Source organism: Hyperolius riggenbachi, chromosome 8 (genome assembly GCF_040937935.1).
Source record: "Hyperolius riggenbachi isolate aHypRig1 chromosome 8, aHypRig1.pri, whole genome shotgun sequence".
NCBI classification, from domain to species: domain Eukaryota; kingdom Metazoa; phylum Chordata; class Amphibia; order Anura; family Hyperoliidae; genus Hyperolius; species Hyperolius riggenbachi.
The window spans coordinates 51,784,674-51,840,430 of NC_090653.1; the positions used below are offsets into that span (position 1 = coordinate 51,784,674).

The 55,757-nt window shown below is 44.9% G+C and overlaps 1 protein-coding gene across 2 annotated transcripts; it reads left to right on the top strand.

The window, feature by feature from the left end:
* The first annotated feature begins 5,656 nt into the window (after positions 1 to 5,656).
* On the top strand, positions 5,657 to 44,399 carry LOC137528804 (CD59 glycoprotein-like). 2 transcript variants are annotated; one of them, XM_068250410.1, is made up of 6 exons: positions 5,657 to 5,771; positions 12,398 to 12,499; positions 17,797 to 17,847; positions 28,760 to 28,969; positions 37,102 to 37,203; positions 43,161 to 44,399. In XM_068250410.1, exons 1-6 carry the CDS (start codon positions 5,714 to 5,716, stop codon positions 43,364 to 43,366), a joined length of 729 nt encoding a protein of 242 aa, XP_068106511.1. In that variant the 5' UTR covers positions 5,657 to 5,713; the 3' UTR covers positions 43,367 to 44,399. The 2 variants fall into 2 exon arrangements, with proteins under 2 accessions (XP_068106511.1, XP_068106512.1); XM_068250411.1 differs by lacking the exon at positions 17,797 to 17,847 and having other exon boundaries at positions 5,662 to 5,771; positions 43,161 to 44,398.
* Positions 44,400 to 55,757: the final 11,358 nt, after the last annotated feature.

Consider the following 55,757-nt stretch of genomic DNA (forward strand, 5'->3'; position numbering starts at 1 on the left):
TGCATTTTGTGCCTTGCATGTTGGAATAAAGCTCCCTCAGTGCCGATCATCCTTCTCATCTTCTTCATTTATATGCATGCTGCGTTTCATTCGTATCAGAGCACGCAGGTTGCACCACAGCGAGGGAAGTGTGTGAACTCTACCCGCATCACCCCAGCATCGGCTATCTTATGCTGCAGTGCCAACTATTCCTCACCTTTACCTAAATGTTTCATCTTGCTTCATGAGAAAACCAACCCTGTCCGGACCCATCAGAAGCACCAAGCTCCCATTGGATTGCAACAGACCAATAAGAACCCTCCCTGAAACCAGGGAGGATTCCCATTGGTCTGTTGCAATCCAAGGGGGAGCCTAAACACTTCTGCTAGGTCCATGCAGAAAGCCTGAAGTTTTCTGCCATGAGCATTTCTGCTTTTTTTCCTGCGTTTTACATTGTTGGGTATGCAAAGGGTACTTTTTAAAAGGAAATAAATATACAGTAGTTGCCACCACATGCCTCTCACTTCAGGTCAGGTGTCCTTTAAGCCAGGGGTCCCAAACCCCCGGTCCGCGGTCCACTGCCGGTCCATGGGCCGTTTGCAGCTGGTCCGCAGGTGTGTCAACTCGCCCTCCCCTCGCCACTAGTGTCACCTTAGCTGGTGGCCGCAGGGGTGCCTCTGGCCATTTTGTCACTCCAGGCAAGGAAACCTGTGGCGTCTCCCCCCCCCCCCCCCCCCATCCCATGGCAATAATCGCAATGCAGCAGCATTTCACCAGAAAATAATTGTATTACAGTAGTGGTTCAGTGGGGCAGCGTTTCACCAGAAAAATACACATAGGCAGTTAGGCAGGGATCCACTTTCATGAGGCACAAAGGGGGACAGAAGGAAGCACAAAAGGGGACAGAATAAGGCACATGGGGACTGAATAAGGCACACAGGGTGACATAGGGAGGCACAGGGAGACAGAAGGAGGCATGAGGGTCAGGAGTCACAAAGGAGGACAGAAGCAGGCACAAGGGAACAGAAGGAGGCACACAGGGGGACAGAAGGAGGCACAATGGGCAACAAAAAGAGGCACAATGTGGGACAGAATGAGACACATAGGAGGACAGAATAAGACACATAGGAGGACAGAAGGAGGCACAGGAGGACAGAAGGAGGTATACAGACGGGCAGCAGGTGGTACAGGGGGACAGAAGAAGGCATGAGGGCCAGAAGGAGGCACAAAAAAGGACAGAAGGAAGCACGGGGGACTGAAGGAGGCACACAGGGGTACAGAAAGAGGCACAAAGTGGGGCAGAAGGGGGCACAAAGGGGGGCAGAAGGAGGCACAATGGGGACAGATTGAGGCACAAAGGGGGACAAAAGCAGGCCCTGGAGGAAATAAGGGGGCACAGGGGGACTAAAGGAGGCACACAGAGAACAGAAGGAGGCAAAAAGGGGGCAGAAGGAGGCACAGGAAGACAGTAGGATGCACAAAGAGGAACAGAAGTATGCACAAAGGGGGGCACAAGGAGGCACAAAAGGGTGACAGAAGAAGGCAGTGGGGGATGTAAGGAGGCACAGGGAGACAGAAGGAGGCAGAGGGGGACAGAGAAATCCACAGGGAGACAGAAGAAGGTACAAGGGGGCACAGAAGGAGGCACAGGGGGACAGAGGAAGGCGCAGGAGACTGAAGAGGCACATGGAAACAGAATGAGGTACAAAGGGAGACAGAAGGAGGCAGAGTGGGACTGAAGGAGGAACAGGGTAGGGGGGCAGAGGTAGCACAGGGGGACAAAGAAAGGCACAAGGGGACATAAGGAGGCACAGGGGGACAGAAGGAGGCAGAGGTGGATCAGGGGGACAGAAGGAGGCACATGGAGACAGAATGAGGCACAAAGGGAGACAGAAGGACAAACAGGGGGTCTGACATGGCACAAGAGACTGAAGAAGGAACAAGGAGACAGAAGGAGGCAAAAAAGGGACAGATGGAGGCACAAAATGCACATAAGGAGACACAAGGGGGGGGAGGGGAGGATGTACAAGGCACAGAGGGACACAGTGGCAACTGCCTGCAACTTATGCTAAGCAGATGCAGCAGAAGCAAGTAATAGAACACCAGTGGTGGCAGGGCTTAGTCAGGGGGCATGGCTTAATCCAGGAGGAAGGCTTAATCCCGCAACATGGCGCCCTCAGGACCAATGGCACTCCTGACAGTGGCCTGTACTGCCTATGCCTAGAGGTTTCCCTGGGTAGCCGCTTCCTCTTTTATATTGCCTGGTCAGCCCCTCTCCTTCAATCCCGTCTTCTTTCACAGCAGCGCGTCTCCCGGTTGCTGTGAATAGGCAGGAAGCAGGAAGCAGCTTCCTGTAGCGGCGATGTATATATTGCCATTACCAGGGGAACAGATGCCCTGCTTCCTGCCTATTCACAGCAGCCGGGAGACGCACTGCTGTGAAAGTAGACGGGATTGAAGGAGAGGGGCTGACCAAGCAATATAAAAGAGGAAGCGGCCACCAGCTAAGGTAACACTAGGGGATACCACAGGCAGCTGTACTACCTATACAGGGGCATCTATACTAGCTATACTGGGGCAACTATAGCTATAGCAGCTAGCTATACTGGGGTAACTATTCTCGCTATACTGGGGTAACTATTCTCGCTATACTGGGGCAGCTATACTTCCTATACTGTGGCAACTATACTCCCTATACTGGGGCAACTATACCTAGATACCCTACTTGTACCTGGCTACCTACATACCTATGCACTCCAAATCGTTATGCCACCGCACCCCCGGTTGGGGACCCCTGCTTTAAGATGCTTACATGTGCTTTATAACTGTTTCCCACAACAATTATTAATGATCCTTTCGGGTGACAGTTTTAGGCATGATTGATGTAAAGACATGCTGTACTACAACTTGATCTTTTCTGGGGGGAAGGGGGAGTACAGGTTGAGGATGAGCAGGATGGTTCATCCTAGTTATATACTGCAGAGCAGGATCATCCACCAGGCAACCTAGGCAGGTGCTTGGGGCCTAGTGGGTGTGAAGGGGGAATTCAGTTGAAAAGGGCGCCTGAGCCATCTTTATTAAAAGGACGCCTCCATAGACTTCAATGTTATTTCTGCAAATCTCGGCTACAAGGTGGTGAAAAGGGTGCCTGAGTTTTCATTTCGGCTACAAACTGTTCGATTCGGCTACAAAATGGCACCCCTTTGTAGCAGAGATTTTTGATTCGGCTACAACGTTTTTGTTTCTGCTAAAAAAAGGGCGCCTTTTATTAGCCAAGATTCTTGATATGGGGGTGCAGGGGGGGGGGTTAGGATTGGGCATCACCGGTGGGAGGGTCTTATGGTTAGGCACCACTAGGGGAGGGTTCTATGTGAGAGTAGGGAGAAGTTAGGTCATAGTAATCACCGGGGGGGGGGGGGGTCTTAGGCTTAGGCACCACCAGGGGGTCTTAGGGATAGACACCACCAGGAAGGTCTTAGGGTTAGGCACCACCAGGGGGGGTCTTAGGGTTAGGCACCACCATGGGGGTTAGGCTTAGGCACCACCAGGGGAGGGTTCTGTTTGAGAGTAGGGAGAAGTTAGGTCATAGTAATCACCGGGGGGGGGGGTCTTAGGCTTAGGCACCACCAGGGGGTCTTAGGGATAGACACCACCAGGAAGGTCTTAGGGTTAGGCACCACCAGGGGGGGTCTTAGGGTTAGGCACCACCATGGGGGTTAGGCTTAGGCACCACCAGGGGAGGGTTCTGTGTGAGAGTAGGGAGAAGTTAGGCCATAGTAATCACCGGGGGGGGGGGGGTCTTAGGCTTAGGCACCACCAGGGGGTCTTAGGGATAGACACCACCAGGAAGGTCTTAGGGTTAGGCACCACCAGGGGGGGTCTTAGGGTTAGGCACCACCATGGGGGTTAGGCTTAGGCTTTTCTTGGCCATATCACTTTCTAGGATATATCTAGAGACCTTTTATAGCCTAACAAATTTTGCCTATAACAGCATCCTAATTATAAACTAAAACTAGCTTTTCGGCTACACCAGGAACCCTTTGTAGCTGAATTTGGCATTTCTGCTACACCGGGCGCCTTTTGTAGCCGAATTTGACATTTCCCCTACACTAGGTGCACCTGGCGCTTACAATAATGGTACAGATCAATATGATCAAGTTCGTCCGTCCAGAAAAACTGCGCACTGCAAATACTCGTGGACAACAATTCCTGAGAGACAGTTCATATGTGTGACACAGTACCTTTTGGGAGTATGGAAATACCTCCCTATCAGTGTGCAGTGTCCTCCGTATATTGCGTACGATTGTACGGGGTCCGCATGGATAGTGGAGCTGTATGCACGCGGATGGTCGCACGGGGATGCGGAAACCGTCTCCGTCCCCTTCCGCCAGTGGTGATGTCGCCGCCCGCAGTCCAATGTGTTCCAGGACTATGCCGGCTGGTTCCTGGTTATGGGGATGCAGAGGGGACAAACACCATAGTGCAGACTGCGCCCAAAGTTGACAGACCCACACAAAATTGCACTTACAAACAAATTCTTGTGTTTATTGCATATCTAAAAGTATTCCCAATCCGGATTTCGGCCATATGCCTTCGTCAGGGGATTACAGAAAACAAATTTCACAGAGTATATATATGGTTGCCAACTCCTCCCACCTCCCCTGCAGTTGATAGCCGGCACTACGGGGAGCCTGGAGGAACATTTGGAAGTTCAGTGTGGCATTAACCCATTGCTTAACAATGCAAGCTATGCATAAGTTCCCACTTTGCACTAATTAAAACAAATGGAAGTTCAGTGCGGCATTAACCCATTGCTTAACAATGCAAGCTATGCATACATACATTTTCTGGACGGACGAACTTGATCATATTAATCTGTACCATTATTGTAAGTGCCAGGTGCTCCATTATCTTCTCCCAATTCTCCTGTTTAGGGCTTGAGGACTGGCCCTGAGCTCACCTTGGCTGCTGCTGTTCGCTATTGCGCTCCTGCTCTGTTTTTTATTGTATTTTTCCCCTACACTAGGTGCCCTTTATAGCCGAATTTGACATTTCCTCTACACCAGGTGCCCTTTATAGCCAAATTTGACATTTTCTCTACACCAGGTGCCCTTTGTAGCCGAATTTGTCATTTTGCCAACACCAGGTGCCCTTTATAGCCAAATTTGGCATTTCAGCTATACCAGGTGCCCTTTGTAGCCAAATCTGGCTTTTTTAGTCTATATCAGGTGTCCTTTTTTCCAGGCGCCCTTTTTAAATTTACACGTCCAGGGGCCCACCAGCCACCTTCTCTGACCTCTCTCCACTTCAGCTTACCAAAAAGACCACAACGGGCCCCAAATCTACTATCTTGCCTAGAGCCCCATTACATCTTAATCAATCTCTGATTTACCGATTGCCTAACAATATCATAGGACACTCGTACTATCAACTGAGACGATCATGAATGCTCATCCTGGGGAGTGATAATGTAGCCTCTGTGCGTAGCTTTACTGAGTAAGCATAAGAGTGTCTAATAACTTCAAAATCCATTGTTCCTGTACATCGTCATACACGCATCCCAAATCACAATTCTGCCACACCCAGCCACCTCCAGCTAGTTTGGGGTGAGGCTGGCAGCAGAGCGCTCCTCCCTTCAACCTGTTGTAACAGAACTGGGAAAATATATTGGACAGCGGAACGCAAAACAGACACAAATTTTGGACCAAGCAAGCGAGAAGAACCGACAGACAAGATGAGGAAGGACATGTTATACTCGTTTCTCCTCTTCGTCCTACTGCAGTGCCACACTGGTAAGACTCTGACTGTCACCTCCGGTACCTGCAGGGAACCTGTACAGATGTGACAAATATAGGCGCAAGGGCCCTATTCAATTCACTTTTTCTCCTGAGTTTTCTCCTATGTGATATTATCATACTTTGTTAATGACATGCCTTTCAAACCACCAACAAGCAAGAGAATACTCAAAATAATGATGATAGTCTTCTTCACCTACTTTTTTGTACTTTTTCAACTGCAAAGTGCTGAAAAGTTATTTCAAAGAGAAGATGGAAAATTATCTCCTAGGAAAAAGCGCAGGAGAGAAAGTCAATTGAAAAAGGGCCAGGGGGTGCATGCCTAGCGCTACAGTGTTCAGGGGGCACCAATATCAGATTATAGCATGAGTATTTTGATCTACTATTTTTTCCAGTATATTAGTAATATCATTGTGGATGGAGGGGTATCTTGGAATATTCTCAATTGGCTGAGATTTTTTTTCAAATGTGTCGGGTTGTCAGTAGCTATATGGAGATATTAGCAGCATAGCTCTCAACTGTCCCTCTTTTGGAGGGACAGTCCCTCTTTGGGAGCCCCGTCCCTCTTTCCTCCTCATATATGTCCCTCTTTCAGGACTTTGTCCCTCTTTCTATGTAAATATATATATTGCTACTAAAAAATGTGTTTGATTGACTCCATGCTTTATTCCCATCCTTTAAATTGATGTATTCCTAACTTTAAAATGTTAATATGAATGAAAATGAACCAGGATAGAAAGGACCAGTGTGGTTTGAATTATAAAACAACATTTTTTTTAATGAAATCTTTATGGTATGCGTGACTAGGGGAGTGACGGGGCGTGATCAGGGGTGTGGCAGGGGCGTGGCATAAGTGTCCCTTTTTCTCATCCCAAAATGGGAGGTATGTAGCAGTGCTTTATATACTGGCAACAGGAGGGAAATGGGATAGAAACACAGAGTGTAGGTCAGGCATGGGCAAACTCGGCCCTCCAGCTGTTACGGAACTACAAATCCCACAATGCATTAGCCTTTATGAGTCATGACTGTGGCTGTCAGAATCCTGCAATGCATTGTGGGACTTGTAGTTCATTAACAGCTGGAGGGCCAAGTTTGCCCGTGCCTGGTGTAGGTGATGCCTGTTTCTTCACAAATGTAGCAATGTGTAAATATATACTGAAATATACATGAAAATACATTTAAAGTGATCCCGAGCTAAAGCTCAGGGTCAAAATCAGATAGATACAGTGGACCAGAGATCTTGTAAAGATTTGATACTTACCTGAGGCTTCCTTCCGCCCCGTAAACACGTCTGAGTCCCACGCTGTCTCCTGTTCAGCCGCGATCAGCCCCGGTAACTGGCTCAGACTGGTCTGGTCTGGTCTGGGTCTTCTGCGCATGTGCAGTAGACCCGGACTGACGTGACCAAGCCAGTTACCGGGGCTGATTGCCGCTGAACGGCAGACCGCGGGAGGACGGCGAGGGACTCAGACGTGGTTATGGAGCAGGAGGAAGCCCCGGGTAAGTATCAAATCTTTACTTTGCAAGATCCCTGGTTTACTTTAAGAGAGGGAAGCCTCAGGATCCTATTTAGGCTTCCTCGCTGATCTGAAGGCCCCAGTTGTTGAGCACGGCCACCTCTCCACATCGGGGCCACGCAGCTCTTCTTCCTGAAGTGTGGCCACGTGAGCCCACCCACTCATGCGCAGTACCATGCTCCGGCTTACTGCACATGTGCGGGCGAGCTGGGGCGGCTATTGCGCAGCCACGCTGGAGGAAGAAGAGCTGAGTGTCCCGATATGATTAGCGACAATGCATTGAAGCTAATCTACTGGTGGGCTGCGCTCAGCAATGGGGGGCATCAGAGCAGGAGGGAAGCCTCAATAGGATCCTAAGGCTTCCCTCTTTTTAGGTAAGTATCTAATTTTGTACCCAAGCTTCAGGTCGAGTACGCTTTAACAAAAGTTAATAAAAAATAAAAAAGTGTGTGTGTGTGCGCGTGCGTGCGCGTGTGTGTATTAAGGTATTTACAGGGGACATCTATAGGTCATTTTGTTTCCCCATATTCTGTGCTACGGACGTTTAAAAGGCGATTAGTACAAAGTTTTGGCTCAGTGACAACTTTATATTTGACTTGCAATATGTACATAATGCTAAGTTGATGCAGATGTATGCAAATGTTACTGCAAATCTATGCAGCCTGAACATGGAGCAATCAAATGCTTTCATCTAGTCTATTTTACAATAGATTTCCATAACGATTAGCATAATTCTGTATCCTAATAATCTGCATCATTCTCAGTCATCTCTAATGTAATTGCACCTCAATGACATCCCTGCTGACTAATGCGGACTTTGGTACATCTAGATTTGGGCAAGACATTTAAAGAGGAACTTAAGTGAAAATAATGTAGTAAAAAAATGCTTCATTTTTTACCATAATTATGTATAAATGATTTAGTCAGTGTTTGCTCATTGTAAAATCTTTCCTCTCCCAGATTCACATTCTGACATATATTACATGGTGACATTGTTACTGTGGGCAGGTTATGTAGCTGCTCCTAGCTGTTTTGGCTGTTAGAGACAGCTGTAAACAGCTAATTCCTGTCTGTGAACATTGTTACATTGTGGCAGTTTGCCCAGAGTACCGCGGTACTCAGAGCTTCTTGTGGGAGGGGTTTCAGCACAAAATCAGTCATACAGCGCCCCCTGATGGTCTGTTTGTGAAAATCATTATATTTCTCATGTAAAAGGGGGTATCAGCTACTGATTGGGATAAAGTTCAATTCTAGGTTGGAGTTTCTCTTTAAAGTGGACCTGAACTCAGAACTTCCTCTCTGCTGTAAAAGATACGCAACAGCATAATAACCGTTAAAGAAAAACATTTCTTTGTTACAGCTAATACGAATCCTAAAATACATCTGCAGTGTATCTACTTCCTGCTTTCATGGAAGCAGAACTATTGTTAACATCCTGTGCTTTTAAAATTAGCCTCTCTGCCTTGGCAGTCAGCTGACACAGCTGAGGGATCAAATTACAACCTGTGATTAGTCACAGATGAGGGGGAAACTAAAATTTATTTTTTTTAAAAAGGAAATAAATATTTATTAAAAAATAAACATCCTAGGAGCGATCCTCGCCCACTAACAGAAAGCTCTGTTGGTGGGCAGAAAAGGGTGGGGGTAATCACTTGTGTGCCGAGTTGTGCGGCCCTGCAGCAAGTTTTGCGGCCACTGCAGCCTTAAAACTGCAGTGGCTTAATTATTAAAAAGTGGCCTGGTCACTAGGAGGGGTTTAAGCCCCTGGTCCTTAAGTGGTTAATATAACTGGGAAATGATTTCGCCATTTTAATTCCCATTCAGCACCTGTAAATATGCAATTCAGTTCAATAAACTGAAAGTATAGCAATTAGATGGAGGCGACTCCACTGGCTTGAACTCGCGTTCAATTTATTTGCATGTCTTTGCATGTGCGAGACATGCAAATAAATTGAACGCAAGTTCAAGCCAGTGGTATTGCCTACTTCTAGTTCACAGTGTGGTGGTAGGAGTGGTGTACCTACCTGGAGGATTGGCATCGGCAATAGCTCTCCCAACCAGCATTGAGCTTCACCGAGATCGAGAGGTACAAAGGTTGAAATAAACCAAAAGGGTACTTATCCGTTAGCCGGGCGCATCCGGCAGGTGGCGCTAATTACTATTCCCCCTCCAGGCCACCATGGATAGTAGGGAAAGATGTAACTCTGGTGGAGTTTTGTCGCCACCTAGAGGATGCGCCCGGCTAACGGATAAGTACCACCAAAAGATTTGTTTTTATTTGCCACCATGGTAACAGTACTCTGATGTGCTGAAATCCCCAGTACCAGCTGCACACACCTAGTTTAATGAAATGGTTGACAACAAACTGTGTGTGTCACACCCACCTGACAGCTTCTGCTAGGAACAGTGTGGGTAGGAACACACTAGGCAGGGCGGGAAATGTAGCGTTTTGCTGCATATGCATTTGTGCGTTTTCTGTGCGTTTTGCATTTCTGTTCCACACATTTTATTTATTTATTTATTGTATTTATAAAGCGCCAACATATTACGCAGCGATGGATATTAGTTGAAGTTACAGACAATATTTAGGGGTGACATACAGCAATACAACAATACAGGAATAGATGGAAACCAGATCACGCACCACAGTATGAGTACCAGGTAATGCTTAGTCAGTCACTGGAGATTAGGCAAGTTGAGTTCACTCAAATGCATAGCATGGCTGCACAGTAATGGAGGTGCATGATTAGGTAGGACACACAAAGAGGGGGACCTGCTCGAAGGCTTACATGCGTTTTTCTTGCGTTTTGCGTGCGTCTTAATGCGTTTGCGGTTTGCATATAGCGTTTATGCAAATCACTAGGAGTAGGAAGTGAACAGGAAACATAAATACACCCTCAAACTTGGTTAAAGTGGACCTGAACTCTTGCACAGGACACAAGGAAAACATAATAGAAATGCACCCTGTATGTATTTAAAGAGTTTAGCCTGTGTAATTCCCCCTCATTTGTGTCTAATCACTAGTTATAATTTGATCTCCCCCCCCCCCTGTGTCACATGACTGCCATGGCAGAGATAGCAGATAAGCCCATTTGAAAGCACAGGCTGTAAACAATGCGTCTGCTTCCATGAATCAGGAAGTAGAAACTGTGCAGATTTATTTTAGGACTTGTTTCAGCTGTAACAAAGAAATGTTTTTTTGTGGTTATTATGCTGTTGTGTATCTTTTAGAGCAGAGAGGACTTCTGAGTTCCGATCCACTTTAACTTATTACTTCTAAGCCCTAAACACTAGGGAACTGTATAGGGGAGGGTGGGGGCCACTAGACACCAGGGAACTGTATAGGGAGGGGAGGAGGACCACTAGACACCACTAGACACCAGGGAACTGCATAAGGGTTGGAGGGGGGCAATTAGACACCAGGGAACTTTATAAGGTGGCCAGTAGACATTGAGGTTGGCCTGTGACTAGGTCCCACTGTTCAATACTGACCCACTTTGTATCTGAGTATGACACCCCTGCCTTAGCTGGATGCTAACTGAAGAGAAACGATCATTTTAACAACATTAAATTATAAAATTACATATGTAACACCAATAAATAGCAATTAATAACAGAGGTGGAATATTGCTTTATCGTACATCTTGGCGATAAAGAAAGTCTGTAGCTGCTTAAAGAGACACTGAAGCGAAAAAAAATATGATATAGTGAATTGGTTGTGTACTATGAATAATTACTAGAAGATTAGCAGCAAAGAAAATATTCTCAAACTTTTATTTTCAGGTATATAGTGTTTTTTCTAACATTGCATCATTCTATAATATGTGCAGATTACACAACACTCAGCATTCAAAATGAGTCTTTCAGAGCAGTCTGTGAAGTAATGACCTCTCCTCTAGCAGAGAAAAAGTAAACAGTTATCTTACAGTTGAGATAATAAAAGTCAGATAACAGCCCTCTCCACCACTAACATAGTCGGAGATGGCTTGTTTGCATAGAGATAACAACTGGAGTTTCTCAACTCTTCCTGTACTGGAAACAATTAGATTGATGTATCTGATCTTAATGTTTTATTTCTTAGCTGTGCTACACATACAAATCATAATATCATCATTTTTTTTCTCGCTTCAGTGTCTCTTTAAAGTCTACCTGTAGCAAAAGAAGTGCCCCTAGGGGATGCTTACGTCGGCATAGGTGTCATGGAAAAAGCCAGGTGTCATGGATGTACCTGTGCCACTTGTGCAATCGCATGACATCGAGCACACAAATCATGATTCGGAGTGTCCCTTTAACTTTGTAGCTTTGCTTAAAAAACAGTGTTTCCTTTAGCCTGGACCTCTGCTCTGGGGGAAATGGTTGTTCGTTCTTCCCTAAGGGTGGCCATACATCGTACAATTTTTCATTTTTTTTCGATTAGATAATTTAGTTCGATTATTCAGTTAGGTCGAATATAAAGCTTTTTCCATCATGTCCGATCAGATTATTGTCAAAAAAACGGGATAATCGTTCGAATTCTAAACAATCGAATGAAAGTTGAAAATATTTTTTTTTTCGATCAAGAAATTCGAACGATTATCCTGTTTTTTTGACAATAATCTGATCGGACATGATGGAAAAAGCTTATTAGGGTGCCCAGACATGGTACAATTTTTCATTGTTTTTGATTAGATAATTTAGTTCGATTATTTCGTTAGATCGAATACAAAGCTTTCTCCATCATGTCCGATCAGATTATTCTCGAAAAAACGGGAAATTCATTTAGATCGAATAAAGGGGATAATTGAACGTTTTTATTGAATCATGTATGGCCACCATAAAGCAGACCAGTCATAAAACCATAAATGCCAAAAGACATTCAATGAGACATTCCCCAGGCCTGTCCTTGGGAAGGCCAGAGCCAGTGTCCCCTAATTCAACTAGCCAAATTGCGTGCACAGGGAGGGCTTCAGGGGTCTCAGAGCTGCAATGCACTGACGTATGACGGGGGGGGGGGGGGGACACCACTTTAGGATCCTGAGGCTTCCCCCTCCCGAGGAAAGTATCTTTTTTTTCATTAAAAAAACTCACAGGTTTAATTTCAACATTCTCACTGTATTCATTTTGTAGGTTATGCTATCAACTGCTATTTCTGTCTCGGAGATTGTGAAGACATGACCAGCGTTCCCTGTGCCCCTAATCAGCACTGTATGATACGAGAGATGATCGACCGTAAGTTTGTTACATTTATAATTCACTGTAAAATCCTTCCAACTTTCTCTTAAAGAGGAACTTTACAGAATACAGCGTAATTAATCAAATTATTCTTATTTTTTTTTTTTACAGTACTCATTTATAAACTATTTAGTCATTGTTTGCTTATTGTAATAATCTTTCCTCTCTCTGATTTACATTTTGAAATTGATAAGGGGTGGCGACTGCTGGCAGGTGTAACTCTGCGGAATGTTTGTTTACTGTGTCTTCCAAAGCCAGTAGAAATAACATCTTGGCCCATATGCAATTCACCTTTTCTCCTTAGTTTTATCCTAGGTAATATTTTCACACCTTATCAATAAAATGCCTTTTAAGCTACCGGCAAGCAAGAAAATACACAGAATGATTTTTATAGTACTTTTTCACCTACCTTTTTGGTAATTTTTAAACTGCTGAAAAGTTATTTTAAACAGAAGATTAAAAATGATATCCTAGGAGACACAGTGAGTTGAAAAGGGACCCTGGTCTCCCAGAATGCTCTGGGAGGGGAATCCTGCATAATAAAACAGCCTAAGCTAAACATCACTGGGAGGGGCTACATACCACTATGCAGTGAGATCTCTATCATCTCTGCATCGATGGGAAGCAGGTAGAGTCTTTATAAAGAACAAAGGCCATGCTGGGAATCCCCCATGAAGAGATGGACTAGCCCAAACCCTGTCGGTTCTGTCAGATTTCTACTACCTACTTTACTCCTGTTCCTTGCCTGAAGAAATGGGTTAAATACCAGTGAAATGCATTGCATTATAATGTGGAGTATACAATAAAGTTTTTCGCCTGATTCACATAGTCTTCGATGGGGAGATGTGTAGATAATAAGAAGAGGAGCGCTGTCACAACTTTTTTCAACATTATCTCTATGGACGTGGTAGCGAACACTCAAAGACAAAGATTCATTAAGGCAGGCGCAGTTTGCATGTATATTGTATTAAACCACTATGCAGCAATAAAGTATATAGCTATAGGAAATCTTTCTAAAGCTGATGCCAGGATTATTAGCATAAAAATGTGTAGCCTAAATAATTTACTGCATTCTACTATACATCACTGGTGTTCCTCTTTAAGCTATGTAAGTCCTTTTAACAGATTTAGTGTGCATCAAGAAAAGAAAAAAGAAAAAAAATTATATATATATATATATATATATATATATATATATATATATTCCAAAAAATACAGTAGTTCACAAAGAATTTTATATATATATAGAGAGAGAGAGACCAGGAACGGAGAGCCCCCCATCTCCTGCATCCTCTAGGACCTAGGTTCTCAACATGCGGTACGCGTACCCCAGGGGGTACTTCTGATGGTTCCAGGGGGTACTCGGGCTTCATACACTTAACCAAGAATAACCAATTTAGAGTTTTTGAAAATTATAAATCTTATTTAAACAACCACCAAATTAGTATTTTAGCTAATTAAAAGCAATAGTAAATACTTGGAAGTTGTTTAGAACCATTATCATGCACTACGTTTCAATATATATTTGTTAAGGGGTACTTGTCATAATGGTTACTATGCTAGGGGGTACTTGGTGAGTACGCGGGTTTTAAAGGGGGTACATACCAATAAAATGTTGAGAAACACTGCTCTAGGACACACGTGACGTGAGCAGCACATCTGGGTAATGTGGCTGCAGGTGACAGAGATGAGTTTGTGCTTGATAATCTCCTCCTACCTTGACATCCTGAAACTCAATCCGGCCTCCCACAGAGTTGTATCCAGTCCACACCTAGCAAAGATAAGGACCAAAGCGGCTGCCTGCAGGCTGTATTACATGAGTCTGTAAATAACAGTAATAACTATAAGTACCGGTATACCATAAACTAGAGGAACTGGAAGTATGTATGAATTACAGGGACATTAAAAATGAATACCTGTGAACTCCTTTTTTAAGAAGCTGTAATTTGTAGTTCTGTAGTGTCTGAGTGGCGGAGCGTGTTTTAATATATGTGTACAGTACTTAAAGACAACCTGAACTGAAAATTAAAAGTCAAAATAAGCATACACAAGTCATACTTACCTTCCATGTAGTCTACTCCTCAGTGTCTTTCTCCTGTCCCGCGTCCTATTTGTTCACTGTGATCAAGGAAATTTTCCGTCCTCCATTTTGAAAATGGCCATAACCCATAACAGCTTTCTGGTCAACACACAGTTCAACTCTAACATCGCCCACTTGAGCCATAGGGAAACATGGACATTACCTGGTACATCAGTTTTCCTCTCAGCTATAACTGACAGCAACTGATATATTTCAGATCTGACAAAATATTGTCAGAACTGGAAGGGATTATTGTCAGAAGAAAATTGTGAGCTTCTGAGAGGAACTGATGGCAAGTTAACTATGCAATGTTCATTTGAAGTTACCTCATGTGTTTATTTTAAATATTTTTACTCAGTACAGGTTCTCTTTAAGTAGTTGCAGTCAGGGGCATAACTACAAATCATGCTCCCCCCCCAAAAAAAAAATTTGCAGGGGCAACCCCAAAATTCACATTATTTCCCTTGCCTACCCCTGGTGACCCTCACAGCCTGGGGGCCCATCTTACAAGGGCCATAAAGCAGGTGTGACCATCATAATCTTCACATCCATAACAAGTGTGGCCACAAAAACACCTGATATGAAGGATGAACCCCTATATTGGTGGAAGGGGGAATGTTAATAGTTGGGGCTCTCCTGACGCTTTACTTTGGAGCACCCTCACTGACCATTTCCTTTGGCGCAGACTGTGAGCTCCGCAGGCTGCAATCTTTTCAAAACAGCTTAGGGCCCGTTTCCGCTTACTCCGAATATGCAGCGTTTTCCCGCATGTGAGCCGGATGGGGACACGCCAAATTCAGACAGTAGGCTTGCCATCCTAATTGCATGCCAGTGCGATTCTGGATGGCATCATGGGCGTAACATTCACCCCTGTGACCCCGCCATTACAGGGGGGTCATGAGACTTTGGAGGCCCCCTCCTCTTCCCTTTCCTCTACAGCAAGTGCAGCCAATTAGCACGAAAACGTCCCCTTTCACTCACAAAACTGTCCCCGCCACCTCCTCCCGCCATGCAGAGTAGCGGGAGCAAGTGTAAATTTTTCCTGCTTCCACAACGTCAATGGTGCGGCTATAGAGGTTCGGCTGCAGCTTCGGATGCCGTGTACGTATCTGTGGGGTTTTTTTTTTTTTGGGGGGGGGGGGGGGTGAAACCCTTGCATTGACGAACATCCATGGCCATAAATACTAGGTAATTTCTGGTGGTGTTGATCCAGGGATTTTATCTGATTGGTAAGGAGTTTTCTTTCCCCTCTTAGAGCTAATTAGTCCAAACCTTGTAAGTGTTGTTTGCCTTCCTTTGGATCAACTGAGATACGTGAGGTGTTGTACCTTATTTTCTGGTTGAACTGGATGGACATATGTCTTTTTTCTTTAAGATTCTTTTATTTTTCAAAGTTTTCGCTACATATAGTAGTAAAACTGCAGCATATAAAGTAGAACAGCAAAAACCAGGTAATGCCTCCAGGGATCAAAAAGGCCTAGTTTATGACCACACTTAGATCCCCATTAATTTACAAAAACAAGAATTTCATTCGGGACCAGATAGTCGGGGACGTACAGGTAACCGGACTGGTATAGTCAGTTGATCATCATACAGAACGCATATGAAGTGAATGAGAACAGAAGAAAAAGAAAAAAGAGAGAAAAGAAGAATGAGAAGAAAAGAGGAGATATTGAGGAGGTAACACACGCCCAAGCCTGAGCACAACAATGAAAGTTACTTCAATGACAGAGGAAGAACTAGCCACGACTGCCCCAAGAGCCAACACACCAGGTCCCATTATACGGCCTACACGGATGTGAGGGCCACATATCGAGTGGTTTCCTGAAATTCAAACCAAGTCTTCGACATATGTCTTTTTTCAAGCCAAATAACTACAGTATGTACTATGTAAGATCTTTGATATGCAAAATAACTCAACTTAGAGAGAATAAAAGTTTCAACATTCAGTCCTGCGGGTTCCAACATAGCTCTTGCCAGAACTGGGCGGCTTAATGAGTTATATAAGCTGTTTAATGTATGCTTATGCAAAGCATGAAACAACTTTTACAGCTGAGTACATATTTTATTGTTTTATTTTACGAAGTTATTAAAAATGCAATTTAGGTACTACTGGAGTGCAATTACACCGACTGATCCACCGGGGAAATTCACAGAAACCAGACCTTAACCCGTATTACGTGACCTTAAAAGAGTCTTTTCCTGTTGCGAGTTTTGGCCATGAGCAAAGCAAACCTGAAGTGACATGTAACATGAGGAGGTAAACTGATACTGTATAAAGTGCTAGCCCTACTAAGAAATTGTCTGCAGTCCTTTTCTGTCTTCCAGTACAGCAAGAGTTTAATAACTAGAGTTGTTATCTATGCAAATAAGCTTGTGAAAAAGCTAGTGGGATTTAATAGTTTCCTGAAAAGTAAACTGAAGCCAAACAAGCTTTATCTGAGTGAGCAAATGCTTGTGATAAGGCCGTAGTGCTGGAAAGTTCAAAGGGTCATTACTGTATTTACTCAAGTATAAGTCTAGAAATTTAGGTCTGATTCACTTCATAAAATTGTTGGGGTTGACTTATACATGAGTCACAGGCAACACCGAGTAATGTGTGTACTAATAGTGAGATTCCCATTTGCAGCAATTTACCCAGTGGTACTTTGAGGAAAAGAAATGCAAAGAAAACACAAGTCTGAAAGTCCTGGCCACAGCAATTAACAAAGAAAGAGGCAGGGGGGGGGGGATACTGGGCTTTATAAAAGGGAGTGAATAATTGCAGCACTTGGGGACCTGAAGGAGGTATTGGCTGCACTTAAGGGACAGGAGGGGGTTAATGGCTGCAATACTGTATGCAGTGCAGTCATTAACCCCTCCTGAGCCCCAATTGCAGCCATTAACTTTACTGAGTAGACTTATTACTTGAGTCAATAAAAAAATTCCTGCTTAAGAGGGTTGAATTTTGGAGTCGACTTATACACGAGGTCGGCTTATATTCGAATATCTACGGGTACTTCTGTTTGTTTGTTTGTTTTTTTCAGCTCAGCTGGGAATATTTGTCAGGGCTATTGTTTAGAATAAAGTCTTAAACATGGTTCTATGTTATATTTAACTTAGTAAAATACATACATATAATAATAATAATAATTAACTAGTAAGTTTATTTTCACTTCAGGTTTGCGTTTAGTAATCTATCAAATCAAATATTTTGTTTTGTTTATTTTTTTAGATCCTGACAACAGGAATGCAGCAAAGGATGCTGTGCTTTCTCAGCACATACGTAACTATTTTTTTGTTGCATTACATATCTTGAGAAATACATTGAACAACAATGTATTTTGCAAACTGCCCCTCATAGGGGCTCATAAATCAATTGTTCCTACCCTAGTTCCAGTCTAATGCCCCCACCATCGGTGTAAGGCCATTTTGGGTGGAAGCCATATATCCCATTTGGATATCTTTGGGACTGTGGTAGGAATGCCATGCAAATGCAGGGATTATTATTATTATTTGTGTATTTATAAAGCGCCAACATATTACACAGCGCTGGCCAATAAATGGGGTTACATACAATGTAAACAAGGGGTGACACACAGAGAGGTAGCACACGGTTATACAACATAGCACAAGGCTATCCATGTGAACAGGGCGTAGGATGTGTGACCCTGTGATTTTACAGAGACCAAGCAATTCAAGTCCACGTTAGTCCGTGGAAAGGGTGTCACGTTAGTCCATGGGAAGGGTGTCCTAGGGGTTGCAAGATCAAGAAGGCCACACTAAAGCCTTGTACCCACCAGGCGATATTTGCAGCGATGTTACCCGACATCAGGGAAAATCGTAACATTATTTAACATTAGTATGTTAAATGATGTTGCCCCCCCCCGCAGCAATCGCGCATCGTTAAGCGACAGACATGGTGGATCGGATTGTTAAGATCCCCGACGACTCCGTGCAAAGCACCGAGATCGCTTACTTCCTGTTTGCTCCTGTCATGAGCAAGAAGACCGTCATCAAAGGGAAGTTGCTGGACCCGTCGGGTGGTGAGTACGTAGCTTTAGGGAGGTGAAGACCCTGCCAACGGCTTCCAATCTAAAGGGTGGGGAGTACATACAAACTCCATGCAGATAATACTCTGGCTGGGACTGGTATGTGCTAGTTACTTAGGCTAGGTTCTCACTTTAACCGGATCTTGAACAGCCAGCGGCAGTGGACATTGCAATGTCCTCTGTGATGGTACGATGTGGTCCAGTTGGTGCCTGGAGTTTAGCCATAGGCCTCTTTGGGAAAAATTGCAGACCAAACAAAGGTGTGGTCCGCTTACTGCAACGGATCCAACAGATTCATTCCAGTCTGACAAGTGTGAACTCCTGAGCGGATCCTATTTTATAAAATAGGATCCGTCGACTGTCAGTTTTCTGGTTGTAAAATGGACACAAAAATGGCAGTTTCCCACTATAGTGGGAGCATGGACTAACTCAGTCTTGATTTGCTGGGTCTCTGTGAAATCACATGATCATGCATCTTGTACCCTGTGTGCAAGGACAACCTTGTGCTATGTTGTATAACCGTGTGCTACCTCTTTGTCTGTGTCACCCCTTGTGTACATTGTATGTATCCCTATTTATTATCCAGCACTGCGTAATATGTTGGCGCTTTATAAATACAATAAATAATAGCGGCAGTTTAGTGTTCATTTCTAGAACTGCACTACAGTTAAGAAAAGTGCAAATCCATTCTTAAATTGCCGCAGATTAAGAAGTGCTTAATAGCACTTCTGCAGCTTGTGCTTTGCAGACTAGACCTGATTTTTGAAGTGCTCCTCCCCCCTGCTGAATCCTGTGAAGCTGTTCTGTGCTTAACTCTTCCAGTGCTGGGCATTGATGCAATACAGCAGATGTATTGGTCACCTCAGCAACTGCAATTTCCCTCACCAACTGCACTGTCTGAGAAACCTTCCTAACTCCTCCTATTTAAGAACAGTTTAAGAAGGCATCTGGTGATTCCTTAAAGGACAACTATCACAAAAATCATAACATTTTAAAATACATACAGTATAAACACATTCAAATAATAAGTACATTTTTTCCAGAATAAAATGAGCTGTAAATTACTTGTCTCCCATGTTGCTGTCACTTACAGTAGGGAGTAAAAATATGACAGAACTGACAGGTTTTGGACTAGTACATCTCATGGGGGGTGTTCAAGGTTTTCTTTATTTTCAAAAGCACTTGAATGGCAGTTGCTCTGTCCACCTACCAAAAAAAAGTGTGCAGCGAGCAGAGAGGCTGGCCAGCATCTTTGTATAAACCATTTTCAGAGAGTGTCTTTATAAACAATAAAGGCCATACTGAGAATCCCCCGTTAAAAAATAATGGACTAGTCCAAAACCTGTCAGTTCTATCAGAGTTCCACTACCTACTGTAAGTGACAGCAACATAGGAGAAAAGTAATGTATGGCTCATTTTACTCTGGAATAAACGTACTTCTTATTTGTATTTGTTTACATGTATTTTAAATTTACTCTGGAATAAACGTACTTCTTATTTGTATTGGTTTACATGTATTTCACATTTTACCATTTTTCGTGACAGAGGTCCTTTTGATATGTCTGAGACAGTTCTGCATGGATTTCTAAAAACCTTCCAATATATTTTGTCTCAGACACTCTTGATAAATGTCCTCCAATGTTTCCTGAGAAAATGGAAAAATTGCAGACAGACTTCAGGTCTGCTTCGGAATCATGTGGCATTCTAGCAAAGTGCATCTGAGAAAGAAGCAATTATGGGGCTGATCTAAGTGAGCCTCCTCCTCACTGAAACAAACTGTTGCGGTGCCAAATCAAAGCAGAAAGACGCAATGCCCACAGCCATTCATTATGCAGCAGCCTATTACTAGCAGTGAATCATGGCTCCCCGCCTGTAATGCATGTGTATTAGGGTGGATATTTGTCAACGTGAGGATTGATGGCTGTTTTTCCATTGTGGATTGTTCTGTCTCTGTATGTGAACACTGAGATTTGTAAACGCCTTGGTCTGACCTGTCTGTGCCTTGTAATTATATCAATAGTTGCATAGCTCCCAACTGTCCCTTTTTTTTGGAGGGACAGTCCCTCTTTGGGAACCAAATGCCTCTTTCCTCCTCATTTGTCCGTATTGCGGGACTGATCTACAGATCTATGTAAGTTATGTATTTATATACTGAAAGATGTTTATCCCCATTCTGTTAAATTGATATGTTTCTTGTTTTGAAATGTTAATATGAAGGAGAAATAATGAGAACTAATGATGATAAAAAGGCGTGCACGAAACAGGGGCATGAGGGAAGATGGGTGCCCATTTTAGTTAATAAAATTATCGTTCATATCTACCGATCTTCTTAGTTTTTAAGTGTAAATAGTGTAAATTATCATAATATAATATTGATATATATTACCAATCTTTTACTACAACTTAACCTAACCCCACTGTCACACAGAACCCTAAACCACTCCGATGCCTAACCTTAAAACCCCCCTTCCTGACACCTAACCCTAACCCCCCCCCCTTCCTGACACCTAACCCTAACACCACCCTTCCTGATGCCTAGCCCTAAAACCCCCCTTCTTGACGCCTAACCCTAAAACCCCCCTTCCTGACACCTAACCCTAAAACACCCCTTCCTGACGCCTAATCCTAAAACACCCCTTCCTGACGCCTAATCCTAAAACTCCCCTTCCTGACGCCTAATCCTAAAACCCCCCTTCCTGACGCCTAATCCTAAAACCCCCCTTCCTGACGCCTAACCCTAAAATCCCCCTTCCTGACGCCTAACCCTAGAACCCCCCCTTCCCTACGCCTAATCCTAAAACCCTCCTTCCTGACGCCTAATCCTAAAACCCTCCTTCCTGACGCCTAATCCTAAAACCCCTCTTCCTGTCGCCTAATCCTAAAAACCCCCTTCCTGACGCCTAATCCTAAAACCCTCCTTCCTGACGCCTAACCCTAAAACACCCCTTCCTGACTCCTAATCCTAAAACCCCCCTTCCTGACGCCTAATCCTAAAACCCCCCTTCCTGACGCCTAATCCTAAAACCCCCCTTCCTGACGCCTAACCCTAAAACACCCCTTCCTGACTCCTAATCCTAAAACCCCCCTTCCTGACGCCTAATCCTAAAACCCCCCTTTCCTGACGCCTAATCCTAAAACCCCCCTTCCTGACTCCTAATCCTAAACCCCCCCCCCCCTTCCTGACGCCTAATTCTAAAACCCCCCCTTCCTGACGCCTAATCCTAAAACCCCCCCTTCCTGACACCTAACCCCCCAAAAAAAACCTTCCTGACACCTAATCCTAAAACCCCCCCTTCCTGACACCTAACCCTAAAACCCCCCTTACCACAGGGCAATGTAAGTCTATTTGTTAAATCACATTGCCTGCAGTGCAGTGCACCTGGAAGTGCCCCATATAACACAGGTAAATACTTACGTTACTGTGGGGTTCCTGCAGCGGCTTGCGACGATCTGCGGTGGGCTGGGAGTCATGTTAGTCTATGGTGATGCATGGATTTTTCAAAACAATGGCTGATTTTTAAAAATGATACACTTCCGCCCACTCCCACGTTCCAAAAACAGGAAGTGAACGCAAGCAAGCAAATTGGTCAAATACTGCTAGGGGGAATACTGCTACGGGGAATCCTGCGCTGTAACGGGGTTCGGTAAAGGAGAGGAAAGGCTCTATAGGATTCACAGCCTTCAATCTCCTTAGGTAAGGATCTGTTTTTTGTTTTGTTTTTTTACTTTGACTCCCATTCACTTTAACTAGTTGCCAACCGCGTCACGCCGATCAGCGTGGCCGCGGCGGCAGCCCCACGACCGCCTAACACAGATCGGCATAAAGTCCTGGGGCTCTGTTTTGCAGGGGATCGCGCACAGGCTGCGCATGCATCTCCTGCTTGGTGGGCGGAGCCTTCAGTCTCCGGGCGGGGATCGCCGCTCGGGAGACTGTTAGACGGCGAAACCACCATCTAATTAACAAGTACAGTGCTGCGATCTACAGCAGCGCTGTACAGGGGACAGCCATGTGACACGGCTGTTCTCCTGGGCGACTCAGAGGTGATCCGCTGTGATAGGCTGAAGCCAATCACAGCCGATCGCTGTGATAGGCAGACGGAGGGAGGGAGAGTAATTTAAATAATAAAAAAACAGACATTAAAAAAAATACAATAAATATTTATTTAAAAAAAAACAAACAAACCTGGGGGCGATCAGACCCCACCAACAGAGAGCTCTGTTGGTGGAGAGAAAAGGGGGGGTGGGAATCACTTGTGTGCTGTGTCGTGCGGCCCTGCAGCTTGGCCTTAAAGCTGCAATGGCCTATTTAACAAAAAATGGCCTGGCCTTTAGGGGGGTAAAGCCCGTGGTCCTGAAGAGGTTAAAACTCTCTTTCCTGAAGAGAACAGATTCTGAGTGCTGGGGACAGAGAAAAGGTGTCAATAGTTCATATATTTTAGCTCTGGGACACTTTAAAGACTGTTTCAGTGATATGTGACAGTGACAGTACAATATTAAACCTACTTCCTTCGTTTTTTAAAAAAAAATTAAACTCTTGGATTCTAAAAAAAAAAAAAAAGGGTATGTTTTAGGAGTGGGAGGATAGATACAACTGCTTACCTTATCAGTTTATTTTACAAGCAGGATTATGGAAATTAAAATGCTTCTTTATTGTCTCTGTTGTTCTTTGTTCTTTCTGGAGCCAATGGTTACCTTGCTTAGATAAAAAGTAAAATGACTACAAATCATGACAATCAAAGTCCATCAGGCATTATTTGCAAATAACATTTTGTTGTTTATTAACGAGCCTACTGCACAGATTCCTGACGTTTTGAAATGAATACATGAAATTGGATTCTGGTCTGGCTTCCGTATTAAAGGATACCCGAACTGACATGTGACATGATGATATAGACATGTGTGCCTAGCACACAAATAACTATGCTGTGTTCCTTTTTTTCTTTCTCTCCCTGGAAGAGTTAAATATCAGATATGCAAGTGCATTCCTGACTTAGACAGGAAGTGACTACAGTGTGACCCTCACTGATAAGAAATTCCCCTTTCTTACCTGTTTCTTGCTCTCAGAAGCCATTTTCTGCAAGGAAAGTGTTTTATAGTTGGAATTTCTTATCAGTGAGGGTCACACTGTAGTCACTTCCTGTCTGAGTCAGGACTGTGTCAGCCACTTGCATACCTGATATTTAACTCTTTCAGGCAGAGAAAGAAAAAAAGGGACACAGCATAGTTATTTGTGTGCTAGACACTGTACATACACAGGTCTATCTCATCATGTCACATGTCAGTTCGGGTATCCTTTAAGAAGGTAAAAATTGCATTAATGCCCTGCACAAAATTTGCACAAATAAAAGGGTGGGGAAAATCAGGAGTTACAATGACATTCCCATTCTTTTAGATTGTAAGCTCACAAGGGCAGGGCTTTCTCACTCTGTGTCTTGGAATTTCGTAGCTTGCACTCTGTTATACATTTTATTCAACATGTTACATTTGTCATTGTAATTATCAATTCTGTATTTTGTACCAGTGTCCATATTTGATCTATACCCTTGCTGTATTATTATGTAGCCTATGTTTGTTTTTCTTACTTTTTACAGCGCCACTGAATATGTTGGCGCTTTATAAATCAATAATAATAATAATAGTACAAAAGCAAAAACCACTAGCACTGACTTTAGACATTAACAACAACATTGATGGTAATGTAAAAGAATTCGGATTTTTACTTTGGTTTTCTGCATTATTTTTTTTACCATATTTCTTTTCAACCTTCTTGCCCAGAGATTGGAGAAACTGTCCTATAAAACTCCAGACGTTTGCAGGTCTGGATGACTATTGTTCACTCTGCTCAGAGCAATTTTCTCACACGTTGTGAACTTGCTCAATCTGTTGACAAAATACTGTTAATGAACAATTTCAAGTCGACAAAATATTATGCATCGAACCATCATTAGTTGGCTAATCCCACATTACTGACAATTATACCTCCATCATCTCTGATGCCATTTGTTTATAGCATAATATGTTATTCTTAATCTGCATGTCAGCCAGGTGATCCTATGACGATACTATAACACCCTCAACCTAGACTTGATTTTCCACCTGATGGAGCAGAGTGGTGTGTACAGGCAGATAGGGACCCAGTATAACAAGTTAGAACTCTTTGCTTAAGGCAAACATGCAGAGATCTATCATACACAATCATCAGCTTGCTTAGAACAGAAAAGAACACAGAATGAATACAGGAAATCACAATTCCATAGAGATCATCACAGCACTTTACAGACACTGACATCTTGTGGTTGCTTTACTATACTGCATTTTAGGTAATGTTGCTAAATCCAACACCACCCTCATCAAAAACACACTATTACAAGTAGTAATTTTGTAATTACACTAATTACACTATAGACGCTATTACACAAGTAATTTTGTAAATTAACATTACTAAAAAATTTTTTACATTTTTGCTTTAAAGTATTTATAAATATCTGCAAAAAAAAAAAAAAAAGCTTGTAAAAGAAATCAGAAATTACTGTACTTTTCGGACTATAAGACGCTCCTGACCATAAGACGCACCTATGTTTAAAGGACAAAAACCAGGGGAAAAAAATATATACTAAACTTGGTGCACCCATGGTGAAGGGGCATCTTGTTGATTATGCCCCCCTTTGTACCTCATGCACCCTTGTATTTCTTGTGTCTCCCAGTGTCCTCCTCTGTCCCCTTGTGTCCGCTTCTGTCCCCCTTGTGTCCTCCTCTATGCCCCTTTGTGTCCCCTTGTGTCCTCCTCTATGCCCCTTTGTGCTTCCCCGTGTCCTCCATTTGTCCCCCTGTGTCCTCCACTGCATGGACACACTACCGGGAGTCCCCAACATTGCGGAGGGTTGGAGGTTCGTATTGGCAGGCATTCACAAGTCAGGATCTCCCTGCATTTGGACTATAAGACGCAGTGACTTTTTTTCCCCAATTTTGGGGAGAAAAAGTGAGTCCTATAGTCCAAAAAATACAGTAACCATGAGTTTGCTATTTTTGTTGTTCTGTCTGACGTACGTACGTAAGAAATAACCTTTGATTTAGCAATATTGGAGCACAGAGGACAATAAACAGGGGCGTCACTTGATATTTGTGGGCCCCTCAGCAACATTTTGGTTGCCTCCCCAAGTCATTAGTATTATGTAGACACTTGTGTGCCCTCCAGATAGCAAAGTAGCTGTTGATAACAAGTTGCCGGACTGCATATATTTGTGAAAACTGTCCATAAACAAAGTGCAGTAATCTTTTTAAACCACAGTTAAACTCAGAACTCAACAAAGCAAATTTAAACCAGTTATCAAGATAGTAAATGAATGTAGAAGCCAAGTGGTTGACAGAATGCTTGTTTTGTGGGCCAGATGTGCTTGCCACTGCAGTACAGCTTGCTTCGTCTCCTGTCTATATACAGCTGGTGGGCTGTGTGATTATGCAACACCCAAAGAAGGGAAAACTACAGTTCCCAGCATTCCTGCATTATTGCAGTAGAAACAAGGGCCTGGTTCAGTTGCATTTAGTACTCAGCAGACACACATAGAACAAGTTCTATAGTATATGTGTCTATAATAATCAATTTTGGCTAGAAAAATCTCAATAAAGATTACTGATATTATAAGTTGCAAAAGTGTAAATTACCGTATGGTAAAATATCAGTAAATAATACCAATATTTTACTACAACTTAACTTAACCAAATTGTCATACAGAATACTTCCTTACTGATGACTACCCTTAATCACCCACCTCCGCCCCCCCCCCCCCCCAGGCCTTACCCTTAAAACCACCCCAACTCATAACCTTAACCATCCCCCCATGCTAACCCTTAAAAACAACCATGCCATGCCTAACCTTAATTGTCTCCCCTACACTAACTCTTAGACAGGGCTGGTTAAAACCACAACGGGGCCCCAGGGCATAAGTATACTAGGGGGCCCCCCTGAACCCCCCTTAATTGCCCCCTTTGATTCTGTGGTAGCCCTGCCATTTTTAAAGGCCCTGCCCTTAAAAAAAACCTAATGCCTAACCTTAACCGCATACCCCATGCCTAACCTTTACAACTTCCCCCCCCCCCCACACACGCCTAACCATTAAGCACACTGCCTCCCCTGCTTCCTGATTAACAGGAAGTAGATTGTGTATCAGCGGCTATGCAGATAGAGGAGAGCAGCGGCAGGTGAGAGGCTATTGGAACGAACTGGAAGGCTGAGTTGCGAATACCAGGCTTCACGCTGCACTAACTCTGCAACAAGGGGGAGCACGGAAGGGAGCCCCGGGAAGGGGGAGGGAGAAGTTCCCCTCCACGCGGCTGAATCTCAGTGTGGTCATGGGTCCGACCTCCATCACCTATGGGGGGGCACCTATACCTATATAACTAGCTAACCTATACCTAGCATCTATACCTAGCTACCTATACTGAAAGCACCTATACCTAGCTGACCTATACTGACTGCACATATACCTAGCTACCTATGCGGAAGGCACCTATACCTAGCTTTCTATACCTAACTACTCAGGCCCGGAGCCATCAGATTTGGCCTTTAGGTGGTTTCCCCTCTTTGCAATATGTTTGGCCCACTCTAGACCACCAGAGAAGCTATATTGAAGGGTAAGCCCTAGAACACCAGGGACGCCATATGGGGAGGGGGACAGCACTAGACATCAGGGAACTGTATAGAGGAGGGAAGGGGGCCTCTAGACACCAGAGAAATGTATAGGGGAAGGAGGGGGCCACTAAACATCAGGGAACAGTATAGGGGCTGGAGGGGGCTATTAGACACCAAGGGACTTTATAAGGGAGAGAGGTGGCTACTAGACATTGAGGTCGGCCCGCGATTTGGTCCCAGAGGTCAATTTTGGCCCACTTTGTATTTCAGTTCGACACCCCTGCCTGAGTATTAAGTAACTAGTGGTGTCTACAACTGAGTCAGTGGAATGCTGAGGGTGAGTAACTTCTCATTTAAACTCTGTTCTGGACTCTGCATAGGGAAGGATGGAGGCACTAAGGGAGGTATGTGAACCGCCTTTCCATCAGCAGGCGCCTGTAGGCCCGTGCCTACAGTGCCTTATGGTAAAAGCGGCCCTGTAACTACCTATACTGAAGGCACTTATAACTAGCTAACCTATACTGGCTGCACCTATACCTAGCTAACCTATACTGAAGGCACTTATAACTAGCTAACCTATACTGAAGGCACTTATAACTAGCTAACCTATACTGGCTGCACCTATACCTAGCTAGCCTATACTAGGAGCACCTATGGCTATCTATCTATACGGGGCAGGGATGGTCGTAGTCAGCCAACTTCGCTACGCTGGAAATACGCGTAATTTTACGCAATTACGCTTCGCCAAACTACGGCTTCGAAAACAAATATTCACTTCGTATGCATTTCGTAGAATACGCGTTAAAATACGCAATTACGCGTAGTGCGAATCGTAGTGTATGCGGATACTTATGCCCGTATGCAGAAAATTGTACACATTAATTTCTTTATAAATGCATATACTGGGAACCCTTTCCAATGCGTAAATTTGTATGCATACAATCGCATGCGGAAAATTAGACGCGAGTAAAGCATTCGTAGTTCACTACGCAATACACAAAGCTACGCGTAGCGGTACTTCGCTACGCGTAAATTCGTAAGCGTAGGTTTGAAACTTCGCATATGAACTACGATGCGTAGATGCGAACTACGATGCGTAAATTCGCACTGGCGTAGTTTCTGCTCATCCCTGATATGGGGGCACCTACAGCTGGCTACCTATACTAAGTGCACCCCTACCTGACTACCTATACTGGGGGCATAGTTTGTGAGTCTACTGGCCACGGGGGGGGCGGCGCACTCTTTACACCCTTACAACTTAGCTTAGAAACTTCCCCAACTAACATTATATGTGGTATATACTGCCATATATTTTATGAGAAATGTTTGTTTTTCAGCGAATACTGAAATGAATAGCACAATCTCTTTTTTTTTTTTTTAAGAATATTTGTATTTATTTTCCAAGTAAAAAAAAAACGGCAACAGTGCCACAACAACAATCAAACATTACATTACAATTAACTTCAGTTAACATTGAGTAGCACAATCTAATCTCATGCTTTCCTCTCTATCTCTAGCACAGGGGGAACGTAAGGAGCAGAAAGGTTGTCTGTCGGAAAGCATGTGTCGCATGACCTTACCGGATCCATCACTTACCCAGTGGTGCTGCGACACAGACCTGTGTAACCGTGCCCTGCCTAGCAAAGCAACCACCACTTCCGTACCGATCACCAACGCATCGACCGCCAGCTCGCCATCCACAACTCACGCTGTGATACGTCCCCCTAGTAAGTGCGTTTTCCTGTTTTTGCTGTCTTGGTTTTAAAAAATAGATTTTTTTTTTGAATATGTTTGTTCTGGTAAAATAGGAAAGTTTGCAAATGACGCAGCCATTAGGAGGTGGGCTCTAATCAGAGATTTCTCAAGTTCTGGAATGGTCAGTGAGATACAAATAATCTCCGAGCTGATTCTCCCTCTTTGGGAACCCAGTCCCTCTGGCCCTCTTTCTTTCTTCCTTATTTGTCCCTCTTTCAGGACTGATGTACAAATCTATGTAAATATATGTATTTTTCTATTGAAAAATGTGTTTACCGGTAATTGACTCTAAACTATATACCCATCCTTTAAAGTGAAACATCCTTTTTTCCCATCCTTTAAAACGAACAACCAGATACTTACCTAGTATTACCAGTAGCAGTAATGGAATCATTAGTCAAAGGCCTCTTGCACACTGCAAGTGATTCCGATTCAGATTCCGCTTTTGAATCAGTTTTTACATCCGATTCAGATTCCGATTTGCAGTGTGCAGGGAGCAAACTGTAAATCGGAATCTGATACGGATGTAAAAACTGATTAAAAAGCGGAATCTGAATCGGAATCGCTTGCAGTGTGCAAGAGGCCAAATACTGCTTTCTCCGACGCCAAAGGGAGGCCTCGGAAGTCTTTGGAAGCCCGAGTGCTCCCAAAGATAGGCGGCTCCATCCTGTGCACGCATACCTCCCAACTGTCCCTCTTTTGGAGCCCTGTCCCTCTGTCCCTCTTTCTCCCTCATTTGTCCCTCTTGCAGGACTGGTGTGCAGATCTGTGTAAACATATGTATTTTTTCTACAGAAAAATGTGTTTAACTGACTCTAAACTTTATTTTCACCCTTTAAATTAATATATTTCTTATTTTCATGTGTTAATATGAAGGAAAATGAACCAGGATATAAAGAACCAGTGTGGTTTGAATTATAAAACAGCATACTTTTCTTATGAAATCTTTATGGTGTGCGTGATTGGGGGTGTGATTGGGTGTGTGTCAGGGGCGTGGCTTAAGTGCCCCTCTTTCTTATCTCGAAATGTCGTGCGGTATGTGTGCACGTGCAAGCGCCCTCTCTCGTGCACACAGGGCCGGACTGAGGTTTCACAGAGCCCTGAGCAAAACCTGATTTTGCCCCCCCCCCTTTTATCCTCTTCACATGCGCACGCATACACACACTCACAGAAGGATCACCATTAACCTCCACTCTGGTACTATTAACCAAACACCCCCCTCCCCCTTACATAACTTCACAATAAGAATCTGTCACTGTCAGATCATGCAGGGGCGTAACAATAGACCCTGCAAGGGATGCAACCGCAAGGGGGCCCAGAAGCCACAGGGGGCCCTGTCCTGGGAGACTGACAACTAAGGGCAAGGAGAGAGAAAACGTTCTGCTCTGCACAATTGTTCTAATGACTGCATCTGCTCAGCCACTGATAAGGAATCATACAAAGTTTTGCAAAGATTTGTAGACAGTCCCTATTCAGTGTTCAGCAAGCTCTTCTGTACAACGTCTAGCCCCCAACCTCTCTACCCCTCCCCGAGTGCTCTGTTCTGGCCGGAGGGGGCCCAATCCAAAGCTTCGCAGGAGGGCCCAGTGATTTCTAGTTACGACCCTGAGATCATGCAATCATTGTAGATTCAGGATGGCATTAGATAGGATAGAGAAAAGAGAATGATTCCCACTGCTGCTTACCAACTGAGTGGTGGGCAGTCTCTCACTGCTCCTCCAGCCTTTAGACCAGGCAGTCTCTGCTCCACTCCTCCTCCTGTCTGAGTAACTCCTGACCCAAACGCCTGATGTGTGGTTGCACTTGCAACAGCCTAGCTGTCACTACTCTCACGAGAGCCTCTAGAGGGCGACGTGTGCACACACAGTGATGTCTAGCGATGATCACAGGATGAAATCCGAATAGGTTTTATTCGGATTTCATGCAGGTAATTAAAGCACCTGTGCGGGTGGGTGAGGGGGTTAATCTTACCCATCAGACGTCTTCTTTGATCCGTTCTTCAGCGCCTCCCACGCTGCGTTCCAAGCCGTGGTCACGTGATTACAAACACTTCCTCCTTCCGGGTTGAAGAAAGAAGTGTTTGTAGTCACGTGATGGGCTTGGAGCGCATTGTGGGATGTGCCGAGGGAAGGATCAAAGAAGACTTCTGATGGGTAGGATTAATACCCCCTCGCCCACCCGTACAGGTGCTTTAATTAGCAGGATGAAATCCAAATAAAACCTATTCGGATTTCATCCGCTTACGGGTTTTTTTAGCATCACTGGTGATGTCAGCAAGAGGCAGCCACCCGCAGCAAGAGGCAGCAGCAGGTTCCTGGAGTCTTCGCCCCCATCACCCCCAGCGGCACCAGGGGACGGGGCTACCACTCGCAGCAGCTACAGACAGACCTGGAGCCAGGCACAAATGTGGCCAGGGCCAGACTAGGGGAGGGAGATCGGTGCTGAGCACGTGCACTCCTGGAAGCCGGCACCCTGAGCGACGTGCACAGTACAGAGCACTCAGACTCCCGAAGTCTTTCGAAGCCTGCAGCGGCAGAGGACTCAAGCAGGGGAATAAGCGCTTAATGGAGGGGACTGTGAGATGAGCGGAAGGGCTCTATAGGACCCAGAGCCTTTCCTCTCCTTAGGTAAGTATCTGGTTTATTTATTTATTTTAAGATTCCCATTAGCTTTAAATTGATATATTTGTTATTTTAAAGGGCACCTGAAGTGAGAGAGATATGGAGGATGCCATATTTATTTCCTTTTAAATAATACCAGTTGCCTGGCTGTCCTGCTGATCCTCTGCCTCTAATACTACGCTCTCATCAGGACTCTGCATAGGGAAGGAGGGTGGAAGACGCTTGGGGAGGGAAGTAAGCCGCCTTTTCATCATCAGGCGCCTGTAGGCACGTGCCTACAGTGCCTTATGGTGAATCCAGCTCTGCTTGCACGTGCAAAGTACAGAGAGACGCCCGTCTCCGGGAGCACTTGGGCTGACGAAGACTACTGAAGCCTCCTGGTGGTGGGAGATTTAAATGGAGGAGCCTGCAGGGGAATGAGGGGATAAACTGAAAGGCTCTATAGGACCCAGAGCCTTCCCTCTCCTTAGGTAAGTAACTGTTTTGGGGTTTTTTTCTGGCTTCAGACTTGCTTTAACTCGCTGCATGCAGGTTTTGAATTGACATCTATTTTATAACACACACAGAGTCCACTGCAGTTCGCACACACATTATAATCATAGTGTGAATCCAGCCTTAAAGTGTACCTGAGATGCCAATAAAGAAAGATTTGATCTTACCCGGGGCTTCCTCCAGTCCCCTAAGCACTGCTGATTCCCTTGCCATCTTCCCAAGTGCCTCCATTCTCCGGCTATTGGTCTCGGTAATCTGGCTCAGTCGCGTCAGTCACATGCGCAGAAGAGCACGAATGGCGCGGCTGAGCCAGTTACCAGATCTTATTGCAGGCAAACAGAGGTACTCGGGAGGTTTGGCGAGGGACTCAGCTGTGCTTATCAAATCTTTCTTTCTTTGCGTCTCAGGTACATTTTAAAGGGAAATAAATCTGTTAGCCTCTATCCCTCTCACCTCGTGTTCCCTTTAAATTTCTAGGATGAAAGTAGGGCTATAACATCTATACGCGTTATATTTTTTTTTTTTCGAATATGTGTTCTCAATCTCTGATTGGTACATATGGGCACAGGAAGTCTGTACCCTGCACCTGACTTCCTTAGTGTAAGTGAAAATGACTCATGGGGCTCGATTCACAAAGCGGTGATAACCCAGTTAAAGACTTTAGGCGTGATAACCATTTTTATCATGCCTAGGGCTCGATTCACAAAGCGGTGCTAACCCAGTTAGCATGCCTAAAAGACTTTAGGCATGATAACCATTGCACCATGCTGGTGAAAAGCCAGTTTAGGCGTGATAAGTTTAGGTGTGATAAGTTTAGGTGTGATAAGTTTAGGCATGCTAAGTTTAGATAAGTTTAGATCGCTTGCAAAGTCCCGCACGCAAAGCAGCGCCATTAAACTTTATACGAAGTGCACCAGTCTTTGCTAGAGTAAAACTTTTGATCAGCTGTGCACTGCGGTGCTAACGCAGTTGGCGCTTAAACTTAGCATGCCTAAACTTATCACACCTAAACTTATCATGCCTAAACTTATCACACCTAAACTTATCACACCTAAACTTATCATGCCTAAACTGAGTTTAGGCATGATAAAGGGCTTTTCACCAGGGTGCTAACTGTTAGCACCGCTTTGTGAATCGAGCCCCTAAACTCAGTTTAGGCATGATAAGTTTAGGCATGCTAAGTTTAAATAAGTTTAGATCGCATGCAAAGTCCCGCCCGCACGCAAAGCAGCGCCATTAAATTCTATGCAAAGTGCACCAGACTTTGCTAGCACAAAACTTTTGATCAGCTGTGCACTGCGGTGCTAACCCAGTTGGTGCTTAAACTTATCACGCCTAAAAACTTATCACACCTAAACTTATCACACCTAGGGCCTGATTTACAAAGCGGTGCTAACAGTTAGCACCCTGGTGAATAGCCCTTTATCATGCCTAAACTCAGTTTAGGCATGATAAGTTTAGGTGTGATAAGTTTAGGTGTGATAAGTTTAGGCATGATAAGTTTAGGTGTGATAAGTTTAGGTGTGGTAAGTTTAAGCACCAACTGCGTTAGCACCACAGTGCACAGCTGATCAAAAGTTTTACGCTAGCAAAGACTGGTGCACTTCGTATAAAGTTTAATGGCGCTGCTTTGCGTGCGGGACTTTGCAAGCGATCTAAACTTATCTAAACTTAGCATGCCTAAACTTATCACACCTAAACTTATCATGCCTAAACTTATCACACCTAAACTGGCTTTTCACCAGCATGGTGCAATGGTTATCACGCCTAAAGTCTCTAACTGGGTTAGCACCGCTTTGTGAATCGAGCCCCTAGGGCCTGATTCACAATGCGGTGCTAACAGTTAGCACGCTGGTGAAAAGCCCTTTATCATGCCTAAACTCAGTTTAGGCATGATAAGTTTAGGTGTGATAAGTTTAGGTGTGATAAGTTTAGGCATGATAAGTTTAGGTGTGATAAGTTTAGGCATGATAAGTTTAAGCGCCAACTACGTTAGCACCGCAGTGCACAGCTGATCAAAAGTTTTACGCTAGCAAAGTCTGGCGCACTTCGTATAAAGTTTAATGGCGCTGCTTTGCGTGCTGGACTTTGCAAGCGATCTAAACTTATCTAAACTTATCATGCCTAAACTTATCACACCTAAACTTATCACACCTAAACTTATCATGCCTAAACTGGCTTTTCACCAGCATGGTGCAATGGTTATCATGCCTAAAGTTTTTTAGGCATGCTAACTGGGTTAGCACCGCTTTGTGAATCGAGCCCCTAAACTTATCGGGCCTGATTCACAAAGCGGTGATAACTCAGTTATCACGCCTAAAAGACTTTAGGCATGATAACCTTTGCACCACACTGGTGAAAAGCCAGTTTAGGTGTGATAAGTTTAGGTGTGATAAGTTTAGGCATGCTAAGTTTAGATAAGTGTAGATAGCGTGCAAAGTCCCGAACGCAAAGCAGCGCCATTAAACTCTATGCGAAGTGCACCAGACTTTGCTAGCGCAAAACTTTTGATCAGCTGTGCACTGCGGTGCTAACGCAGTTGGTGCTTAAACTTATCATGCCTAAACTTATCACACCTAAACTTATCACGGGTCCGTTAAAAATGGCGCCAGTTATCGTAGTTAAAAAACGGCGCCCCATAGAGAACCACTATCGCTAGTTATTTTTCGTTTTTGACAGCTAAAAAACGGCGCCGGCTTTAAAAACGATATTTATCGTTTAGATTTGTATTGCTCCCAAACGATAATTTTCGTTTTAACCCTTGCTTTGCTGCCGTTTTGAAAATATCTGCCCGCCGGCTTTAATGTTTAATAGCAAAGAACCACAAATACTTACCTGTACCTTTAAGAAAAAATCCCACGCCAATCAGGTCCCACGACAGTATCCTCTATCTTTCGATCTTCTGATACATGTTGGTTGAAGATCTCCGCCGCCCCGACGCCACACACGCCGCCTCCGCCGCACTGCTCTCAGCTATACTAAGTATAGCTGAGAGTTGCGTCTATGCGTCTATACAGACGCATTAGCGCTAGCTGCCGCTGCCCTCCCTGCCTCCCCCCACCTGTCACCCTCACCCATGCTGGCACCCAATGCACCCATGGGTGCCAGCCTGGGTGAGGGTGACAGGTAGGAAAAGGGAGAGGCAGGGAGGGCAGCGGCAGCTAGCGCTAATGCGTCTGTATAGATGCATAGACGCAACTCTCAGCTCTCAGCTATACTAAGTATAGCTGAGAACAAAAAGCATCTTTAAATTTTGGCTCCAAGGCTCCCCATTGGTTCCTTATCGACCAATGGGGATCTTCCTGATCCCCATTGGTCTGTTAAGGAACCAATGGGGACCATTGGAGCTAAAATTTAAAGATGCTTTTTGCTCTTAGCTATACTAAGTATAGCTAAGAGCAGTGAGTGCGGCGGGGGCGGCGTGTGTGGCGTCGGGGCGGCGGAGATCTTCAATCAACATGTAACTGAAGGTCGCAAGATGGAGGATACTGTCGTGGGACCTAATTGACGTGGGATTTTTTTCTTAAAGGTACAGGTAAGTATTTCTGGTTAATTTAGAACATTAAAGGACTTTTCTCGTTGTTGTGTTTTTATTTCATTTAACCCTTTATGGAAATGGGTAAGGGGTACTCCTGCACCCCTATACTCATTTCTCCTGGGAGGGGGGCAGGCATCTGGGTTCCCCTTCTTAAAGGGGACTCCCAGATGCCACCATGAACCCCCCCCCCCCAGGGAGTCGTCACCCCCACCTCCTCCTGGGGCACCGGAGGTGGGGAAGAGCCCCTTGTCCATGGATTGGACAAGGGCTCCGGGGGGAGGGGAAGGCTTGGCCGCCCCTCCCCCCCGAAGCCCCCCCATACCATGGACCATGCGGGCTGGTATAGCTCAGGGTGCGAAGCCCCAGTCGGCCGGGGCTCCGCATTCTGGCTATCCCAGCCTGCATGGGAGACAAGGGGTTACAGAGGCTCGGGAGGGGGGACCCCACGTCATTTTTTTCAAAACTTTTCCCACACTCTGAACATAACCCAAAAATTTGAATTAAAAAAAAAAAAAAAAAAAAAATTTTCAAATTTTTTTTTAAATATTGTTTCCCAGTATCTTTTTAACATATCCTGCAAATTTGGTGTTGCTAGGATTTAAGGGGACTTTGCTATTAACTGCTAAAGTCGGCGGAAAAAGTTTCCACGGGAATGTCAGTACGCGATTTAAATAGTTACATTTCCTTTGAAGATTTAAGATCGATTTTCTCAAAAACTATAAGGTCTTTTTGAACAATTTTTTTTCTTCGTGTTCCCACTATTTTTCTTAACATTCCCTACACATTTGGTGTTTCTGGCATTTAAAGGGGCTTTGCTATTAACTGCTAAAGTCGGCGGGCGTTTAATTTTCCCACGGTCAGAAGAAGAATATTCAAAATCGATTTTCTCAAAAACTATAAGGTCTTTTTGAAAAAAAAATTTTTCCTCTTGTTCACAATTTTCTTCTTAACATTCCCTGCAAATTTGGTGTTTTTAGCTTTTAAGGGGGCTTTGCTATTAAACATTAAAGCCGGCGGGCAGATATTTTCAAAACGGCAGCAAAGCAGGGGTTAAAACGATAAATATCGTTCAGGCAGGACCAAAAAAAAAAAGTTTTAAAACGATAAATTTCGTTCTGCACTATTTTAACCTTTAAAACGATAAATATCGTTTTAAACATATATCGGGCAGAAGGGGGCGCCATTTTTTTGCAGGCGCCATTTTTCACTAGACGCAACTTATCATGCCTAAACTTATCACACCTAAACTTATCACACCTAAACTTTTTATGCCTAAACTGAGTTTAGGCATGATAAAGGGCTTTTCACCAGCGTGCTAACTGTTAGCACCACTTTGTGAATCAGGCCCTATGAATGTGAGGACAGAATACACAGGACGGGGCTGACAGAAGTTACATTTCCATTTTCGTTTCACACTTTTCACAAGTCTTCATGTCATCTACTTCCCTTCCAGGTTCTCCCTTGATGTGTCACTCCTGTGACTACGTGTGTATGCAACGTTCAACCGTTGTGTGCGAGGCTGGGCAGGTCTGTGTGACCAAAAAGAAACAAGCAGGTGAGTACTCTTTCCCTTAGTTGTTATTATTATTATTATTATCAGAACTACAGTCAAAATGTCTCCTCTGACCCAACAGATTAGCCACACTCAGTGGCGTAACAATAAGGGCTGCAGCCCCTTCATCCATGGGGAGGGGGCGGGTCCCTCTAGGGCCCACTCAGGGCCGTTTTGGGGGGCGTAGAGGTCGCAGACTTGCAGCATAAGGAGAGAGCATGGGCACACATCGGTGGGGAGGTGGGACATTCCCCCCCCCTCACCTCAGGCTCTCCCCTCAGTGCTCCTCTCCAGCATCAATCAGTGGCAGCAGGCGGCGGACAGGAACACATACTTTCATGCCTTCCACCGCCGGAGGTTCCTCTCTCTAAGTGTCTTACGCTACTTCCTGTTTAAACAGGAAGTAGCATGAGGCACTTATAGATCGGACCTTTGCAGTGGATGGAGGTATGTGTTCTTGCCCGCCGCCTGCTGCCACTGATAGATGCTGGAGGAGAGTGCTGAGGGGAAAGCCCAAGGTGAGGGGGGGGGGACTAAGTGCTCATTCTCTCTCCTCATGCTGCGACCCTTCCGGCCCCCCAAAACGGCCCTGAGCGAGCCCGGGAAGGGGGCATCTAAATGTTTGCAGGGGGGCCCGGTGATTTCTAGTTACGCCCTGGCCACACTTTGGTATATTCTGAGAACTTTCTAAAAGGGTTATTTAGTTTCATTTTCTTTATTTTTATCTGGTAAACAAGTAATACGAATGCTAACCAGGCAATCCAAAAGTTAACCTCCCTAGCAGTATTGACAGGGCCGGATTTAGGGGCAGGCTCCCAAGGCCTGTTCCTAGTGCGCCAGAATCCACCTGAAACTGAGGGGCGGCTGGTGACAGGCTGACCCCGAGAGCCACTCCGCAAGTCCGCACATGGCCCCTTTACTATGCCTGCTTGAAGTGGTGCAGGCGGGAGCGAGCGGCTTGTACAGGCAGGACTCGGGAGGCTGGAGCGATCAACCCGCTGTGATTGGGCAGCAGCTGCCCTACCCCTCCCCTTCCCCTCAGCAGGAGCAAAGTCACGCTCACCTCTTCGCTTCCAGCGCTGAAGGTTTCTCTATCGCTCCATTAACTGCCGCTGTGCATCTCTCTTCAGTCGGCGTCTTTCACATGTGACTCCAGTCACATGATGGGAATCGCCAACAGAGAGAGATGCACAGCGGCAGCTGAACTGATGGAGCGATAGAGGAACCTTCAGCGCTGGAAGCGGAGGGGTGAGAGTGACTCTGCTCCTGCTGAGGTGGGAGGGGGAGGGGAAGCTGCTGCTGCTGCCGCACACTAAACGCTGCTCAGGGGGGGCGTGAGGGGGGAACAAGGATGCACGCATGCATCGGCTCCTGTTCCGCTGGGACGGAGGAGAGTAGCATCTAGCATCCATGCTACAGAGAAGGGGGTCATCATCTGACGGGGGGGGGATACCTGACTACCTATTCTAATGGGACACACACACCATCTATCTAAACTGAGGGGGGGTGGGGCTAAAGGGGGTGCAGCACTTGAATACCTATACTAGGGGGGGAAACACCTGACTACCTATACTAGGGGGGGCAGCACTTGACTACCTATACTAAGGGGGGCAGCAACTGACTACCTATACTAAGGGGGGGCAGCACCTGACTACCTATACTAAGGGGGGGCAGCAACTGACTACCTATACTAAGGGGGGGCAGCACCTGACTACCTATACTAAGGGGGGCAGCAACTGACTACCTATACTAAGGGGGGGGGGCAGCACCTGACTACCTATTCTAAGGGGGGCAGCACCTGACTACCTATTCTAAGGGGGGCAGCACCTGACTACCTATACTAAGGGGGGGCAGCAACTGACTACCTATACTAAGGGGGGGCAGCACCTGACTACCTATACTAAGGGGGGCAGCAACTGACTACCTATACTAAGGGGGGGCAGCACCTGACTACCTATACTAAAGGGGGCAGCACCTGACTCCCTATACTAAGAGGGGGCAGCACCTGACTACCTATACTAAGGGGGGGCAGCACCTGACTACCTATTCTAAGGGGGGTAGCACCTGACTACCTATACTAAGGGGGGCTGCATCTGACTATCTAGGCTAGGGGGAGGAGGCAGCACCTGACTACCTAGGCTTGGGGAGGAGGCAGCACCTGACTACCTAGGCTAGGGGAGGAGGCAGCACCTGACTACCTAGGCTAAGGGGAGGAGGCAGCACCTGACTACCTAGGCTAAGGGGAGGAGTCAGCACCTGGCTACCAATACTAGGGGGACAGCATCTGACTACTTATACTAAGGAGTGGAGAACAACAGGTGACAGCATCTGACTATCTATACTAAGGGGGGAGAAAGCATCTGGTTACCCATACTTAAGGGGGCTGTGCTCCTATGTACAAGTGTAACTGTACTGGGCATGCACAAGTATGGTCCTCACATTCCCGTTAGCACAAAGTCTCTTGAGCACAGAAGAAACAGATACGCACAAAAAGTTTTGTTCATAGTATATGGACCATACTCGCACAGGCCCAGTACGGTTACACACAAACGGGAATGCAGCCACAAGGAAGAAGAGAATCCCAGACAGCAGTGAGGGGTCTGAATATGCTAAGAGGACCGGAGCACAGGAACAGTGGGCACTGTGGGAGGGGGGCGCTGGTGACAGTGGGCCTTGGGCAGTAAAAGGTACAAATCCCGCCCTCAGTATTGACGGTTATACACGTCCATGCAAAACATCCTGTGGACAGTGTTGATGTGCATACACATTAATAATCTCCTGCACTGTATACTAGACCCTCACCCTTACTTGACACATTTTGGCAAGTTACAGGAAAAAAAAAGTTTATGAAAATTGGATCACTGTTTGCACAGAAATCCTGGGGAAATTGAACGCCAATGGGATTAAAAATCACTTTTACTTGTCTTCTCCATAAAACATAATTCCCCAGTTTCCCTGGCTCTTATTTGGTACATTGCCACACAAAGGAAGTCGCAGGGCATGCTGGGTTTTCTTTTATTTTTTCTTTACTTTCCCCTCAGACATAACTAATGCAGCCTGATTAGCTGAAGCCTCTTTCCCTCCCGTTTTCCCCTCCCACACCTCTGTTCCTCTCTGATTGGCCAATATTCCTCATGCTGAGACAATGCATTTTATATTGAACAGCTGGGTGGGAGTGCCTGAAGACTGAGACGTGGGTGGGCAATGCATACACAATCAGGCAGAGGAGAGTAAGGGAGGAAATTACATCATGATTGGCTTCAAAATAGACACAGTTAAGATGGAGAGTTCTAAGAAGGATTTTCTCTTTTTTTACTGTCGAAAAATCACTAAAATCAAAACGTGGACAGTGCAATACATATGTTATGTAAGTAAAACATGTATCAAAAAGGGTGCCTGGAAAAAAGGGCACAGGATATAGCCGAAATTATAAGTTGTAATGTAAAACAATATTTTTCGTTTATAGCTTATACACGAAAATATAGTGCTAAATCGGTTCAATAAACGGAAATGAAACGGCAAAATACCGTCTATAATAGACCTAACTGCAGGCCCTCCCTATCCCTAACTCCTAGACCCCCCCCCCCTCTTGTGTAAATATACATAATGTAATAAACTGTGTATATTACAAATAATGTATTGTAACTATACCTATCCCTACTCTCACACAGAACCCTCCCTGTACCTATCCCTAACCCCTAGACCCCCTTAGTGGTGCCTAAACCTAACCACCCCCCCCTGGTGGTGCCTAACCCTAACCAGCCCCCTGGTGGTGCCTAACCCTAACCATGCCCCCTGGTGGTGCCTAACCCTAAGACCACCCTGGTGGTGCCTTACCCTAACCACCCCCATGGTGGTGTATATTGTACTGTAACTATACTTATCCCTACTCTCACACAGAACCCTCCCTGTACCTATCCCTATCCCCTAGACCCCCCTGGTGGTGCCTAACCCTAACTCCCCCCTGGTGATGCCTAACCCTAACCACCACCTCTGGTGGTGCCTAACCCTAACCACCCCCCCTGGTGGTGCCTAACCCTAACCACCCCCCCCCCTGGTGGTGCCTAACCCTAACCACCCCCCTGGTGGTGCCTAACCCTAACCACCCCCCTGGTGGTGCCTAACCCTAAGACCCCCCTGGTGGTGCCTAACCCTAAGACCCCCCTGGTGGTGCATAACCCTAAACCCCCCCTGGTGGTGCCTAACCCTAAGACCCCCCTGGTGGTGCCTAACCCTAAGACCCCCCTGGTGGTGCCTAACCCTAAGACCTCCCTGGTGGTGCCTAACCCTAAATCTCCCCTGGTGGTGCCTAACCCTAGCCGTCCCCCTAGTCGTGCTTAACCCTTACCTTCCCCACTGCACAAACACCCTTACACACATATAAACAATAATATATTTAATCCTTAAAATACTTCACTGTAAATAACATGAATAGAATAATTTATATATTTGTAATAGAATAAATAGTGTTAAAATCACGTACACATGAATAATAATATAAATGGAAAAAGGTGTATATATGATAGAATAGATAGCCTTACAATCATGTACGCATTAAAAATCTTAAAATAACGGAAATATTAAAAGCGATAAATTAGAAAACTATAATCAACGCATTATAAGTGTAAAAAACAAAGTTAATACCAAAAGCGACGTATTTCCAATAGAACAAGGTTAAAAAACGATATTTAAGCATTATACGTATGAAAACGAATTTTAAATGATAAAATAAGTGTAAACGATCATTTACTTGTTACAGCCCTGTAAGCGAAATTTAAAAACGAAAAAAAATAAGTAAACCATAAAGTTAAAACGAACTTGTAAACGGTATTTGTAATAAACCTTGTTCTGTAAACGAAAACTTTTGTTAACACGATCCCTGCAACCGCTATTTCTCGGGCGCCCTTTTTTCCTGTGGGGCGCCCAATAGCCGATATTTGCATTGCAGTCTATGGCAGCGCCCTTTTTATCCATTAGCCATATGCGCCCTTTTTTACTGGCCCGGTAAGTAAAGCAAGTATTTATCTACTTATATATGTGGGGTTTTTCTGAGATAGTATTGCTGACAGCTCCTCTTTAACCACCTTGGCGTTCTATTAAGATCGCCAGGGCGGCTGCGGGAGGGTTTTTTTTTCATAAAAAAAAAACTATTTCATGCAGCCAACTGAAAGTTGGCTGCATGAAAGCCCACTAGAGGGCGCTCCGGATGCGTTCTTCTGATCGCCTCCGGCGACCAGAAGTAACAAGGAAGGCTGCAATGAGCAGCCTTCCTTGTTTCGCTTACCTCATCGCCATGGCGACGAGCGGAGTGACGTCATGGACGTCAGCCAACGTCCTGACGTCAGCCGCCTCCGATCCAGCCCTTAGCACTGGCCGGAACTGTTTGTTCCGGGCTACGCTAGGCTCAGGCGGCTGGGGGGACCCTCTTTCGCCGCAGGTAGCACACGCGGCTGGCAAAGTGCCGGCTGCGTGTGCTGCTTTTTATTTCATGCAAATCGGCCCAGCAGGGCCTGAGCGGCAGCCTCCGGCTGTAATGGACGAGCTGAGCTCGTCCATACCGCCCGGCTGGTTAAAGGAAACCTGAGATGATTAAAGCACAAGCATCTATACTTACCTGGGACTTCCTTCAGCCCCCTGTAGGCCGTGGGTTCCCTCACTGGCCTCCCGGGCAGCTCCGTTTCTCTGTAGTCAGTTCCGGTAGATGCTGACTACTGTGCATTCTGGCTGTGCGCATCTTTGCCTTGGTCACCCTTCCTCAGCCAGGAGCACTCTGTGCCTGCGTAATAACAGTCTTAGCGGGGGACCGTGAATTGTCTCAGGTACATTTTAAGACAAAGCTGTAAACCAAAGCTTGAATTTAGAGGACATTGAGCTGGCACTTGTATACAAATAAGATAAATGATAATTCATTTTATGATGATTACCTCTTCTCTGCATTCCTCCCGCTTTTCTCTTCTCAGTTGGGATGCCTTGGAGGAAATATGGCTGTGCAAACATCACAACCTGCAACAAAGACACCACGGAGACAGTTGCCGGGACCTTGTGGGGAGTTCATTCCGAATGTTGTGACACCAACCTCTGCAATTCAGCCATAACAGTGGGACTTCCGGTCATCTCTGCCATCGGAGCTGTGCTGGTCCTGTGGGTCACCAAACTGTCCTCCTGAGCAGGATTGGAGAACATCTGCTAAATGTATCTACTTCCTTCTGACTGCTGACACTTAAAGTGTCACTGAAGCGAAAACAAAAGTATGATATAATGAATGGTATGTGTAGTACGGATAGTTAATAGAACATTAGTAGCAAAGTCTCATATTTTTATTTTCTGTTATATAGTTTTTTTTAATAACATTGCCTCATTCTCTAATATTTGCACTTTACAAACTATACTCTGTATTTTAAACTTTGAAACAGAGCAGGAAAGTTTAAAGGGTTGTTAGCCCTGCAGTAAAACCTTAAACAAACAAGAAGCCGTATGAGTCAGGTTGAGATAAGTGCTTCAGAAAAGAGCACTGCTCTCTGACTAAATTAGTCGGAAAGCTCAGATAATCTCTTTTGCATAGATAACAACTGAAGTTTCTTAACTCTTCCTGTACTGGAAAAAGATATGAGACTCATATCTATGCTACTAATGTTCTATTTCTTAGCTGTACTACACATACAAATCATTACATCATAAGTTTATTTTCACTTCAGATTCCCTTTTAACTTGGACCTCTGTCTCATAATGAAAATATTAGCTTTATCTGACTCACGGTGGCCATCCACATAGCGAAACTGGATTGAGTCAAGTTCAAGGTTGCATGTTTCCATAATCATAATGAAATAGTTCTCTGGTTTGTAAATAATTTTTTTTATCTCATATCACTTGTTCAACAATCATAATTTCATATCCAGAGATGGTTGTCTGGGGCATTTTGCATGGTTTGAGAACAATAGTATGGCTTTGCATATTTCTATATTTTTTGAAGTAGAAGATGCTGTAAACATTGAACAGTAAATTCACTCAAAACTGATTACGTAGCTTTAGACAGACTCTGATATCTGAGGTCAATGAAAATCTGTAAAGGGACTCTGAGCAGAGGCCGTGGATTTGCATTTAAGCATACCCACGTCTTTTTGGTAATGAGGATACACTCACCGACCCCTTTTGCAAACTCACCTCCTCCCGAAATGGCCGCTATAAATTACATTGGATCGGTGACACTGAAAGATAATTGTGCTGTGACCCGGAACAGGAAGACTGCAGGTCCCCTCTGCACACGCGCAAGCTTACAGGCTTCTTCTCCCTCCCTCTGCCGCACATCATATTGTAGTGCATGCGCAAAGGGGAGGAAGAAGCTTGTAAGCCTGCGCATGCACAGAGAGGACCCGCAGGCCTCCTATTCCGGGTCACAGTGTGACTTTCTTTCAGAGTCGCTGATCCAATGTAATTTATAGCAGCCAGACCGGGAGCAGGAGTGCTTAGATAAGGGGACAGTGAGTGTATCCTCATTACCAAATAGACATGAGTATGCTTAAATGCACACCCACAGCCTCTGCTCAGGCCAAAGCAAGTCAAAGTGGACCTAAATTCTTCCTAGACTATGCAATTTTTATAAAGCATATTTCGCATGCATACTGTTTATGGAAGCTAACATCCTCCATAGTTTAAATACATGCAGCATCTGTTTGTATGCAAGGTGTGCATTTAGCCATCTAGAGGTGGTGCAACATGTCTGTTTTTGATAACCGTAGCCCCCCCCCCCTTTTTTTCTGCTACAGTTTCTACAATGTAACTACCAGGCTAGCTGCTCTCAGCCTGTATTCAAGCTTGCATGTTAATTTTTGGTTCAATTAGAAACTAGGGTCATTAGTACATATGAATTGCATCTGTTTTGAAAGCAATGTATGTAGTTAGCCTGTTAGAGGTGCTTAATATATGCATATAAGCTGTTGGTTATTCAGATGCGACCTGTTATAGGATGCGCTGGCTTCTTTCCCTTCTATGCAATTTTTGGAAGATCAAGTAAAGGACCAACGTCTTCTAGATACTGGTTGTTTTCCTGGTCCACCACTTTGCGCCAGTAGATATTGCACTCACTGCTACTGCTGCTAGCCCTGTGCAGTACAAAGCTATGGGATCCTGGATTGTATACTATACTGCTCCCACCTGACACGCCCCAGCCCTGCCCCCAGCATTGAGTGGGAGAGGGACAAGCAATTTCCCATCAATAGTCAATCAAAATTTGAATCATAAAATGCCATAATTCTAATACATTTTCAGTAGATTCAATATCTACATAGACACTAACCTCTAATCTGTTAAAACATGTAATGTAGTGTATGCTTACCTTAAAGGACATACCAGGCGACAGGCTTAAAAAGTAATAATTACCTGTCAAGCTGCATAATCTTGCTGGAACGCGGTCTGTGTCCTCCTTTTGCCCCAAATTGCCCTCCCCTTGGTCAGAATCCTCGTCTAGAAAACAGAAATCCGCCATAGCTACCGCATCTGCGCAGTTCGCATGGCTGAGTAGGCGCGGCCTTACATACACTGCAGAGCTTCTGACCTGCACAGGCGGTCTGGACATTTTACAAACCGTTTGGAAGCAATCTGGGGCAAACGGAGGCCGCAGGCCGCATCCCATTCCCAGCAAAATGATGCAGCTTTTTCAGGTAGTTACTTTTTATAAGCCTGTTGCCTCGTATGATAACTGTGCCCCGTAACACACAAAAAGTTACATACTCACCCAAGAAGAGGGAAGGGTCTGGATCCCTGAGGCCTTGATCACATTGCGTTCCTCCGCATTTGGCGTTTGTTGATGCGATTTTTCATTCCGATTCCCAGCGATTACCTGCACGCTTTTGCAGAGCGATTCCGTTTTGTCACTTCCTGTCGTCAGTCAGGAAGTGAACTCTTTGACGCGGAAAATAATAAATACAATGTATTTATTCTTAAAAACCCAAACGCAGTCGCTGCACAAAGCGATTTTGTGAGCGTTTGCGTTTTCCATATACCTTCCATTGAGGCAAAATCGGCTAAAAAATGGGCCCATGTAGCGCTTCTCTGGGCAGATCAGAAAGGAACCGCTCAGATTTGAACTGTCTCATAGAGATTAATGGTGTAAGCGCTTTCAAGCATTTTTGAAAAAACGTCTGCGCTTAAATTTGGGCAAAAACACCTTTAATTTGAACGAGCCCTCACAGCTTCCCCGGTCCTCTCTCGGTCTCCTTGTTCCCCCACCAGGCCCCTGTTCAAATTTCCCACCGATTGTGTCTTCCGATCTCCTTGGAAGTACTCGCGTCTCTGAGTGTTTCTGAAGACGAGGCACAAGTCCACGCTTATGCTTGCACAGTACAAAGCCGACCGTCTTCAGAAGTGCTCAGAGACCATATTATTGTGGCAGCCTTATTCAACAATAAAGTCAAATGCTGCAACGGGGGGCCTGAGGGTGGAACAAGAGGACACAGAGAAGACCAGGAAGGCTCTAAAGGATCCAGAACCTCTTCTTAGGTGAGTATCTAACTTTATTATTTCCAGTGGCAATGAGTATTCTTAAAGAATACCCGAACTGACATGTGACATGATGAGATATACATGTGTATGTACAGTGCCTAGCACACAAATAACTATGCTGTGTTCCTTTTTTTCTTTCTCTGCCTGAAAGAGTTAAATATCAGGTATGTAAGTGGCTGACCCAGTCCTGACTCAGTGTGACCCTTACTGATAAGAAATTCCAACTATAAAACACTTTCCTAGCAGAAAATGGCTTTTGACAGCAAGAAAGAGGTAAAAAAGGGGAATTTCTTATCAGTGAGGGTCACACTGTAGTCACTTCCTGTCTGAGTCAGGACTGAGTCAGCCACTTACATACCTGATATTTAAATCTTTCAGACAGAGAAAGAAAAAAAGAAACACAGCATAGTTATTTGTGTGGTAGGCACTGTACATACCCATGTCCATGTCATCATGTCACATGTCAGTTCAGGTATCCTTTAAGGCTGAGTGCACACATAACATAACCTGAAAGACTGTGTTCTATGTCATGTTTTCATTTTATGTTGTGTGCGTTTTTGGTGCGTATTTGGTGTGTTTGCGTTTTTTTACCGCAGATGCGTTTTTCAAGCATTTTGCATGCATTTTAATGCATTTGCGGTTTGCATATACAAAACACTCATGTGTTTTGTGTGCGTTTTTCATGCGTTTTTTTATATTACCATTGATGCAAATCACAAGGAAGACAACAGGAAGCGGAAATACATCACAAAAAAATTGTTTTGGGGTGGGGGGGGAAACGCATATAAACATGCCTGAAAAACACCATTGCATTCCCATTGACTTTCATTATGTGCGTTTTTGCATATCACGCAACAAAACTAGCGTTTTTTAAAATGCACGCATATAAAACTCATATGCACTTTTTGATATGCGTTTTTTCCTGCGGCCCATTGACTTCCATAAGCGGCAAAAACTCGCGTTTTCCACAACACTAGCGTTTCTGCTATGTGTGCACCTAGCCCAGCCATATAACCCCCCCCCCCCCTCCCGATAATCTATTCGATTAAAGGTAAAGATTTCTCATGGGAAAGAAGAGAAGAGGATTCATCATTTATGAATACAAATCTCATCCCATTGCAAAAAAAACATTATTTTGTTTTCAAAATGATGGTCAGAAGCTGGTTGACCAGAGCACCTTTTGCTACAACAGTTATCATATCCAAAACTTGGTCACTTCTTGTATTAAAGTGTGTGATGTGTGTAATAAAGACTGTGTGTTACCCCCACCATTGTGTGACTGCGTTTCTTTTCAGCATCACATTCAGTGCACTGCACACGTACATTTTTTTCCCTTGTAATACTTTCAGGGCCGGATTTACCATAAGGCACTGTAGGCAAGTGCCTAGAGGCACCTGAGGATAGAGAGGCTGCCCCTCCCTCATCTAGGGGGATGAGGGAGGGGCAGCCTCTTAAGAGTTCTGATCAGAGAGTAAACGAGAGGTTACTCACCAGGCTCTCAGCACTTCACTGACGAGATCTCCCTTCAGCAAGGGGCACCTTTAGCTACTTAATACTAGTGATGGTCAAGTAGATGCAAATAACTTCGAGTTGATGCAAATGTATGCAAATGTGTATGCAAATTTATGCAGCTTTGAAAATGAACCAATCAATTCCTGCCGAGGTAAAATTCGATTGGTTCAGTTTCAAGTTGCATAAATGTGCATAAAAAGTGCATAAAATTGCATCAACTCGAAGTTACTTGACCATCACTACTTAATACAGAGGCTCCTATACAATGGCGGCTCCAGGATTTTTTTGGGGGGAGTGCTATGCAGGTGCTGGACCAATTTCCGGGATAGCTTATGACCCGCTGCGGCAAAAAATGGGTGTGGCTATAACATGCGCCAAAAAAATGGGCGAGGCCATGACCGAATGAGGGCGGAGCTAACTGTAATTTAAAGTGAACCTGGAGTGAGAGTGATATGGAGGCTGCCATATTTATTTCCTTTTAAACAATACTAGTTGCCTGGCAGCCCTGCTGATCTATTTGGCTGCAGTAGTGAACTGAATTAAACCAGAAACAAGCATGAAGCAAATCTTGTCAGTTGTGATAATATTGGCAGAAACCCCTGACCTGCTGCATGCTTGTTCAGGGTCTATGGTTGAAAGAATTAGAGGCAGAGGACCAGCACAGGCAACTGGTATTGCTTAAAAGGAGATAAATATGGTAGCCTCAATATTATTCTCACCTCGGGTTCCCTTTAAAAGTGCAACGCAAAGACAGTGGGCCCAAGTTTTGGTGACCCTTTCCCCAGAAAATTCACATAATTGTGCAGGTTTTCTCAAGAAAATACACGTAATGTGAGCAGATTTGCCCAGAAAATACGTTCAATCATGTCGGCAGATTTGCCCAGAAAATACATGTAATCATGTAGCAGATTTGACCAGAAAATACATGCAATCATGTGGCAGATTTGACCAGAAAATATGTGCAATCATGAGGCAGATTTGACCAGAAAATACATGCAATCATGTGACAGATTTGACCAGAAAATTGTTAAATCATGTGGCAGATTTGACCAGAAAATACTTGCAATCATGTAGCAGATTTGACCAGAAAATACATGCAATCATGTAGCAGATTTGACCAGAAAATACATGCAATCATGTGGCAGATTTGACCAGAAAATACATGCAATCATGTGGCAGATTTGACCAGAAAATATGTGCAATCATGAGGCAGATTTGACCAGAAAATACATGCAATCATGTGACAGATTTGACCAGAAAATAGTTAAATCATGTGGCAGATTTGACCAGAAAATACTTGCAATCATGTAGCAGATTTGACCAGAAAATACATGCAATCATGTGGCAGATTTGACCAGAAAATATGTGCAATCATGAGGCAGATTTGACCAGAAAATACATGCAATCATGTGACAGATTCGACCAGAAAATAGTTAAATCATGTGGCAGATTTGACCAGAAAATGTTCAATCATGTCAGCAGATTTGACTAGAAAATACGTGCAATCATGTCGGCAGATTTGCCCAGAAAATACATGCAATCATGTAGCAGATTTGACCAGAAAATACGTACAATCATGTGGAAGGTTTGACCAGAAAATACATGCAATCATGTAGCAGATTTGACCAGAAAATACATGCAATCATGTGGAAGATTTGACCAGAAAATACATGCAATCATGTGGAAGATTTGACCAGAAAATACTTGCAATCATGTCGGCAGATTTGACCAGAAAATACGTGCAATCATGTAACAGATTTGACCAGAAAATACTTGCAATCATGTCGGCAGATTTGACCAGAAAATACGTGCAATCATGTAACAGATTTGACCAGAAAATACATGCAATCATGTCGGCAGATTTGACAAGAAAATACATGCAATCATGTAGCAGATTTGACCAGAAAATACATGCAATCATGTAGCAGACTTGGCCAGAAAATACGTGCAATCATGTAGCAGACCTGGCCAGAACATACACCACTGACACCTGCTAATATATATTAAAAAAATTACCATTTACTCACCTGAAGCAGAGCTCCTGTCCTGGCCTCCGTCCGGTGCGCAGCTCCCACGATCCTCTGCAGCCAGCAACTGAAACTCCCACGCTGAGAGCAGGACTATGGAAAAATGGCGCCCGAAGCCCTGCACTGCAGACTCAAAGTCTCCAGAGCAGGGCTTCAGACGCCATTTTACCGTAGCCCTGCTCTGCCGCTGCCGGAGCTGCTGGCTGCTGACACGGCGTCTATTAGACGCCGAAAGTCAGTTCATGCTGGAGGGTGCTTTGGGGGTGCTTGGAGAATTTTAGAGGATGCTTCAGTACCCAAAGCACCCCCCTGGCGCCGCCACTGCTCCTATAGCTACCTAATACTAGGGGGGCACTTCTAGCTACTTAATACTGAGGTTCCTCTAGCTACCTAATACTTGGGGGCACCTCTAGCTACTTAATACTGAGGTTCCTCTAGCTACCTAATACTTGGGGGCACCTCTAGCTACTTAATACTGAGGCTACCTCTGGCTAACTAATACTAAGGGACACCTGTAGCTAACTACACCGGGCAAGGGAAGTAAGCGAGAAGTGACAGCTGGGCCAGTCAGCACACTTGCGGTGCGGTTCGGTGGGGATTTGTAGGTCCATGGATGGCAAAGTATAAGGAGCCAGGACATCTGTGCCTATAGGCTCCTGTATACTTTGTATTATATGTCCAGTAAATGTTACACAAAAATGTTTTTACATTTGTTATAAGACTAGCAAATCTTCTGAAGAACACCTGAGGTGAGAGAAATGGAAGAGGTAATATGGGCCCCTTCGGCAAATTTACTTTTTGGGCACTCTATAGGCGCTAACGCAAAGTACTGGCTACTAGGCATCAAAAGCAGAAATTTGGGCGCCGTGCCCGTCCACCTGAAATTTTTCGTTTTGAAAATTATCGGTTTTTAAATTAGCAGTTTGAAATTCGTTTTGAGAATGATCATTTTAAAAATGTATTGTCTTAGAAATGTATCATTTTTTTGAAATTACGTTATTTGTTGCTGAAGAAGGTGGTTTTAAGGTTAGGCATCAGAAAGGGGGGTCTTAGGGTTAGGCGTCATTAAGGGGGGGTCTTAGGGCAAGGTGTCAATCAAGGGGAGTCTAATGCTATGTGCACACCATACAATTTTCTAGCAAATTTACCTCCCAGATCGATTTTTTCCAATTTTGATCAATTTTCTGTTCGATTTCCGTTCACTTTTATTGAAATCAATCAGAAAATTGATCAGAAAATCGATCGACATTCAGATCGAACATGTTGGAATAAATCGATCTAGCAGGTAAATCTGACAGAGAATTGTATGGTGTGTAACTAGCATAAGGGTTAGGCATTAGGAAGGGTGGTTTTAGGGTTAGGCGTCAAAAAGGGGGGGATTTAGGATTAGGTGTCATAAAAGGGGGTTTTGGTGTTAGGCATCAGGAAGGGGGGGGTCTTAAGGCTAGGTCTCTGGAAGGGTGGTCTTAGGGTTAGGCGTCAGGAAGGGAGAGTTTTAGGGTTAGGCATCAGGAGGGACGGTACTGTGTGAGAGTAGGATTAGGTTTAGTAGAAGTAAAATATCGGTAATATTAACCAGTGTTTTTCACCCCATGCCCTTTTAATACCGTTATTTTACCATATTTATTAGTGTAACTGAGATATCCATGAAAAAAAACCGTAAAGACCGTTATATACAATATTTTGACATTGCAGCTTGACCCTGCGCCCTTTTAATACTGTTATTTTAACATATTTATTATTCTAAATGGAAATAAAGATGGAGAAAAGCTAAAAAAAAAAATCTTATAAACAATATTTTGAGATTTCAGCTTCACCCTGCGCCCTTTTTTTCCTAGCACCCATATTTAACGTATGCGAGAGGAAAACGGAGGCTGCCGTATTTATTTCCTTTTAAACAAAACTGGCTGAACTGCTGGTCATGCAAAACATCTGATCTGCATGCTTGTTTAGGGTCTATGGCTAAGGCCCCATTCACACTAGAGTGTTTTGCCAGCGATTTCAGCAAAACGCTCAAACGCTAGCGCTTTTGAAAGCGCTAGTGTAATAAAACCCTATGGGCCCGTTCTTACTTGGGCGATTTGTATTAACCGCCGGCAATTAACGCAAATCGACAAATGCAAACGTGTAGCCTGCACCATTTTCAGGCGATTTCCCGGCGATCGCGTTTCAGTGCTTCGCTAAATGCGATTACAGAAAAATCGCTGCAGTGTCCGCGTGAAATCGGGGAAAAATCACTCCTGCAAAACGCCGGCAGTAATCGCCGGTGTTTTGCGCTTTTAAGTGTTAATGGGGCCTAAAGGTATCAAATGCAGAGGATCAGCAGGGCAGCTGGGCCCAGGCAATGTGCATTGTTTGAAATAATATGAAATAAATATGGTAGCCCCCATATTCCCCTCACTTCAGGTGTCCTGTAAGCTGATAAAGATACCAGCATGGCGTGCAATCCAATCATTCCAATTGCTATACAAATGGTGCCCAACTTGTTTGTAAGTTGAGTCATGTGTCACACATGGCAGGCGCGTAGCTTGGGGGGGTCGGGGTAGGACAGGTGCCCCCGGGCGCTGGGTCCCCAAGGGCGCCCAGCTGCAGTGTCCTTTTTTTTTATATAATTATTTCTCGGCGCCAGGTCTCCCCCGTCAGTGACGTCACCAGTGACGTCACCGCCGCACCGCCGCGCAGCGTCCTTAGCAGTGGGACGCTGCGCAGAGCGGCAGAGAGACAGCGCCATCAGACCCATCCTCCCATTCGCCGCCGACAAGTCACGAGGCAGGCAGGGAAGGAAGAACGGGAGGTCAGGTGATAAGTGGAGCCGGAGACAGCGTGGAGCCGGACGGACGAGCCAGCACAGGGCTGTCAGGCGGAGAGGACCGGAGCCTAATAGTGCTGTGCGCACTATTAGGTATATTGACGGTAAGCCTCAGTGAGAGGAAGCCTGGCAGAGGGAGGGTGGATGGACACATATACCCCTTGCTACATATACTGAGGACACATGGACCCCTTGCTACATATACTGAGGACACATATACCCCTTGCTACATATACTGAGGACACATGTACCCCTTGCTACATATAGTGGGCACATATACCCCTTGCTACATATACTGGGTGCATATACCCCTGGCTACATATACTGGGCACATATACCCCTGGCTACACCCCTGGCTACATATCCTGAGCACATATACCCCTGGCTACATATCCTGGGCACATATACCCCTGGCTACATATCCTGGGCACATATACCCCTGGCTACATATACTGGGCACGTATACACCTGGCTACATATCCTGGGCACATATACCCCTGGCTACATATCCTGGGCACATATACCCCTGGCTACATATCCTGGGCACATATACACCTGGCTACATATACTGGGCACATATACCCCTGCCTACATATACTGGGGACATATACCCCTGCCTACATATACTGAGGACATATACACCTGGCTACATATACTGAGGACATATACACCTGGCTACATATACTGGGCACATATACCCCTGGCTACATATAGTGGGGACATATACCTCTGGCTACATATACTAGGCACATATACCTCTGGCTACATCTACTGGGCACATATAACCCTGGCTACATATACTGGGGACATATACCTCTGGCTACATCTACTGGGCACATATACCCCCTGGATACATCTACTGGGCACATATACATCTGGCTACATCTACTGGGCACATATACCCCTGGCTACATATACTGGGCACATATACACCTGACTACTTATACTGGGGACATATATACACCTGACTACTTATACTGGGGACATATACACCTGGCTACTTATACTGGGCACATATACCCCTGGCTACATATACTGGGGACATATACACCTGACTACTTATACTGGGGACATATACACCTTGCTACTTATATTGGGAACATATACACCTGGCTACTTATACTGGGGACACATATACACTTGGCTGTCAGATTACATGTATTTTGGGGGAACCACTATGGCAGAGCTCAAACTTTCCTGGCAGACCTTTTTACACCACTGCTAAGGTCATGAATATTTGGCCCCACCCATTACCACGCGCACATTTTGTTGCATGGCCACGCCCCTTTTTTGGCACGGGGTGCTGCGTGCGCCGCAGGTCCCTCCTTATAGGGCGCACTAATAGTCTTTGTCCCCGGGCGCTGAAAGCCCTAGCTACGCCTCTGACACATGGTGAAACGTATATAAATTATTTACTTTCAGACAACTCTGGATTTGGACATAAGGTATTAACTAGGATTTTTGTTTGTTTTCGAAGTGTATAAAACTTAGTTTTAAAGAGAGACTGAAGCGAACAAAAATTGCTATTTTTACCTTCTAGTTCGCTTTAGTACTCTCAGTAGATGTAAACCGCGCATCCCCGCCGCAAAACGAGGGCTTTAGACCCCCCAAATCCCCGGGGGGGGGCAATGCAGGCAGCGCTTCCTGAAAGAGGTAGAGCTTTCTGCTGTAGCTCTGCCTCTGCTGATGTTAATCGCCGCCTCTCCCCGCCCCTCTCAGTCTTCCTTCACAGAGAGGGGTGGGGGGAGGCGATTGACGTCAGTAGAGGCAGAGCTGCAGCTGAAAGCTCTGCCTCCCCAGGCAGCAAAATCCACGACCAAGAAACCACTCGTTTTGCGGCGGGGATGCGGCAGTTTACATCTACTGAGACTACTGAAGCGGACTACCAGGTAAAAATTGCAATTTTTGTTTGTCTCTTTATAGTGTATTAAACTGCTTATAATAGTTTATATGAAACTGTAACACAGGGGCGTTGCAAGGTTCCTGGGATATCTGGGGCACCCCTGGGCACCAAGAGTGAATGGTGGGTACAAATGTACATGAACATAGCAGTGGTGTAACTTAAATATATTAAATAGGCAGTATTTCACATAAATATGCCCCCGCCCTCACCTGGCTTCTGTCTTGTCTTCGGCTGACTGGACTGTGTGCTGTACTTGGCTGGCGGTTCTGCTGGGCTTGCTGGTGGTGATACTAGGATGCTGTGCTGGTCTGGCTGGTGGTGATGCTGTGCTGTGCTGGCATTGCTGATGGTGATGCTGTGGCCAGGCTAGTGGTGATGCTGTGCCAGCCTGGCTGGTGGTAAAACTGTGCCGGCCTGGCTTTGCTGGGTGATTTGCTGGGCTGGGCAATTTGCTGGGGGCTTTGCTGGGGTGAGGGCTTTGCTGGGCTGGGACCCTGGGGCTTTTCTTTACTGGGGGCTTTGCTTTGCTGGAGCCCTGGGGCTGTGCTTTTCTGGGCTGGGGCTTTTGATGGGCTGGGGGCTTTGCTTGGCTGAGGCCCAGAGACTTTGCTGGGCCCAGGGGTGTTGCTTTGCTGGGGGGGCTCTGCTTCGCGGGGGCTTTGCTGGAGGCTTTTCTTTGCTGGCCTGAGGCCCCGGGGGCTTTGCTAGACTGGGGTCCGGAGTCTTTGCTTTGCTGGGCTGGGGGCTTTGCTGGGCCCGAGGGCTCTGCTTTGTTGGGGGCTTTGCTAGGCTGGGCTGGGGGCTTTAC

Excerpts from the sequence above, each read along its gene's own strand:
- LOC137528804 (XM_068250410.1), top strand. The coding sequence starts at position 5,714 with ATGAGGAAGGACATGTTATACTCGTTTCTCCTCTTCGTCCTACTGCAG. Across the intron at positions 5,772-12,397 it reads CCTACTGCAGTGCCACACTG|GTTATGCTATCAACTGCTAT; the intron begins GTAAGACTCTGA and ends TTCATTTTGTAG. Across the intron at positions 17,848-28,759 it reads TGTGCTTTCTCAGCACATAC|CACAGGGGGAACGTAAGGAG; the intron begins GTAACTATTTTT and ends CTCTATCTCTAG.